Genomic DNA, 72,089 nt, shown 5'->3' on the forward strand with positions numbered 1-72,089 from the left:
GTGAGCACAGTATAGTAGTCTCCTTGTGATTTCTTCAGTTGTATTCAGTGTTGGTGGTGTCTGTGAGTTTTTCAGTGACTTAGACTGTGTTTGTTAGTGGACACTGTGGTGAGACTTTGCTTGGGGTAGGAATGCCAGGTGGGTCAATTTTTGGGCACAAGTGGTGGTAGTGGTAGGCTGTGCAGTCTGGTTCTTGAGCCTCCAGGTAGTGGTAAAGCATACATTTTAAAGAGAACTAAGAATCTATAGAAAAAATTTTTAAAGAGTAAAGTAATGAACCTAAATGTCATGGCTCCTACATAATCTTCATTAACATTTTAACTTACTTGGACCATGCTGTACCCATAGTATTATATGTTAATTTCTTTTTGTTTTTGGGAAAACAGGCATTTTCCTGTTACTGAAATTCTTCGTTTGATGTTTTTCATGGTCCCATAATAGTCTGTCATAATTCGTTTAACTATTTCCCTATTTGGGGACATTAATTTTTTTTGCCTAGTATAAAATAATATTCCATGAACAACTTTATGCTTAAATATTAAAATACTTGTGCATATCTTCATCTTTTTGATGAGATTTACCAAATAGCTTTTGAGGAAGGTGAAGATGGGTTCACTCCCACTAGTCACATATGATATTTCACATTTTACTCTGTGAAGCATCGTGTATTATCACTTAAAATTCTTTGTTAATTTGCTATGTAGGAAAGCAAATTCTCTTATGCTTTGGTCTTTGAATAATGAAGTTGGACACTTACTATCTTATTCACTGTTTATTCTAGTTAATCTGTTAGAGCCTTTGCCCATTCTGGTGGAGAGAGAGGAGGATAGATCATAGTGTATGATTTCTTTACCCTTGAACTGTCTGCTATGTTTTTCAGGGTTCCTTTAGAACCTTGTCTTCTAATTTTTCCCAATTCTTTCTTGGCCTTTTAATTTTGCTTATAGTGTATAATTTTTTTTTCAAAGTCTTCCACATTTTCTTCTGACAAACTTTAAGAACAATAACTCCTTAAAGTTTTATAAGCAGGTGGTGACAATATTAGTTTTTTTTTCTTGTAAAGGATCTGACTGGCTGCTGTTGAGCAAATGGGTCAGAACAGCAAAGCATAGATTTTAGGTACACAATGAGAGGTGTCTTTAGCGGCAACATGACAAGCAGGGTCCTTGGGCAGGGTACACAGCCAACCTATGCTCCCACAGCCCAATTTCTTTCAGTCTTACCAGCTTTTGGATAATTGCATTTCCCCTTACGCATATTCCCTTTAGGCATGTTATTAAGTGCCTAATGACACTCAATATTGCTAATAAAGTCATACTTCAAGTTGGTTACATCTTGATCTCTTGGTTGGGGATTTTGTGGTCACCTATTCATGCACATTTCAAGAAAGTTTATCTTATCTTCAACAATTACATTCAGAAAAGTTTATTTTATTTCTGGATTCTGGAAGAACCTTGTTATTTGCAGTATGTTTCTTATCTGTATTTTAAGAGCTATTGTAGTATATCCATATCGTACCATCTATATTCATTTTTGTTTATTGATAGTGAAGTATTATATGACTAACTCCCATACTATTCAGTAATTGTGAAATATACATAAGAATTTAAAAGGAACTTTTATAAAAGTTTTATAAAGAAAACACGGGACAAATGGGAGAAGGGAAATGAATGTGCTATATTGTATCAACTTAGGTGGTTGGGATGTTTTGCTTCAAATTGGGCTCTGAGCTTCCTGCCAACATTAAAAGGTAGTTATATACAGTTATATAGTTTATTTTGTCAGAAGGGGTTGAATGCTTCTTTCTAGTGACATAAAACCTGTTTTCTAGGATTTTGCTCCAAAAATAATTTTTCACGTGGGGCCTCATTTAAGGCTCCCAGAACAATAAATGAGGAGTGTCCTCCACTTTGCCCCAGTAAACACAGTATGAGTTTCAGAATCCTGTCTCTTAGAGCAACCCCAAATGAAAGCTAAACGCATAAAAGCCAGAAGACAACAATGAAATGAAATGCAGAGCAACCTAGATGACCTGGAGCAAAGGTCCTCAAGGTGTGGTCGGCAGCTCCTCCTGAGAGGCCACAAACTGCTCCCAAACATAGTCAGTTTTAATTTCCTGTTATAGGCAATTGGCATGTAATTTTTTGAGTTTAAATATGTGTGTGATTAAAACGCACTGTAGAGATTATTCAGGATTACTCGAATTCAAGAATTATAAATCAAAGTTAAAATATGTACAACTGGGCTGGGTGTGGTGGCTCAATCTTGTAATCCCAATTTGGGGCCAGCAAAGGTGGGCAGATCACTTGAGGCCAGGAGTTCGAGACCAGCCTGGCCAACATGGTAAAATCCCATCTCTACTAAAAATACAAAAAATTAGCTGGGCGTGGTGGTGCATGCCTGTAGTCCCAGCTACTTGGGAGGTTGAGGCAGGAGAATCACTTGAACCTTGGAGAAGGAGGTTACAGCGAGCCAAGATGGGGCCCAGTGCACTCCAGCCTGGGTGACAGAGCAAGACTCCGTCTCAAAAAAAAAAAAAAAAAAAGTACAACTGCCTCTGTTGAGGTTCTAACTCAGTGTTCTTTGAGTCACTTGCCCTTAGTGCACCTGTTAGTGTGGTCCTGAATTCATCAGGATTCTATTTACTGCTCTTCTGGCTTTTCAGTAGTGAATTTCTGTGACTTCAGCCTCATCATCACCCTTTAGACATTAAGCGTGGTTGGGTTGACCAGATATGGCCATGCACTGGCACATAAGGGCATCCACAGTCTCTTAACTTGTGAACCTGTTTTCAAGACAAATGTGCAAGTATGTGCTGCATTTCAAATAAGAATTATCCACACTAAGTTTGCAAAGCGTCCTATTTGTAGTCTTCCTCTCTCCACCTCAAATTGGCTTGGACATGAAACCTTCCCTGGTTTCATGCCACCTGTGAATTTGTGACATTTAAAACAACTTACAACATATTTACAAGGTAAGTGGAGGGAAATCACTGAATTATTTTTAAATGCTTTAGGGAATTTTTGATGATGTGAAATCATGCATCTCAGTTAATAGTGAAAGATATTACTTGGTTATGCTCTGATACTTTATCAATCACAAATTTCTCTTTCCATGGGAATGTGGGAATGGGTGTAGCAGGGGAGCGCAGGGGTCCTGGCCCCACCACGTGGCTGCTGGAAGGAGACTCAGAGCCCCAGACCTCAGGATGTAACTGCACTGCATGTGGGTCACACGACCTGGATGCTTTGGGGAGTCTTTCCTGAGAGTTGCCTGGTCAGAGTCGGAAGGACAGGAATCTAAGATTTTTCATAAAAACAGGCAACAACAAAAACCCTTTCTGTCTGTTTGAGGTGTGCAATTGGTCCTTGTTTGCCTATGGAAATATCCATCCAGAGAGGAGGCACTTGCTCCCGTTTCTGGAGTGGCACGTCCTTGTCGCCTCTGCCATCAAACTCTATCCCAGATCCCCTAACTTCTCACAGTCCCTCGGGACCCAATGCCAATCCCAGTCACCCCCTTTCCTTGCCTGGAGGACTGCAGTTACCCCCTCTGGTCTTTCGGTCTCTGCTCCCCTTCCCAGCCAACTCCCCATCTGTCCTCCTGCGACCGCTGTTGGATCACACCCTTCTCTGCTCGCTCGGAGCCTTCAGTGGCTCCCCTTCACTCAGGAAAAGCTGCTGACTGCAGCCTGCCCTAGGAGACCTTACTAGGGCCCTTGTCCCCCATTTATGTCCACACCCTCCTCTCCTGGACCCTGCCTCTCCTCCAGCACCTGAGACCCCACCCCCTCCATCTCTATCCCCTACTTTGTTGCCTCCATAGCACCCCCACCATAGGACAGGCTGTGTGCTTGTTTTACTATCTGCTCATTGTCTTCCCACCGGAATGTCAGCCTTAAGAGGGCAGGAAGGTTTGTCATGCATTCACAGCAGTGTCCCTGGCACCTGGCTGTCCCAGACACTCAATAGATGTTGATTGAACTAATGAATACATTCATCCATCTGTGCACTCCAGCTTTCTCTTCCAGGAGTCAGAGCTGATTAGGTTAAAGGAACTCTTGATATCATTAGCCAAATCAATGCTTTTTCCAGTTGTTGGGTTGTAATATGGGCCTGATTGCTCTTCATGGAAACAAAGCCCTGTTAGATGTATTCCGTGCACCCCTTAACGACCCTCAAAGCCCAGTCTATGTTGACCTGTCAACATGTGCTGAGTGAATGATAAGCAAGTCGGGCAGACAAATGGGTGAATCATCCCTGCCAGGATGGCCCAGGATTCTGACTTGTGATGTGCAAAAGTGAATGTTTTTAAACTGTTGCCTTACAGAGGCCCCTGATGTGCCTGCAGCAATGGGTGCAGGAGCCCTTTGGGTCCTCTGTGTGCATTGGTCAGGGACTTAGGTTAGTGCAGACTGACTACCTTGTGAGTTTGCTCTTAGGTCCAGCACTCATCCTGATTAGGGAGTCTTCTCTCAGCAAACAAATCAATACATGGCAGCTCCCACATTACTCACAGGTTCTGTATTTGCAAATTCACCTGCTTGCTAAAATGTATTTGTAACCCCAAAATCAACACTGTCATTGCTTTTGCCCTTTTGTGGACATGAGCAAAAACAGGCAAAGAGAAGTGAAAACTGTGAGTGCCCTGACCTGAGGTCCAACAGTTGCCGCTCTGCCTCCCTGTTCCAGCTCACACTGTAAACAAGGGTCCTTCGCCCAGGGTATCTGGTGCCATGTCATTCACGTTTTTGTGGGTTTTGTTTTGTTGTTTTGAGGTGGAGTTTTGCTTTTGTTGCCCAGGCTGGAGTGCAATAGCATGATCTCGGCTCACCGCAACCTCTGCCTCCTGGATTCAAGCTATTCTCCTGCCTCAGCCTCCAGAGTAGCTGGGATTACAGGTGCCCACCACCAAGCCTGGCTAATTTTGCATTTTTAGTAGAGACGGGGTTTCACCATGTTGGTCAGGCTGGTCTCGATCTCCCAACCTCATGTGATCCACCCCGCCTCAGCCTCCCAAAGTGCTCGGATTACAGGCATGAGCCACCGCACCCAGTCACATTTTTGTGTTTTTATTGGGGATTTCACTGTTTAAAGTGGCCCCCAAGGTTTCAGTGCACCCATCACCCAAGCAGCACCCATCACCCAAGCAGCACCCATTACCCAAGTAGCACCCATCACCCAAGCAGTATACACTGGACCCAATCTGTAGCCTTTTATCCCTCCGCCCTTTTCCCCACCCTTTCCCCCTGAGTCCCCAAAGTCCATTGCGTCATTCTTATGCCTTTGCATCCTCGTGGCTTAGCTCCCACTTAGCAGTGAGAACATATGATGTTTGGTTTTCCATTCCTGAGTTACTTCACTTAGAATCATGGTCTCCAATCCCATCCAGGGTGCTGAGAATGCCATTAATTCATTCCTTTTCATGGCTAAGTAGTACTCCATCATGTATATAGACATATATGTATGTATACATATATATATGTCACAGTTTATTCACTCGTTGATTGATGGTAAGGAACTTACTCATGTAACCAAATACCATCTGTTCCCCCAAACCTATGGAAATTATATATATAGACATATGTATGTATACATATATGTTTATATATCACAGTCTATTTACTCATTGATTGATGGTAAAGAACTTACTCATGTAACCCAATACCATCTGTTCCCCCAAACCTATGGAAATAAAAAAAAAGAACATAAAAAAATACACACTATGTAATAGGTATTTTACCACAATAAAAACTTGTAGAAAAAAATTTTTAAAAAGCTTCTCTACAAATCCAAAAGGATTGGATTTGGAGAGCACCCAGGTACTGAACACGTGACAGCTCCTGGTGAGTGGTGTGCCCAGAGAAGGCACGGAAGCACCATGCACCTTCCTACATGCTTTTCCCTCTGCATCTCTCCCTCTCCTTTGTAATATCCTTTATCATAAACCAGGAAATGTAAAACATAAATAAAGTGGCCCCCAAGGGAGGGAGGAGCAGGGAGCTGTTGTCGAGGGGGGCAGAGTTTCTGATGATAAAGTTCTGCAGGGGATGATGGATCGTGTATGTTAAGCACAACTTCAATGTGAATGTACTTCATGGTAAATTTTTGTTACGTATATTTTACCAAAACTTTTATTTGAAAAAAGCCTCCCAGCACAGTGCTGACATGCTGTCTAGTGTGCTCTGCCCTATGGAAAAAGTCCACATGGTCGAGGAGCTTCATCCTGGCGTGTGTTTCAGTGTTCATGAATCAGCACTGGATGGGAAATAGTGTCTTTAAACAGAAACACACATGAAATAAAATTTTGTTTTGATCAGTGAATGAAAATGTTGTGTCCAGAGGCTCCCAGGGACCTAATCTTATATTTTCCCTAAGATCAGTGGTTCAGTATTTGTGAATTCAGTGTTTGCAGTGAGTTTACAGAACAGAACTACCTTGAACAATGAACATCAGCTGTAGTTTGTTTGTTTGTTTGTTTGTTTTGCGGTAGTGATGTTTAAACTTCACTGTACTTAAGAAGTGCTTTATTTAAAAGTAAGATTCTACCCTCAAAGAGTATTTCTGGACTGAGACCTGGAATTTTCCATTTCTAAACAAACACTGCAGATGAGCTCAGCCTTCCAGGTTCAGGGAGTACCCCCAGGGAAACATGGATTTAATAAGGAGGAGCATCTTCCTTAAAAGACTTCACTGATGGGAGTCAAGGCTGAACTGAGTGTCTTCTAGGGCACCACACATGCCTTCAAAAAATCAGCTGAGAATGTGTTCCCTGTTGTGATCAGTCTCTCAGGATTGTCCCAGAAGTCCACACCAGATGAGGTGGATACCTTTTCTGGTGTGACTTTATCTGCTGTGGACCTTGGGGGCAATCTTGAGAGATGGGGAGGAGGGATGGAGCACTCACCCCCAGGGACTGTTCACGTCAAGGTGAAATCCTTGCTGCAACTCGGTGGCGAAGTCACGGCTGGTTGAAGGCATGATATTTAAACTCATGGTTCTCATAATCAAAATGCCAGGAAGCAACTCCCTCCCCACTTGGTTACTGCAGAGCAGAAGGTCTCAGTTCACAACAGCCTCCCGGAGGGATTCTTAGTTGGGAGAATCCGGGCTGGGGGCCTGAGGAAAGCTGGAGGAGCAGTTTCAGTAGATAATCCAGGAAGAATGTTCTAAGTCTTTTTGTGTGTGTTTATAACTCCCCACTAAAAATACCAGTGAGTGGATGAATTAAGTTTAAAATATGAAGTATAAAACTTAATTAATTTATTTAAAATTAATAGCACCTACTAAGCAACAAATTGTTTTACTCAACAATAGTACTCATGGAAGTTTAAGAAGTACTGAGCAAAATGCTTATAACTAAGATTACTTGCACTCTATATTCTATCACCATTCCCATTTCCAAACAAGCAGGACAAATGTGTGCACAAACAGTACAGCTGGAAAAAGAAGTTATCAGTGACAGTTTTGGCAATGCCAACCCTAGTTTTTTTGTTTGTAATCATGCATGTTGTGCTTGTTTCTCCAGGCATAAAACAGGGAGGCACCCTAAGATCCCACTCCAGTGATACAGACTTCCTTTGTTAGTAACTTGGCAAGAGGTCCTCATGATGCGTTGCCCTAATCTGGTTTTGTTGCCCTGAAAAGCACAATCATTCTTTACACACACACACACACACACACGGAACTGTTGAAATCACCTTGCAAAGACAAGAACAGAGCTCCAAAAGAGGACAACCTCCTTTCAAAGTGCCTTGTCCTCAGCTTCTGCATAAGCCACTCCCTCCTCCAGCGTGGGCTTATGCAACCTCAAAGGATGTCGGTGTCCTCAACAGGGGGCAGCTTCCACAATGGGGACCCATTACTAGTGTAGGATTTGCACTTCTCTGCACTTGGCATGCGCTCAGGAGAGAAAACAGTGGATGAAATGTTGTGCAAGACCTTATAAGAGGTACTCTCCTCTCTCTGACCCCACAGAAGAATCTGAGCATTGTGGAAGGAATGGAAAGCTTTAGTGAAATGTTGGCTGGCAGGGGAGGTGGCTGAAAGGTCATGGTTTGCTATAAGAAAGTCCCAGTCCTCCTGCGGTTCAGGTCCAGGTCAAAACTCTCTGGCCAATATGCATACTCAGCTGACTGAGATGGAGTTTTAGGTTTCCTGGGATGTTAACGCCAATTCTCCTGGGATGGCAAACTCAACTCCTTTCAGATGCTAAGTGTTCTCTTGGTGGATAAGTGCTCATTTTAGCTCCTGGAAGGCTTAGAACTAAAGAACAGGGTGAGGGACTTAATCAATCCCATCATCTTAATACTTTTGCATTAACTTTAGGGACCAGGTCTTCATATCTTGGGTGATGAATCCGATAAATTTAGAGACTGATGGAGGAAACTTGTCATTCTTTCAGCTGGGTAATTGATTTTGTATCATGAGTGTGGGTAATTTATTTTGAATCATGAGTGTGATTTTTAGTTGGAAGGTCTAAAAATGTTCTGAGTGTTAACAGAACTTGAGATTCATCACATCCCTGAGTCGAATTCTTTAATCTACTAGAGTAGCTGGAGGTTCTTGGACAGGTACTGCTTCCAGCCTGGGCACTTGAAATGCTTAACAGGAAAACAGGGAAAATTTATGAATGTAGCATAAAGTGTCAATGGAAACCTAAGTTTGTGCATAAGACTGATTGTTTAAGGAAATTCAGTTGACTCAATTTCAATGAGGGGGAACATGAACCAAAGACTTCTTGAATGTTTAACTAACAACATGTATAATAGAGTAAAAATGTTCTGTAAGTTAATCTTTAAAACTTAGGAGAAGTCAGAGTTCCTAAGTGTGTGATTTTAAGACGTTGTGTATATATTTGCAGAATAGAAACAGCTACAAGTAGTCTTTACCAAACACAAAGCCTTCATGGACGGCATCGAAAAGTCACACAGGGCCGGGCGCGGTGGCTCAAGCCTGTAATCCTAGCACTTTGGGAGGCCGAGACGGGCGGATCACGAGGTCAGGAGATCGAGACCATCCTGGCTAACACAGTGAAACCCCGTCTCTACTAAAAAATACAAAAAACTAGCCGGGCGCGGTGGCGGGCGCCTGTAGTCCCAGCTACTCGGGAGGCTGAGACAGGAGAATGGCGTAAACCCGGGAGGCGGAGCTTGCAGTGAGCTGAGATCCAGCCACTGCACTCCAGCCTGGGCGACAGAGCGAGACTCCATCTCAAAAAAAAAAAAAAAAAAAAAAAGAAAAGTCACACAGACAGGAATTCCAGGCCAAGTGCAAAGCTTCATTCTGTTGGCTGCTGGAAAGAGAACCAGGATCCAGGGCTGAATGCGAAATGGAGACAGATTCAGCTCTGTGCCAGGGAGAACCTTCTACCAGAAGGGCTGGTGACGACATAGAGTTAGGCCAGGGATGGCACAGCCCTGTGATGAAGGCATTATCTAGATGAGGGCTTGAGTTCTTTCCCTGGTCCCAGCTGTGTACAGAAATACCTGGGAGCTTGAAAACAAGGATTTCCAGGCCCTTTCTTCAGAGATTTAGATCCACTGGATCTAAGCATCAGTCCTCCTCTCCAGCACAATTTCCACAACAGCCTAGTGCTCAGGGAGCCCCTGCATCGGAGGCCTTGACGTTCCTTCCTAGCCAGGGACTCCTAGATGCCAGAGCCTGGCCATTTTGCAAGGCTGAGTCCTGGCCCTTCATCAATCTCTGATGAGTCAAGAAGTAAAGAAAGTTTTAAATAGAGTTTAGTGGAATGAGACACCAATACGTATTCCCATTTGAAAGGTCTGCTGGCATTAAATCAGTAGAAACATTTCACACAGAAAATGTGGCACAAAGAAAGAAAATGGGGCTTCCTGACACTTCTGACTTTTCCTCCATGCACAAAGTGGCTATGCCCGTTGGACCCGACCAGCCGCCCAGCTAAGAACAGCCTGACTTACTCTTATTCATGCTTTCAGCTTGCAAGGCTCACCCGTTGGGGGCTCCTCTGTGTCTATTGAAAAGTTTTAGGTGTGTTCATGGCTCCACTTAAGGCATTCATTGCCAACTTTTATCCTTGGAACTGGGAAGCTGGAATTCCCGATTTCCAAGAAGTCTTCAGAAATTCTGGTTATTCTTGGTTTCTGTTCCTCTGTCATGAGAAAAGTGGATGTTAACCTCGGGTGAAACTGCGCCCCAAATACTCCCCACATGAGCTCGGGCTGCCTCGCGGTGCAGCTGTCAAGCAGAAGAGGCGGCCAATGACTGTTAGGGGGCCGGGGCAATCTCAGGCCAGGCAGACCCGCGTCCACCCTAAAGCCCCGGCCACGTCTGGGCAGACCTCAGCCCGCGGCCTGACCATGGGCGGCCTTCACCCTAGCACCCGAGGCTACCAGGTGATCCCCAGGAGGCAGCGCCCCTGAGTCCCGCCATGAGTCCCTTGGAAAGCTGGTACCCTCACCAGCGCCTGCTCCACCCATCCGCCTCCATTCATTGCTTCTGGATCCCGGGCTGCCCAGTGAACGTGGCTGCCCTGGGGTAGCTGCTGTGGGCCCCGCGGGCAAGGGTCTCTGCGGGTCTGAGGTCAGTCCTCAGCTTCTCCCAGGACTTGATTTACCTCCCTGACCATTACCTACTGGGTGTCCAAGGCTGGCCCAGTCCTCCTTCCCTCTTCATTCATTCATTCATTCATTCCTTCATTCCTTCGTTCCTCTTCCTCTTCCTCTGCGCCTGAACTAGGCCTCCCTCTCCAGGCAGGGGTGCAGCCGCCTCACAAACCTTCCAGCATCCCCTGGGACCCGCGGTCCCCCATTCCGTGTGTTTCTGCGATTTTGTGCCTGACCCAGCCCCGCCAGGAGTGGGCGCAGCCAAGGCCATGGCCATGGGCCGCCCTGCCCTACCTGGCGCGCCCTGCGCTCCTCCAGCCGCTCTGCCCCGGGCCGCCGCCCTCCTCCCGGACCCCGCATCCCTTCCGGGCTCAGGCCCGGCCTCTGGGGCTTCTGCGGGGCTCGGCTCTGCCTACCCTCCTCAGAGACCGCTGGAGCCAAGCCCGCTCCTGCACTCTCGCCACCCGCTCCCCTCTCCTCCAGCAACACAAGACGGCGAGGCCAGAGCTGGGAACCTCCGGGCTCCCTCTTCGCCGCCCCTGGGAGCTCAGCGGCCTGGGCGATCCTGGAGGCTGCCGCTCAGGGCTCCCTGCCTGGCCGCGCGAACCGCCCGGAGGTGGACACCTGGGGACGTCCTGGGGACTTGCAGCAGAGCTTGAGAACGTCTTGCGGCTCACACCAGCAATTTCCAAAACGCACCTGGTTTTGGCTTTCCCTCCTTCCGGCCTCACTCCCCGCTCCCCGGCCTCACTCCCTGCTCTCCTGTCCGAGTCCCCGGGTCCCTGTGCCAGGAACTCCCTCCTGCCTCCTGCGGGCCCCTTTCTCCTCTGTCACCCGGTGCAGGGGCGACTCCCGGACTCCATTCTGATGTCCAAGCAGAGGCTGCTGCAGCCCAGCCTGGCTCCCGGGTTTCCGGGTTCATCACCGTCCGCCCGTGCGCCCCGTCGGACCCAGCCGAGCGCTGCGCCCTCGGCACCGGAGGGTCTCACCGCCCACCGGCCTCCCTCTGCCTGGGCTCTTCCCCTGGACCCAGAGCGTCCGTCTCGGTCCAACGCAGCCTGCTCACCACCATGCCCCGCATCATGGCCTTCGCTTCCCACCAAAGCCTCTGCCTCCTCTAGCCCCCAGAGCCTGCCCGCCACGGTGGTGGCTCCCAGAGCCATCTGCCACCCAGGAGCAGTCCCTGGCTGCCTTCCCGGCGGTTGGGTGCTTGCGTGGTTTCGGAGGACAGGTAGGAAAGCAGTTTGGGTGCAGACATTTCACTGTTTGACTGAAAGACCTAGTGCCCTATTCACAGAAATTTACTTCCTGAATGATTGCTATGTTCCTAAAAGTTATAGAAGGGCTACCAGAATTACACTCATTGGTTTGTTTCTGCTAAAACGTGGTTGATTGGGGAAGTTCATTTTTTTATGTAATTGCGTGTTATATTCTATCACCTGTTAAATTAGTGTAGTCGTTGGCATTGTGGTTTCTTTACAATCACTAATGCCCTGTAAAATGAATTAGTGGCACAAGCATGATTCCTTACAGGTGAAAGCAATTTTGGGATCCCTGTATGAACTCACCATAACATGCAAAATAATATCCTGAGTGGAAATAGTGAATGACTCTGACATAAATATGAATGAGAATCTGCACACAGGATAGTTTTGGACAAGCAGTTAAAAGCAGGTGTGTTTTAATAGAAAATATAAATGTTTTGAAACCGTATTTTCTTGATGATCCATTAATTCCTAGTCCTTGATGAGACTTTTCCATCATCAAATCCTTTATGTAGCTGGCATCCAAATACGGTGGCCTTTCTGACAAAGCGAATGAATATTTCCAGAACAAACATAAAGTGATGTTTACCAATGGGAAATGGCTAGTTTTACATGAAAAGAAAAGCAACCATGAGAACCTGAAAGGTACCATTCAATAGCAGAAGCCTGGTCCTCAACTGCAGAAGGAGGTACCTGCTCCGGGACTGTGGAGACGTTGATAAAAGCAGACTCTGGGTTGACAGCAGTTACCGTGTTCAGAGAAGATGCAAAATGAGCAACTGGAAGAAATCTTTGTCACCTGTCTCTGTTGTGTTTCATGCACACAAACACAATCACAAACATGTGGAAAAGCAGGTATGATCATCGGACGTACACTAGCAGGTATTTGATGAAGTCACACATGTGCAGAGAACAAACCAGTCCACAGGAGGCAGAGTGCGTTACCACGTCTGTTCCTTTGCAACTGTGCACCCATATCTCAGAAGCAGAAGGGTTTGAATGTAATGAATGAGTCACGAGCTAGGATGGAGCCTAGAAAAATGTGTTAGATCAGGACCAGCTCATGTGCACAGAGAGAGGATTTGCCAGGAAGTCAGCGGCTGCAGCTGCATCTCACCGCATGGAGCAGGGTTCCCTGTACAGCCAAGTAATGGCCGCCAAGGCCATCTGGCCATCCCTCTCCATGACACAACAGGCGCCATGCTCACAGGGCGCTTCTCCACACGGTGGGCCGGCAGTGGGAAGGGCAGTCCTATGACTCTGTTCACAGGAAGATTTCAAAATTGTTCTCATGACACAGATCATACTGGAAAGGATCGTTTCTATGATTTCAAGTGATTTATCTCAGTAATTCATTCAATATCTTGAATGGCTTAAGCTTACTAAGGATGCAACAACAAAAATGTTCACTTTGGGGGTCAATGAATGCATCAGAGATTTTTCAGTAAGGCCCACCGTGGGGCCTGAGATGATTTCCTCACTCACCAGCATTGAGGACTTAGGATTGGGTGTACTTTGAAACTACGTCCACGTGCTGTCATGCACTTTAGATGTGCTTTGCAAAGTCAGATGATGAATCAACTTGATGCTATCTTCCACATCAAACCATCCAACCTCAAGAATTGGCTGAGCACATGAAGGGCCTCACAGGCCTCTTAAGAGAGCCTTGCAGCACCAGCTGGCCCCTACCAGAACTCAACTAGTGAGATGGGACTTTCTTCTTTAGTAGGAAAAAGAGAAAGGGGGAAAGGCCATTGTGAAAGCTGGCTTGGATTATGCACCAGCTGTTATTAAGCAGAATATGGATTCTTGGGGAAATATTGCAGATGTTATCATTCCTCTTAGTATGAATCTATTTTTCTGAATTCCTGTTATAGATCTACATCTATACATATAGCTTTAATTTTGTAGAGATGGGATTTCACCGTGTTGCCCAGGTTGGTCTTGAACTCTTGGCCTGAAGCAATCCTCCCACCTCAGCCTCCCAAAGTGCTGTGATTACAGTCATGAGCCACTGTGCCCAGCCTGTATTTTTTTAAATGTATATTTTATTATTCTCACTTTTGGAATATATCCAGGACATCCCTGACCCAAGGCTTTTGTTCACTTGCTTTTTCAATCTAGACCACCCCATTATCCCATTTCTACCTGTTATTATCACAACAATCTGCAAGAACCAACTCAAATCTCACTTCCTACATGATGAAGCTTTCCCCTTCCTGAACCCCCAAAGTAATCTATTCAGAGGACCTACAATAGCCCATCTTGTATTGGAACTGCTGAGGGATAACCAGATAGTAAAGTTTTATGAGGACCAGAAATACACCTTGTTAATCTTTGGCCCTTTCCCAGTTAATGCCTGGGATGGATGCTGATTTGTGAAATATCCATAGATAGGTAACTGGGAATGTTAAGGAAGGCCTCAGGTATCTTTTTCAAGTGGGCAGAACAAGTTGGGGAACATCCAGAGTAACAGCTGGTAACTGATGGAATCGAGTCAATTCCAAGTCAACACATATGAAGCAGTTTAATTGTTTTTCTCTATATTTTGATGGATCATCAATGCAAATTTGTCCAAAACCTGAATAACTCTTTAAAGAATTTGATCACTGATATGGCATTTGCATAGTAAGCCCCTGTTTGAATATGTGATCGTGTTAATTATCTATACTAGGGTGGCGATATAGGCAGAAAGTTGTCTTATGTGTAAGCAGAAAGTTTTCTTTCAGTAGCCTCTTTTCTCTTACTTGATTCTACCTGTTCCCCTTCTTTCTCTTCCTACGCACGCAGGCAGAGTCTGTACTCTCAAGCACAGTAAGACTGTCTGATCTAAACTGCAGTGGCTCATGAGGATAAACAAGGTAGATACTGCTTTTGGGTTTTGCTTTTAAGTTACCTGGTGAGATGCCTGGATGCGCTATAGAAAATTAAATGTCACCAAATATTTCTAATCATATTTCAATCTGAAAATAATCTTGATTCTTTAAAAAGCATTTCAGTTATTGAAAAGTAAATTATTGAAAGTAAATAAATTATGTGGTTGAAAAATCTTGAATCTGCTTCTTAAGGAGAGTCCTCATAAAAAGAGCTGGACCGTTCACGCCCCTGTTAAGCTTAGAGAAGTCTGAGCGCTGCCTTCCTCGCCAGCCACTTCCCAGACTGGCCAGCAGAGGGCACCCAGCTGCCAGCGCCGCTCCTCGATCTCCTGCAAAACAGTGGATCCCACTCTGAATTTATTTTGAGAACACATCATATTCATAGGAAAGAGCATATAACTAAAGTTAGTTTACCTTTATATAGTTTTACCGTGTGTGAGGGGTACAATGTACTACTCAGCTATTGATGATAAGACACCGTTGAAAGAATTCCTGGGGAACAAGAGGCTTAGCTTTTCCCTGATTTCTGTTCTACAAATGTGTTCCACAGACCCTGAGAATCCCAACCCACTTTCTGGGGGCTTCGAAGTTCAAAAATCTTTGCATAAAAATGCCAAGACGTTATTTGCCGCTTTTGCTGTGATGATTTTTGCACGGATGATGTAAAAGCACGTGGGGGCTGAAGCCTTGGCGCCTGGCGGAGTCCAGGGGGCGGCTCCACGGGGCGAGCTGTCAACGCCTGGCCCAGCAGCCTGTTCTGTAGGATACATGGAACAGCACGGTTTCACACAGGAGTGTCCTTGGGGGAGCAGGAAAATGATCGAGTTTGTTAAACTTTGATGCTCGTGTATCTCTCTTCAAGATTCCGTGTGATTAAAAGGGAAGTACCCAGAAAGTACTTGGGCTGCTTATTGAAGCCTCAGGGAAGCAGGAAAATGATTGATTTGGTTAAACTTTGATGCTCATGTGTCTCTCTTCAAGATTCCGTGTGATTAAAAGGGAAGTACCCAGAAAGTAAGTGGGCTGCTTATTGAGTTGCAGAGATTGGGAGAACACTTGTGCAACTTTGGAAGTGCAAGTTGAACCAGTCACTTTTTTTTTTCATAAAACACCATTTTTACTTGAAGAGCAACTGACAAACTGGAGCCATTCAGAAAAATCCCCGCCCATTGGCCACCGCCAGCTTGGCTTGCTCAGAAGCGACCCGCTTCAAGGGCCCTGGGTCTCTGGCTCTCACAACCTCCCCTTCCTCTGAGCTCCCTGGCACCGAGATGGCGTGGAGTTGTTTCCTTGGCAGTAGAACTTAGAAGAAGAAATTGAATTGGGTTAGGTGGGGAATGGAATACATGGAGTGCGTTTTTCTCAAAATTGCAAAATGCTGAACCAGGAGACCCATATGTGTCAGGAACAGAAGAGAACATATTTCCTAGTAGAGGGATAATTACTCCCAAGGGGCGGATGCCCCACCTGTGCCCTCCCTGTTAACATTTGCCTGGCCATCTTAGACATTTCAGTTGTGATCCCCAATACCAACAACCCCCAAAAGAGGGCCGGATGATACCGCAGAAACAGAAAAAGGTGGATTTAAACACAGGTTCGACAGCAGCTATGCTTTTTCATAGACTTAGGGCCTCATAAATAATATTCTCTTAAAACCTTGTTTTACTAGTTTCAAATGTGTTATCTTTTTAATAGAATGTCTAAAGACATCCTGTGTCATTACAACAGTGGAAAACATCTATTAGATGAAACTCATTGCTAGGAGCAATAATAATAAAATAATAAAAATAGAAAATATTGTGTATTAGAATTTCTAAGCTAAAATCAAAATGTGTTTTTCATGATTCATGATGTGTGCATTGGTCGAAGAGTGGCCTGGATAAAGGTGGTGGTGTTTGTATTCCTTTCCTATTGCAGTGGTAACAAATCATCACAAATGGGCACCTTACAGCAATCACCTTAAATTCTGGAGGTCACAGGGCAGCAGCGCCTCTCACAGGCTGCCTCCTTCCAGAGACTCTGAGTGAAAATTCCTCACATCACAGATTCTCTCCTGCCCCACCTTGCCCTCATCAGATCCCGTTGGGCCCCCCGGGGACAAGGCAGGCTGACCCTTCCTCCCCCAGCCCTATCTTGAAGTCGCTGAGTAAGCAACCTTGATTCCCTCGGCTGCTGTTCCTTGGAACAGCAAGGTGACATCTTCACAAGTTCCAGAAATTAGGACCTGGACACCCTTGGGAGGCCACTGTTCTGCCAACCTCTGGGCCATATGGGCTTGAGGCTTCCGGGGGGGTGTATAGTGGAGCATCACCGCCCCCCTCCTCCTTCATGCCAGGGCTGTTCTGTGGCTGATTTCCCTACATAGTGTGTTTATTTCTGAAGCTTGACCCAAGAAAAAAGGAATCCAATTAATAGCGAATGGAAATTTAATCAGGGGCCAAAAATCTATTGTCCAGAGCCACTTTGTTCAAAGGCTGCCTTCTCTGGAAGACCTTCCCTAATAGCCCAAGGTAAAGTGACAAGACACTCCACACCTCCTCTGCACGCACAGGCACTCCTGATGCCACCGTCCCATCCAGGTTACCCTCTGACTGACTCCCCAAAAGGAAGCTGCGTGGGGCACAGGGAATGTGGATCATGTCGCTCGCCATCCTGGTCCCAGTGTGCAGAACAGTGCCCGCCACATAGGAGGCGCTCGGTAAATGCTTGTAGAATGAAAGCATCAACAGCAAGAATGGGCTGCTTCTGTGGGTTGATTTTCCTGTATGGTGTGTTTATTTTATTTCCCAAACTTGAACCTGAGAAAAAAGAAGGAAAATAGCTAGCTTATGGAAATTTAATCAGTGGCTCTGGGTAAAACTCAATGTGGCAATATATGGCAGGCCAGTGGGATAAATACACAGCATTTTTTGCTAACTGGCACTGTGCATCCCTTCTGAAAGGTCCCTGAGACAGTAGCACATGTGACCTATGCTATTGAAATGCAGATTTCCATTGAATGCAATAATGTGTAACCCAAAGATCCAGTGAAATGAAAGCAGCATTTAGGTTCAGGGAAATTTGTTTAGGCTCAAAAGCAATTCACATCTTAATGGTTCAGATTTAAGTTAACTTTGTTCTTATCTCTTTGAGAACTACAAAAATCTTTTAGTTCCCTTCACTGTTGCCAAAAACAAAAACCCAACCAACCCACAAACAAGAAAATCTGCTGGCTTACACTGTGGGAGTTGGCTTGCTTCAAAGCAAGACGTTATCAGAAATGACGTCAGAGGCAGGCCTGTGCGTTTGCAGAATTCAGCTCATTAGCATGTGAGTGTTCTAAACTCTTGTTTAGATGATGGCCCTGTGGCTAGCTCACCAGGTTACCTCCCTGCGTATCCTGTACATGTTTCCTTGCTAACGTGTTCGTAATCATCCTGTAGATCGCTATCACGCAAGGCAGTGAGTTTTGCATACTCTGTGCCGTAGTAGAAGTGTTATCTGTGTCCTGTGTTAAACAATGCAGAAAAATGTTCTTATTACCCATGTGTAGCTAATACATCAGAAGTCATCAACGTTCAGTAACGTATAGCCGCTTGCGTGAACTTAATTACAGCCACCGTCAGCTTGCAGAATGGCTCTGCTCTTACAGTCACCCTGGCTTTTGTTGAGAGCTCTGCGAAGCTCCTGGTACCCAGCTTTTCTTCAGTCCCCTGCCCAAGTGTTGCAGCCGCCCCTGTGTAAACGGCAGCTTCTCAGGGCTGACTCAGCCACGTCCTAGGACCTAAAGGGGAGCAAGTGAATGTCAGCCTGTCTGGCTCTATCTACTGTGATTAGGTGTGTATGGTAGAAGAGGAACATAATCAGTTACTTGGCAAAATGCCGTCAAAACATTTTTGCCCTGGTGTTGGCAACGTCTCCTGCTGTCTTCTGAAAATAAACACTCCCTAACGTGTGTTTTGCAGGAGTCGTCCCACCCAAAGGCCAGAGATTTCTGCCACAGTATTTTCCATCTGTACCTAGTTGGAAAATCTTTCAGAAGTAGAGACACCATGTACGTACAGCACCTAAAAGGAATACCGACAACTTCGTGAGAGAAGCTGCAGTCCCTCAAACGAAGAGAACAGCTTTTTTCAGGCATCCGGGTTTTCTTCCCCAGGAAAGGGAGAAAGGAAGGGATGCTAGCTCGGCTTCACTCCCACAGGGCTTGCGGCTTTCACTTCTCATCCAGTTTTGCTTTTATTTGGTTTCCAAATTGTTCATTTCAATTGCTCATATTTCTTCCTTCCACAAACCGCTTAAAGGAGAAACAGCTCTCCTTTTGGGAATTCCTCAGAGGATTGTCAGGCCTTCCTTTTTGAATTGCAACTAGGTTCAGCAAAGGCTTGTGGACTGATGATGCACACTGTGGTGAGAAGGGCTGAGGGGATGCAAAGAAAACTGAAAGCACGCAGAGTCGCTAACTCTAACATCCTTCTTGGCCCCTGGACCGAGGCTCACACCTGCCTTCATACCGGGTGGTGCAGTGGCCAAGGCTCTCTAGGATTGCGTGTTTGCCACTTGGGAGGATTTCTCTTTTAAGGACAATTTCCTTGGTGACATAACTTTATTTACTCACCATAACTGCACTGCACCTCGGTACTTCCGATGGAGGGGATAGAATGATAATCACAGGCTTTTCTGGAAACTTGGCAGGGCTTCCTGGGTCTATAAAGCACAAGGTGTGACTCATGGCCCCTATTCCACAGGGCACAGCTGTCCCCAGGCTGGGAGGTGAAATGATCGTATCTACTTTAACATGTCTGGTCTGCATGGGGGCATTGACAGTTCTTGACCTGCAAGGCACAAAGAGTCCATTTTCTGGTCGATCCCATAAGCATCGCCAAAAGGATGACAAAAAATGACTGTGGGCTGTCATGTATTCTGTAAACTGCCCTCGATCATCAACCCGCCCCCGCGCTTACTCCCCAAATTCAGACACTTTTTTCTTTCTTTACCCACTCTTAAAATCACTGCCTTATACAGACGAGGCAGTGGGTTTTTCGTTTTGTTCTTTATCATGGAGACATTCCTATTTAGTTAATTAGTGAAAGCTTGGAGGTCTCATACCTAGGCATCGGTCAGATTTACAATCTTATTAAACATACCAAAGAGAATATAATAAATCATGTACATATTTTGCAGATGTTGGCAGATTTATGCACCAAAGGAAGCTGTATGTCAAACGGTACAATTTAATGCTTGTTTCCTATGTTCAGTTGATTCCAGATAGCTTTAATATTTTCCTTATGAGGTTTAACAGCACATAAATAACGTCCCACAAGCAAGCTTTATGCTTAAAGGAGAAACACTACTCTCTTTGACCTGACCGTAGCTGTTTCAACATGTCCGCTAGATTCCAACAGGACCTATTAGCACTAGCACTATTTTCCCATATAAGTGGGTTTTCCTCTCAATTCTTTCTCAAATTTCCTCACATTTTACCTTATTTTCCCCTGAGTATGTGGTTTGTGCAGCTCTCTCCTATGAACTGCTCTCATTTAGAATTGCATGAACATAGCCACTGTAACCTTGACCTTCGACATTTTGGTGTAAATTGTAGAAAAACATGTAAGGATGTTATTTTTTTTTTCTCCTTTCCATTCAGTTAGATTGCCATTTGTGATAATTTTTTAAGTAAAAACATTTGTTGCTAACCCCCACATCACATGAATTTTAAATCTGTAACTGCCACTTTCACGTCTGGAGTTCACTGGAAGCTTTGGTAGATCAGACCCTGTAACATTGAAACCAGTTTTCATCACATGCCCTGATCTCAGAAAGGAGCTTTGTTTACAGCACAATGCAGTGACTCTCAGATCTCATAGCCCATCAAGTAAACGATAAGAACGCTTTAAATCAGCAGAAGTTTTTATGTTCAGGATTATATCACTTCTTTATATAGCTCTTAAATAAGCTCCCTGGATGCTAATAAGCATAATAGCGAATCCTTCCATAACTATAAAACTGAGAAGATACAGGAGTCTGTCAAAAAGTGTGTCCAAGGGTTAATGAGAATCGCCGTTTGTGTTTCTTTTGAAAGGAGCTACTTGGCCACAACACAGGCAGGCAGGGGCCTATGAGCTAGTATTTTAACCAGCTCCCAGGCAGGGTTCATATTGAAGATTAGGACTCCTTCCTCTACCCGATGATGCTGGTATTATCATGCTGTTATTTCTTTAATATAATTCTTTTCAATCTCCTTAAATTATGATTAAAGAATAAAAATAAGCATTGGGAAAAATAGTGAAAATAAAATAAAGGTTATCAGGTCAAAATGAATAAGGTTTTAAAACTATTTCTATTCTGACTTGGGGTTTTAAAACATATTGAACCTTTAAGTTAACTTTTATATAAAGAACTTAACATTCTAGAATTACAGTAATTCATGAGACATTTCCAAACTCAGTTTCAATTAGAGGGTGTTAAGTACTGCATGTTCATTTTTGAAAGTGGAGACTGGAGAGACTTAGAACACCTTAGGTGCTCCCTATTAAATTTTACCAATTATCAATTTGCATATTATGCAACACACTTTTCTCTGAAGCCTTCCAGATAAGTTTTCCTGAGAAAGACTTGCTGTGAGCGTGCTTACAGAACTTGAACCTGGACACGGAACAGGTCAACTTTCCTCTGTCCTCGGTTCTGCTTCTCGTCTTTTCAGTATTCCGAGGCCCTCTGACCTTAACAGTGACCCTGATGAGAATGACTTCCAACTCCACAGCCCAAACCATGGCCCCCCGCAGTGCTCCAGCCCCAGGGACAAATGGGCCTGTGCCCTCCTCCAGGGGGATGATAGTTTCAGAAAGTCTCACACTAAAATGAAAGTTGGCTTGGTTCCCTTGCCCAAAATGCATCCCACCTGCGAGGTACCCCGCACCAGCCTCCCCTGCGAGGCAGCCCCCGACTCTTCCCTTCCCACCCAACGGTCTTCATTTCAGAACCTGTGCAGTGCTCCAGAGGCCTGTCTGCCCTGTGTGCCATGGCGGGGTCAGAGCTCTGCCGGAAGTGCTCCCGCTGCTCCAGGTGTGGGCTTCAGGCTCTCAGGTGAGCTCAGAGCCACCCGCACAGGTCTCTCCTTAGGCACTGACTTGAGCCTTTTGATCCTCAGATGAAACCTGCAGTGACTGCTCTGCCCCTCCGGGATAGGCTCAGGCTTCCCTCTCTGGTGTGGGTTTATTTTCTCTGCACCTGTGGCACCAACATTCCCATCTGCTGTGGCCTGAATGCGTCCCCCAAATTCATGTTGAAACCCAGTCCCCATTGTGGTGATAGGAAGAGGTGGGCCTTGGCGGGGTGATGAAGGCATGGGGGCTCTGCCCTCAGAGATGTGGTTGGTGTCCATGGAAAGGAGGCTTCAGGGAGCCTGCCTGTCCCTTCTACCATTGAGGACACAGCCAGCAGGCCCCATTTGTGAGGAACAGGCCCTCATCAGACACGCAGGGGCCCTGACCTTGGACTTGCAGACTCCAGAACTGTCAGCAATACATTTCTGTTGTTTAGAAATCACCGAGCCGAGGGTATTTTGTTGCAGCCGAGGTGATGGACTAAGCGACTCCCTCTTCCTGAAGGGAACTTGGCTCCTGCGCTTGGGGAGGCTGGTGCATGCCTGTGTGTGTATCTGCTCTGCGATACCCTCTGCTGCACTTCTGCTCTGTCCAGAATCCACTCCACCTTTTCAGGGCCACCTTCTGAGCCTATAGAGGCATCTTCACACCCCAGATTCTGCTGCTGTGCAGTTCACTGCACTCACCCAGCACCATGGCTTGTAGCCTTATATGGGACCTGGGACCTGGTCTTCTCACACTTGCCCAAAGGCACTTCCTCCTTAGGGGCTGGGTGCTGGCTGACCCTAGGCTCTCAGGTGGGCTGAGCACAGTGCGGCCTCACAGTGTATTTGTGGCATGGCCTTCTTCACCTCTAAGAACAACTCACATTTGTGTGCCTGGTCTTAATTTTCAAAGCTCTCTCCAATCTTCACAGCACTTTCAGGTAGACAAGGCAGATGTTGTGATGCCAGTTTTATTGAGGAAGCATCAAGCCTCAGGGGAGTGGAATAAAGTGTGTGAGGTTAGTCCCAGGCTAATTCAGGGTCAGGGCAGAAGCCAGAGAAGGGTGATGCTCTCATTCCAAGTCCGTTTTCACTGCATGATATAGTCTGTAACTTAGGAGGCATGACTCTTGCCTCTTCCACCACTAACTTGCTGTGTGACTATCGGCAGTCACCTCTCTGTGCTGGGTGAGACAGTGATGAGGATAAAAATGAAAAGATCTGGGCACAGTGCTTACGACAGTCCTTGGCCCACAACAAACGCTGATGTATTGCAGCAAACATCACTAAAATGAGCATGGAAAGCATCAACAGTTCCATACGCCCTCGAGGAGGAGGCCTGGATGAATTTCCAGAGTGAGCTTGCATTTGCTCTCTGTTACTCATTTAACCCACTTGAAAAGTTACAGTCAGTGGGTGCTGGGCTGCTGCAGCACACAAGGGAGCTGGATTTAAATACGAATGCCTACGTTTCTTTAGCATATGCAAAGGCCTAACTGCCAAGCTCCATATAACAGTAATTACAGAACTGTTGAGGGACTCTAATGGGTACATTTGTGGCACTAAGTGGCTTATTTAATGGAAGTCATGCAGTTATATCACCAGCCTGGATGAAAATAGAGAGATCAATGCTGTCATCTCTAGCTCTGAATTACCTGGCTTTTGTCTGGGTGATTGATCGTGACAATCTTAACATTTAAAAAAATGTATAATATTATCTTTCAAGTTTTTAATATGTCAAAGACAAACCCATTAAGATTTTGTTTAGGTTAAGCTATCAAGTATATATAATTTTAGGGGGAAGGACCATGGTTATATGACACAATTCACCTTGTTAAGCACATCTATAAAACCTTTTTCCAACTTGTCCATATGTATTTTTCCTTTTTTTATTCTATCCGAGTTTTTTCGAAAGGAGCTCTGCGGAAGTGGGGAGTGTTGGGACCACAGTAACATTGCTTAGCGATTCAGGTTGGCAAAAATCACAATAAAAATGAAAAACTCCTGGCATAATTTACATCATAGTCATAGTTGAGATAACTGAAGCCCCACTCTGCTCTGGCCATTAGAATTTTCACCTGGAGAAGCTAGAAAGCTGTCTCTGAGCACGAAGTCACTCATTTATTCCAGAGCCGTCCTCTTCCTCTTGCACAAGACATATGCTGCTTTCTCAGGCTGAGAAGCACTGTCACAGTGGACTTCTTCCGCACTGGGTCTTTTTCCTCCACCCCAGAGCCAGGATAACCCTAGCAAGTGCCCACCAACCAGAGTGATGACTTAAGGTTAGGGTTGTTTTGAACCCCCGAGATGGGAGACACAGCCTCCACATCGAACTATTGTAATGTTCAGAGAGCAAGCAGCCATTACCTTCTCACAGAGCTGGAGCTAACATTCAGTGCCCACTGCTCAGAGCCAGCAACGGTGTGCGCGCTGGGAGACAGTGAAGGAGGTGGCTGTATGCTCGAACTGGCCCCAACAGCAACATCCACACCAAGAAGCCATCAGGTGACAAAAACCCACCCTGGCCAGCAATGGCCACAGGGCCAATCTCCACGGGCCCTTTGGAGCCATCTGGGAACAGTGGGTCCGTGAGCTTTGATGTGGCGAGGTGGGCACCCAGCAGGAGAGGGTGCTCTTGGGAGGGCCTGCCCTGTTCTCAGCTCTGCCCTGAATCAGTGTATTGATTTTCACCAGTGAGTCAGAAAAACAAGACTAAACTCAGTTTTGCAATGATGGCACTCCAAGAGTAGACTGAAACTCAAAAGTAAATTGAAGAGACGACCATTCAAAGTCCTTAAATTAAATTAATTGACTGGCACCTACTGTTGGCAAAGTACCACGCTGATAGCTTGTCAACAAAGGTGAATAAAACCTGTTGGTTTTAAATTTAGTTAAAAATAACTGAATTTTGAATCCTCTGTTAAGAGACAATGTAGACAGATAATTTCCAAATCAAGTTCTAGAAGGGCTATCTCCACAATGGGGTGCTGAGCCCCCAGGCGTGTTCATGGACTCTCGCTGGGGAGTGAAAAGAAAATCTGAGAATATTTTTGAACACCTATTTTTATATTACACTTAGATTTCTAATTTTAGTGCACGTTTTATATTGCATGTAATATATTAGTATGTTGGTCCTTTACTTTGTATTTTACTAAAAAGTAGACAAAAAATAAGAGTGTGTTAAAATTCCTATATCAATAGAAATGGACATTCAAGGTAACCATTTCGAGTGGTCTGTCCTACAATATGCTAGAATGGCAAGTGTGCACCTTGAAGACACACAGAGCTTCACTGAGCCTTCCCACATTCATCTCCTGCACTTCTGGTGGCTTGGGAGATGGTGTAATTTGTGAGGTGAGCCAATGCCTTCAAATACGCAGTCATGTGCAACTGCTATTCTTAAGGGGACATCTGCTTTTTTTTATATGTTAATGACTAGAAGTGATTGCTGAGGAAAGGGCAAGCAAGCAACATTTTAGGGAAAAATGGATCAGCTCTAAAATGGAGCAAAAGGAAATTCTTGTTAAGTAAAATAAAAAATTCATGATTTCCAGTGCTCTTGTTGCTGAGAGGTAGTTTCTAAGCTCAAGATAAGGAAACCTGCTTCAATATGTCTGGACTGATTGCAGGTACCTGTGTGAGGGAGACAAAGATGGAGCTGGGGATGGAGACAGGAATGTAGATGAGGGTGTAGATGGGGATGGGGATAAAGATGAGGATGGAAATTGGGATGAAGATGAAGATGGGAATGGAGATGAGGATGGAGATGAGCATGGGGATAGAGAGAGATGGGGATGAAGGTGGAGATGGGGATGGGGATGAAGGTAAAGATGGAGATGAAGATGGAGATGGACATGGAGATGGAGATGGGAATGGGAATGTAGTTGGAATGGGGATGGAGGTGAAGACAGAGGTGCAGATGGGGATGGAAACGAAGATGAAGAACTGAATGGAGGTGAGGTTGGAGATAGGGCTGGAGATGCAGATAAGGATGGAGATGGGATGGAGTTGGAGATGGGGATGGGGATGGGGATGGAGAGAGAGAGATGAAGATGGGGATGGAGATGTGGTTGTAGATGGGAATGGAGAGAGAGAGATGAAGATGGGGATAGAGATGTGGTTGTAGATGGGGATGGAGATGCAGATGGGGATGGAGATAGAGATGCAGATGAGGATGAGGATGGGAATTGAGTTGGAAATGGGATGAATTGGAGATGGGATGGGGATGGCATGGGGATGAGGATGAAGACAGAGATGCAGATGGGGATGGACATGAAAATAACAATGGAGATGAGGTTAGAGATGGGGATGGAGCTGGAGATGGTGATGGGGATGGAGACAGGGATGGAGATGATAAGAATGGAGATGAGGTTGGAGATAGGGATGGAGATGGAGATGCAGATGAGGATGAAGATGGGGATGGAGTTGGAAATAGGGATGGGGATGGATAGAGAGATGCAGATGGGGATGGAAATGGGGATGGAGTTGTGGATGGGAGTGGAGATAGAGATGCAGGTGAGGATAAAGATGGGAATCGAGTTGGAGATGGGATGTAATTGGAGATGGGGTGGGGATGAAGACAGAGATGTAGATGGGGATGGAGATGAAGATAAGAATGGAGATGAGGTTGGAGATGGTGATGGAGTTGGAGATGGAGACAGAGTTGCAGATGGGAATGGAGATAGGGATGGAGATGATAAGAATGGAGATGAGACTGGAGATGGGATGGAGCTGGAGAAAGGGATGGGGATGGAGACAGAGATGCAGATGAGGATGGAGACAGGGATGGAGATGATCAGAATGGAAATGAGGTTTGAGATGGAGATGGAGATGAGGATGAAGATAGAGATGGGAATGGAGATGGACACGGACATCAGGATAGAAATGGGGATGGGGATGATGAGGATGGAGCAGTTTAGAGAAATAGAGAGGGCCCTTGAACCAGGATGAGGAACGTACTTCATTTCCCACCATGGACTTACGTAGAGAGCACTCTCTCATCTTTCAGAATTGTTTCTCCATAGGAACTGGGGACTGGAACTCTCCAGAAGTTGTAAAGATGTTGTGTGGTCAGTCAATCTATTGGGAATAGAATTGGGAAAAAAAGAAATCTAATTTACATTGAAATGTAAGTTGCTGATTACCAATTTTTTAAACTTAAACACCTTGACCACTTGTTGAAGGGAAAATTTACAACTGTAGTCAATTTCTCATTAAAAGTTTGAGATAAATATGATCGTTCTTAAGGAATCTCTTTATAATTTATTATGCAGCTGTAGTGATTATAATTCTCTGAGCACCTCTGCTGAAAGACACTATTTAAAGCATAAAGTACTTTTGAATATTAACTCATCAATTCTATCAACACCCTTGTGAGGAAGGTGGGTGGCAAAGTGACTCATTCGAGGTCACATTAGTAAGTTAGTGATAGAGTTTGGCATACAGAAAAAGTTTCTGGACTTTTTAGAAATATTCCTTTCATTGAACTAGTCCTATCAAGCCAGGAAAGGATTACTAACCTAGAAAATCCATGGACAGCCACAAATGTCATATATTTTCATTCATTCCATACACCAGTCATGGCTCCTGATTGCAAATCATAGAAACCAACTCAGAAGCAGAGAAGAAACTTATTGGAAGACATCAGTTAGCTGACAGTATCATGGAATGTCCTGGAAACCAGGCCCAGAAAATGGACAAGGGCAGAGGGAGGCCAGGCTTCAGATCACAGGTAGTGCCAGTTGCCAGTCTAGACTTTGGAAACCCTGGATGGAATGGAACAAATAGCAGACATTCTGCCCTTTGACATTCGTCATTTGCAGATGAGGAGAGAGAGGAGAAAAAGTTTCAATGATTTGCCTTAGATCTCACAGGTTGGAAGTCACTGTTGGAATTAGAGTTCAGGTCTTCTAAACCCTCCCATCCAATTCAACAAAAATATTCCCTAAAGAAATACTTACCAAATTAAAATAAATGGTCTTAAAGTAGTGGTTGCCCAGGGCTGGGGGAAGAGAAATGGGGAGTGACTGAAAATGGGTACAGAATTTCTTTTGGAGCTGATGGAAATGTTTTGGAATTAGATGGTGGTTATGGTTGCACAATCTTGAAAATATACTGGAAACCACTGGATTGTACATTTTAAAGGGTAAATTTTGTGGCTTGTAAATTACATCTCAATTAAAACTTGGAAAAATATGTCAATAAAAACCTGAATTTGTCTTACATAAAGAAAAACAAAGGTCAAAAAAGTCTTAGAAAATTCTAGTTTATATTTATTATTTCCTGGCTTTACTTCGTTTTGGCCAAAAGGCATTCCATTGATGTGGGCTTTTCAGTAACTACAGGAAATGGTGAATGGGATGGTATGATTTTAAAGTGAAAAGTTATTCCCCCAGAGGGTTTACAAGAGGTTATAAATTGTGGGAAGGGAACGGAATTGTTTTATAATGTTTCTCAAACCCTACAATTACTGTAGGTTTACATCATTTGCTCGCCTTTCTAGTTCACGGGCAGAAGGAAGCTTGTACGTTTCTAGTTCTCTAACTTCCTCTCTTTCCCGAGTTACTAGCAAGGCACTGCTTTTAAAAACAGGAGAGATATGAATCAGCAGATTACTTAGAGGAACTTAGGACTCCTTGAGTGAAACATCATTCACAATTAGCGAGGTGTAACCTTAGATGAATCCATTTTTCTAAAAGAACCTCTGGCAGCAAATGTTTACTTAACATTTTTAAGCTAAAAACTTGGGCAAAAGGTTAAACATAGAGCCAACATAGTTTATGATGCAGCAGATAAAGGAATGTTTGAAAGCAGAGAAAGGAAGAAAAGTAATAAATGAAAAGAGAAAAAGACGTACAGAGGAAAGAATAGATGATTTTAACTCTGCGGCCATACGTGGGTATACCAATGACATTGTCTCAGAATTGCAGCTTGAAGCACGTTAGTTATGTTCTTAGTAAGCACTATAATCTTGTTCTTTCTTACAGTATTTCATTTCTCTGGGCCTCTAATTTCCTGATTTGGAGTTTGTATTACTCCTAAGCTTTGGGGGAATTCAGAGGTACCCTGGAAAGTGAGTTTTCCTCTTCCCCCTCTGACCCCCAACTTTCGGCTCCAGGAGGACAGTGTGCCCTTGAGGGCGAAGCCAATCTGAACCTGTCATTTCTCGGCTTGGGTCCCGGATATCACTGACCGCAGAGGTCACTGCCCCGAGGCAGGATTCTCTCAATGACCCATGTGGCAGACAACCTGGTACATAGATTAGTGCTAGCATGTGATTAATTATAAGGAAATCAATACTGTAAGACTTAATCAGAAGCAGAAACAGCACGTTGTTTAGAATAGAAGAGCTGCCTGACAACTGCAGTATCGGCAGATAGTCATGGAGGCCGAAGGGCTTGTCCCATGGTGTTAGCAGCTCAGAAAGTCCCCTAAGAGGGACTGTGCCAACGTGTGCCAGTCAGAACTTTTCAAAACAAACGTAATGGGTGCTAGACTCTTGTCACTTGGAAGAGAGGTAGAAGTACCCTCAAATGTTTCAGGAAATAGTCATTTGTTCAGTGAGACCTGTGTGTAGGGTTGTGACATCATAGGAAGAGGCCTGGTGTAGCCTTGGACAATCTGCCGTCCACTCTGAGTCTTGCTTCTCACCAGTCACAACAATGACAGCAAGCACAGAGCACCCACAGCTCACCAGAAAACTCGGCTCCTGCCAGCTCAGAAGACGGAGGCTTTGGACAGGCAGAGAAAACAGGGAAAGTGTTTTAGATTGGGCAAAAGGTTTGAGCACTGTGACATGATTCACATTTTCCCCGATAAAAGGCCATGCTTCAGAAGAAGACAAGTCCAGCTGGGAGACAGCAGCTTGTCCAGACGTGAGAGATAGCCTGGTGTGAGGCTGAACGAGAGCAAACTGCTAATACTGGATGATTTTCTGACCTACAAAAATGATAATTTCTCATGACTCAACTTACTCTGCCTGGTTCTGCCTTTTCTGGGTCCTACTCAGCCCGGGCCTGCCCTGGGAAATGCTCCCCCTCCTCCTGTACGCTGCTGGCTGTGCCAAGGCCGTTCTGAGCTGGCAGCCCAGCTCCAGGGGGCTCCCTGTTCTCCAGGTGCATTGGCGGGAGCTCCAGTCTCTCAGCCCTGCAGGGTCCTCTCACACCAGTCTAAGAAACGGGGTGTAAGGAAGCTACCCCATCTGCAAAGCCCTCCCTGGAAGGGCTATGAGACATCAGCCCCGATCCTACCAGGAGGCTTCCCTGGGGCTATGTGGGCATCCGTGAGCTTAGACCAGCGGGGAGGAAGGCAGCTTGTGCAGCAGAGCTGGCGAGCACAGGAGGCGCAGGCAGTGCCAACCTTGCCCTGGCCACAGGAGCAGAATGCACCCTGGATGCCAGTGGCCTGAGGGAGAAAGATCAGGATATAAAGGAAAACTGTTGGACGGTGACCAGCGGAATGGACCCAGGGCAGCCTGGGCTGGCACATCTGCCAAAGCCCGTCCTTATAAAGGAATATCCCAAGACATTTGAGTGAGAAAGTGAGGCAGGAGCAAAGAAAAATAAATTTGTTTTAAAGGCTCCATTTTATCATTGTTAAAATATCATAGATTGCATGTCTCTGGGGCTGGTGGTATGGGAGTCACCCATTAGGATCCAGCCTTGTGATGACCTGCAGAGTTTCTGACACATCCGAGGTCCCCTCTTCCCCACCTCTCTCTCTGCACTGCGTCCTTGCTGACGGCCCTCTGTGCACTGCGTCCTCCTGAATGACATCTGCAGCCCATAAGTGCTCCAAAAGGCTGGACTCTGACTCGGTCAGCCTCTGTTGACACCCCTGGCTCCTGAGTTCCCAAGCCCTGGCTGGGTCTTTCCACTTGGAGCCCTGGCTTCTAACCCTGCCCGTGCAGTGAGCTGAAGGAAGCTAACTCCTCTCACGTCTGCATCCCCATCTCTGCTGTGGCATTTTGTAGAAACTGGTACTTATCATGGCTCCACGTGGGCTCCCCTTCCCTGCTAGCTGGCATGATGCCTGGCCACTTTTCAAACATCCCCTGTTGACTCTCTGTCTCTCTGTCTAGATGTGAGTCTCTGGATGGCAGCCACTCTCGTTCACCTGGAGTCGCTGCCTGCAGGACAGAGCCAAGACCAGCCGCATGGTGCTGAGTAGGGGAGGGAGCTATTGTGCTGAGGAGGAATTTTGTGGCAGAGAGAGGCAAATACTTGCTCTCGGTCCTGTGGTTTGTGAAAAGAAGTTGAGCTGGGATTCCAGATCTGTGCCTTCCAAGTCCCTGCTGCTCTTCACCATTTGAAATGTTTGTTCCACTAAACTGAACACACCTGGGCTCTGATCCTCTCACCCCCTCCCAGGCAGGAAGGATACAAAAGACGGGCACCAGCTCAGCCACCTGGCCACTAGCCAGTGTTGCTCCCAGGCTGCACAGATTTAGATTTCTCCTCTGTGGTTGCTTCAGAGGTGCTGTGTAGAGGAGAGAGGGCTGTGACTGCCAGTTTGGAAAGTGTGGCTTCCACTCCTGGCAATATACTAACAGTGATTGTTAGTCTACCCAACATTGGGTGAGTCCCACTGCATTTCTGGACCTGAGTGTCACCTGGGTGCCTGGCTCCAGCTGGTTGAGGAGTCTGCAGGGCAGGTGTTCTGCCTGGGTAACCGGGGAGGGCTCTGTGTGGTCCTGGGTGTTGCCACACCTACACCTGAAGTCCCTAAGCTCCTTCCAGCTCACCCTCCGTGAGCCCCTCGCAAGTGGGACAAAGCACTTATTCCTTATCTGTTCAGTCACTCCAGTGACTAAATTGTCCTCTCTAGTCCCTTTCAAGGGTGGGCTTCAGATACGCACTGCTGGGGGCACTCACATGACTAGGTATCCAAAGATTGTCTGCCAGGCAAACTGCAGTGAATTACCTGATCTTAGCAGGAAGACGTTGGAATCAGGTCCCGGCTTGACCTTTTGGCTGATGGCATTTCCTCCTCGTGACTTCAGCTCCTGGTTTGGGACCACCTTCGTCTCATGCCTGCACCTTTCCTACCTGATCTTCACCACCTCTTACCTGGAGTGGGAGTCAAAACCTTCCCAGGGCTGGTCTTTCCTGCCATTGCCAATCCAGGTGGACATGATGAAATGGGACAAGAACGTCTCTAGTCGAGAGGAATTGCTGCTCCTGGCTGTGCTCAGACTGCTTGGCAGAGCAGCTGTTCCCTCCAGGCACTTGCACCCCCCTTGTGCTAACGGAGCTGCTTGATGGGGTGTGGGGCACTGCCTGCTCCTACTGCCCGCAGCTGGCTGCCTGCTACGCCCTGGGCCATGCACAGGGGGTGGTGCGTCTTGCTGAATCCAGCACCTGGGAGAAGCTGTTTGCCTGAGGCCCTGGAAGGGTCCATTGTCTTCCATGCCTGCAAAGGGCATGCGCCTCCCCTGCATCCTCTCCATATTTCCTACCCAGCGTATGAGATTCGCCTTCCCACCTCACTACACCTAGAACAGTGGGGACTTAATGAAGATAAATGTGTTCACGTGTGTATATTACAGTTTATCCAGGTTGGGGAATCATAATTGAGGCTGGACAAATTGCCTCTCGCTCCTCGTCAAGGCCCTCTGAACCCCACACAATAAGGAGGAAAAATCTCATGTGTTTCTTTCAAAATCACTTGAATTTCACTGCTTAATGCCCTGAGAAGAGAAGCCACAGGGACATCCGTGAATGTCATTTTGTAAACTGAAAATCCTATAACCAAATAGGAGAATAAAGATGATACAGGACTGTAAAAATCAGAATGAACAGATTATTCATATCGGTTATGATTCTTGATGGTGTTAATTATTTTTCCAGCACAGAATAGCTCACACAGGTGATGGGTACATGGGACCCTCACTCTGACATTAGACATGGACCAGGCAGGGCTGGGATCGCGCCTTCTGAAAGAGTCCTCGCCAACCTCGTATTGTGAATTTAAATTCTGCAGGGAGGGGTTAACCCAGAATATGTGAGGGATGAAGACCGTGTTTTCTCACCATAAAATGTCTCCAACACATTCTGCCAACTAAACTCTGTCAAACCCAGAAAAGCCTCTGGAAATGTAAACTTCCCGCCTTAACCAGAATTAAGCGTATCAGTCATTGCCAGTGACATTTTTAAAACTTTGTTCCTGTTTCCTGGCTGGGCTCATCCACACTGAGAAAATGGCTTTGATGAAGAGTGGGTGGGAAAGCTGAGATCGCGGGTTGTTTAGGGCCACAAAGAAGACAGTGGGGCTCGGGACCGGGATCCTGGGGTGGGCTGAGAAGCCAGGGGTGCGGGGGAGGCAGAGGTGCCCTCCTGACAAACGTGCTTCCATTCTGTCTAAAATGAGGTCCCCACTCAATGCACTTCCAAAAATCCTAAGTAACAGAAAAACACAAACCACTTTTTTTTTTTTTTTTTTTTAAATCAGGATTCTAAGTCCAGCTCCATAAATAATCTACTTTATAAACTTGGACAAGGTAGTTAACCTCTTGGAGTCAACGTTTCCTCTTTGATCAAATTAAGAGGTTGAATGAGAGTGGCTGTTTCATTCCTTCCTCCAGAACGTTCCTCTCCACCTCCCACCAGCACTTCCACGTCCAACCGAGGAAGTTGCTGTTGCCTGTGACAGGAACTAAGTATTTTCCATTTGGACTTTAAACATACATATGTGTTATATATAAAATATTCGTCTATATATATATATATATACACAAATATTCTAAAACAAAATTTTAGAGACTTTCCTAGGGGGTAAGTTGAAGATACTGAAAAATACATTCACTTGCGTAAGTTCCATGATGTCTCATTGTAATAGTCCTTCGATGTCTCTTCTGACTTCCTGGAGGTTTCTGTTTTTTGTTTGTTTGCATTTGTCTTTAAGTAAAAACACAAAAACAAACAATAGGACGTCTCGAAAAGTAGAAGAGGTAAGGAGGAGAATTGAGAAGCACAAAAGAAAGGCAGATGATGAAGTGTTAATAAGTATCCAAGAAAACAGTATAAAAAAGGTGGGGGGAGGGCAGAGTCTTTTACTAAGAAAATGATTCCTGCGACCGGGCATGGTGGCTCACATCTGTAATCCCAGCACTTTGGGAGGCGGAGGCGGAGGCGGGCGGATCATTAGGTCAGGAGATAGACACCATCCTGGCTAACATGGTGAAACACCGTCTCTACTAAAAATACAAAAACTAGCTGGGCATGGCGGCGAGGGCGCCTGTAGTCCCAGCTACTCAGGAGACTGGGGCAGGAGAATGGCGTGAACCCAGGAGGTGGAGCTTGCAGTGAGCTGAGATCACGCCACTGCACTTCAGCCTGGGTGACAAAGCGAGACTCCATCTCAAATAATAATAATAATAATAATAATAATAATAATAAATAAAATAAAATAAAATGATTCCTGAAATTCTTGAGAATACAGAAAGTTATAAAATATGAAAAGGAAATTTTAGTGTGAATTCTTATCCTGGGCAATTCTTTCTTTCTCTTTTTTTTTTTTTTTTGAGATGGAGTCTCGCTCTGTTGCCCAGGCTGGAGTGCAGTGGCATGGTCTCTGCTCACTGCAAGCTCTGCCTCCCAGGTTCACGCCATTCTCCTGCCTCAGCCTCCCAAGTAGCTGGGACTACAGGTGCCTGCCACCACGCCTGGCTAATTTTTGTATTTTTACTAGAGACGGGGTTTCACCGTGTTAGCCAGGATGGTCTCCATCTCCTGACCTCGTGATCCGCCCGCCTCGGCCTCCCAAAGTGCTGGGATTACAGGCTGAGCCACCGTGCCTGGTCTGGCAATCCTTTCTTACCAGAAGGGAGGGGCGACTTTGTTGAGAGACAGGAATCTATTTAAATGTTATTTTAGGTTATCTTATGTAGATAAAATGTCATGTGGTTCCCAGTAGGATCATTGGCCCCTGGGGGTCTTTTGGAGAAAAGTGAAAATGCTTTCCTCTGACTCTTCAAAGTTTAGAGTTGGTTGTTTAGGTCTGATGCAATCATGAGTGTTAAAGCTCAAACACCTTTAAAATCAGCTTTTGGATTTCGTTGCAATTATCCATTCATATCAGTTTGACTCTGAAAGAGTGTGTGTTATTGGCACAAGAAATGGGGGAGAATTGAAGTTTAATTACCTCTGCATTTATTTGCTTATAGGGGTGTCAGATGCTCAGATTGTCCCTTCACAAAGGAGACAGAATATCTCCCTTTCATAATCCATGGAAGGACGAGACATAAACACAAACAGGACCTGGAGGACCTGGTCTCACTTCCTAAGATGCAGCGTTTCAGCGTCTCGTCTTGTGGGTAACTCCCAGTGTGCACACTGCTCCTGCGGGAGCTGGAGGGCAGGTTGCTCCCCACCCCTGGGCATGTGGCAAGGCCATAATCTAAAATCCACCTAAGATTCCCCCGAGATCCTCATATGGAGGCAGAGGCTGGAAGCCATTTGAGTTATTTCGGAAGGGACCAGAAAGCCTGGCTTTGGAACGTATTCTAGAGGAGAGTATTAGTGCATCATTGATTGAGGAGGACTGTCACTGTTTGGCTTGTTTCTCCAGTGTTTAGGGAGTGCAGCTCCCACGCAAAGGAAGGTGGTGGGTGGTAGCTGAGCGCCTGTCTGGAGATAGCGCAGGACAGAGGCGCCTTTGTGAGGCCTCCCCTAGGCACTTCATGGAGAAAATGATACAAGCAGTAAGGCAAACCAATTCTTCTATTTTCATTATAGCTTGTCAATAAGTTTTACTTTTCACCTCCAACCTTGAAACAGCATTTTTGACCCCAGAATTGCTTGCAAGATACTGAATCGTCATGTCTTCATGTTGATACTCATTTGTTCAATAAGATTTCCAGAATATTTGAGGGGTTATCTGAAGTTTCAGTTTATTGCCACTGCCACAGACACAGACCCTAAATTTAACTTCGCCTGTGTACAGTTGTCTGTGTTGCACATTTCTTCCCTGAGTGTGGGTACCCGCTGACGTAGTACAGCTCACCTTTCTTCTGGCGCTGTTGCCTGGCAGCCCTGGTGTTAGGGGCCGGCCTCCCGCAAGACTGCTGCTGAGAGGTGGAGGAGAGCCCAGCCATGTCTGATAAGGGATGTCTTTCATTTGCTGTAGAAACATCTCCTCCATGGCAGATACCAGTAGGAGAGGGCTCAGGTCAGCCAGCGGAGGAAGCATTGTGGAAAAGTAAAGCTATCAGAAACCTGAGAGTAGGATCTCTCCGTTAGATGGGACCGGCAGTTTATTGAGAGTTCCAATCACTTTTGCTGGGATGGACTGCCATTTACCCTCACACAGATGTACCGAGTGGTGGCTGCAGCATGTATAGGTATCTGACTTTAGGCACCACATTTCACATGTCCAGTTCCTGATGGTTCCTCCCCAGGACGAGGGCCTCATCTTAGGACATCCTCATGGAAGGGAATCTGTGAATGCTTCTCAGGGTTGTTGCTGGAACCAATTAAGGTTGATTTACCAGTATTGTTTCCATTAGAGATTGAATTGCAGAATATTTTAAGGTTCTAACTGTGCATCCTGTGGCACAGTGCTTCCCTTAGAGTGGGACTGCATGTCTGATGAGATTATGAACCCCTTAATGGTTACCAGGGACAGATGGGGGAAGACTCAGCACTGGGCACCCGAAAATCCAGCAGCTGTGCCCAGGGCAGCTCCACTGGGGGAGCAGCGACATCAGGGAGGCAGAGTGGCCTGTGCATGGGCTCTGATGCACTGGAGAGCATCCTTAGGGCCTGCCACTATCAAAAGGACACTGGGAGCACCCCAGCAGCCTGGGAATGAAGCTGGGGCGGTTTTTTACCCTCTGTCTTCTCATTCTGTACCTTTTCTCTTTTGGTGGAGGCCCCAACACTTCATCTGCAGGGTGACCCCTGACCAGCACCAGCGCAATCGAAGTGGAATGGAGGCAGGATCTAAGATAGATGCTATTTGTTACAATACTTTACTGATTAACTAGATTGAGTTCATTAACGCTGCTGTGTTACCTTAAATTAGCCTTTGTTCGTCTTGCACGCTGAAAGCTTTCTTCTTTGTTAAATAAATGCCAGGCAAGAACAAGTCAGGAGAGGTCTGAGGGCAGGAAGAGAACAGAACTCTGATGGGGCGTTGAGGGTGAGGGGCACAGGGTCTCCCACTGCTGGCAGTGGGCTCTGCTTCCCTTGGGATGCTGGCGACAGCTGCTTATGTTTCAGTTCAGGCTTCAGCAAGATCTCCTCAAAAAAGAACAGCTTTAAGGAGACTGTGATCGAATTTTCAAACTTCAGCTTATCCACCTGTGCAATCTTGTGAATTTTACCTCATTCCTGAGAACTTCAATCTCTTCATAAATGAGAATACTAACATCTACTGTTCAGAGTTCATGCATATATATGAATACACATGAATAAGCACATCTGTAAGTCCATGTGTCTATGTAGGTACACCTATATTGTATGTGTATGTGTATGTCGTTACCTAAATTTCGCTTTTGTTTAAACTTACTTACACTTCTGTCCCAACACCCCTAGATAATACAACCATTTTTCAGACCTAGCTTATTCTCAAATTGGCATTGAATACTTTTCATCCCCTGGACTTTGACATTCTTCTCAGCAAGAAGTTTACTCTGTTTCTGTATATATTTCATACCTACTGCTGGCCTAGCCTGTAACAGTAGGTGTTTAGTATATTCTGGAATAATTCACACTTCTAATTACATTGTTACTAACAAAGAACTATGCCTTAGAAACAACTCTTCTCTCCAGCTTGAGTTATTTCTCTCTTGTTAGGGTTCCACATCTTAGTACTCATTTTGATCACTTTTCTTCTGCAAAGGGGTAATCCAGGAGCAGGCTCCTGGCCTGAGCGTCATTGAGATGACATTTACTCTTCCTGTGCTAGTCTAGAACAGATTCCGTGGTGCCAGCAGTTAATGAAAAGTCAGTTTTTCTTGCTGGATGCAATTGGAGACCATTATTCTAAGTGAAGTAACTCAGGAGTGGAAAACCAAACATCATATGTTCTCACTCATATGTGGGAGCTAAGCTATGAGGATGCAAAGGCATGAGAATGATACAATGTACTTTAGGGACTCAGAGGAAAATGCAGGAGGGGGCCAGAGATACAAGACAACACATTGGGTGAAGCGTGTACTGCGTGGGTGACGGGTGCACCAAAATCTCAGAAATCACCACTAAAGAACTTATTCATGTAACCAAACACCACCTGCTCCCAAAAACCTATTGTAATAAAAAATGCATTCGAAAGAAAACAAATTTAAAGCCAAGAATTGAAATACATAATGTACGTTGAGTAGTACCATCCTCTCAATTTTTAACAACCACCAGCAATAGCAGTGCACTTGGAACCATGTAACGTCTGTTTCTGTAGGTAGGTAGGTTTAGCTTTGGTTTCCTTGGTGTTTTGGGGGAGGTGACAGTGAGGAGTGAGGATACTCAGTTCGTTTTGTTGAATTGGAGAGACCACCAAATTTCCAGGAATTACTGGGAGTTCTTCTGGGAGAGTTTGGAGTGGAGCTTGGCAACGTCACCGGGCACCTCCTGTCCCTGCATAGGTCCTGAGCTGGATCCCGGGTGCCCCTGCCGCCGTCACCCCTACACCTCCCCAGCGGGCAGCCGGGAACGGGCGTGGGGTCTGGGGGGATGTCAGGGGCTTTGACCCTTCCCTGTGTTTTGCTGGGGACCTGGTGGGTCCTGGGTCAGACTGAGCTTGGCCTTTGTACTCCACCTGAGCCCACAATGGGGGAATCTTCTAGACCGTGGCAGTGGGCCTGCAGGAAGTCAGGCTCTCTCGGGTCCGCCCTGATGTCCCCCGTGCCCTAACCAGCGGGCCACGTCCTGGTCAGGGGACAGCAGAAACTGTGCGGCTGGCGTTACCCAGGCAAGTTGTTGGCCCCTACCTGTCCCCTCCGTGCTCTTCCTGATGTCCCTCTGTCCCCACTTCCTACCTCCCTGCCCCTTTCCCCCGGGGCTCACCCCTCCTGCACCAACCCCGTGACTCGCTTTGTCCTCTCTTTCTCTATGCCCCTCAGTGCCATCTCCTGTCCCTCCATGTCCCCGGCACCCCTCCCGTCCCTCCTCTGTGCCCCCCTAACCTCCCCCTGTGTGTCCCCCCTCCCAACTGCACATCTCCATGATATCAGCTCCTTTTGCCAAGTTGAATGACAGATGCATCTGAGAACCACACGCACACTCCCACCGTGCCCCTGGTCAGTAGAGACCCTGCTCAGACACATAGGGGTGCCCTCAGCCTTCCCTACACCAACCCCATGGCTCCAGCAGAACCACGAGGACCGGGCTGTGGGTACATACCTGGGGGCATGGTGGGAGCGTGGGAGAGACCAGGACAGAGGAACACAGGGACAGAGGGACACTGGGACAGAGGGACAGAGGGACAGAGGGATGTGGGGACAGAGGGACACAGGGACAAAGGAATGGAAGGACAGAGGGACACTAGGACAGAGGGACATGGGGACAGAGGGACATTGTGGCCATCCTGCCACTGTACTCAATTACGGTAGGCCCAGGTCACCTGGAGTCTACAGGGATGAGATTTATTGAGGAAAATAAAAGGCAAGGACATTGTGTCAACTCTGTGATCAAGAAATACAATCCCACAGACAAGGTTAGGAGAAAAACAGGAAGTGTCCAAGCTGAGGCTGGGACACAGAAAGCTGTTCTGCTGTCCTGGCATGATAAAGAACTGGAACTGAGGTCGCAGGAGGTGTCTCAGGAGCTTGAGAAGACTTTTTGGAATGCTTCTTTTTCTTTTGAAACTATGACTAAGCAAAATTATGGCTGTAATATTTTAGGACTTTTGAGAAAAAAAAAGGGAGTTTCTCATTATCATTAATTTGTAGGGAAGGTCCTCATAAGAAAATGGTGAAGCCAGGTAAGGAGTGATGAAAATAAAGTTGGGAGTGGCTGATGCTGCTTGGAAGTTTTGGGTTGAGGATTCACATAGGCTGTGGGACGGAGGCAGGTTCAGGCTCTCCCACTGCAGAAGGACAGATAAGTCCCGGTGGGGGGCTCCCAAGGCACAGGAGCCATGGCTGGAGTCAGGCACCAACCTCCTTGGAAGCTGAGTAACTGCAGTCTTGCTCTCTTCGACAGGGCCTCCGGCCAACCTTCGGGCAGTTGGCTTTTGTTGGTCTTTGTTTTGTGACCGCCCAGATGGCTGGAGGAGCCCAGCGGGAGCCTTTTGTAGACTCAGCACAAGGGACAGGCTGGAGGACACTCAGTGTTAGGATTTCCTTCCTCAAATGTCAAGGAACCGCAGCAGGGCTGGGTAGTATTTCAGTGGATCTAAATTGGGGTTTGGGGACCACACAGCTTGAGGCCTGCTAGCGTGAGTGATGACTTAATGAGGCCCTCAGATCATGCAATCCTTCATGGTGCAATTACAAACTACTTTGCCATGAGGAATGAAAAAGACCCACTTGGCCACCACAGGCCTCGGCTTCCTCATCCGGACACACCCCTGGGCTTGTGCGAGGAAGTTTGAGCAAGGCAGAGCCCTGCTCACATCAGGAACAGGAGCTCACCCCAAACCCTTTAACAAATGTCCCCCTTTCAAATATAATGCAAGTGTTCAAAAGAGTCAGTGGATGAGAAGAAAATTAAAATGATTTTTTTCCCATGAGAAATATACAATAGATTGTCCTGAAAGAAACCATGACATGAAGCTGCCAAAAACTTTTTCTAAGAAGCACCAGGATGGCACCAACTACCTTGGTGAGGCTGCCATGTTAACAAAGGTCTGTGAGCCAGGTTGTCACCTGCAAACACAAATAACATCACATTCTTTGTTCTGAGGTGAAAATGGAAATAAAGTGACTTCCGCCTCATTGGGATCACAAACGTTTGATAGATTAGATGAATAAGCATTAGAAGATCAGGACAAAGAAGACCTTGGTGAGGTAAACATAGGTTATGAGTAAAATCCATTTGTAGTGTATGAGTTACGTAGCAGTTATATAGTTGTTGCTCAAAAGTTCTTGGGTCCGTATTACCCCACTCAGAACTCATTGAAAATTTCAACATGCTATCTGATATTTGGGGATTGGACTTTTGTTGAATTTTTGTTTTGTTTCATCTTTATCAAATTTAAACGTGATAATTTTTTGAAAACTGAATATTAAGAAGTTTTAGTGAATACAAGTTTTAATGAGTATAATCTATTATAGGTGAAGACAGCTGTGATTTACAAACACCTACTATGTGCCAGGCACTCTCTGCATGATGTCTCATGACACATCCCTACCTCCATGGAGGAGGCATTTGATTGAGTCACCAGGACATTAAACAACTTTGTAAGGGTCACAAAGCATTTAAGCAGTAGAATCACAGATTCCACTCATGCATGTCTGAATTCAAAACCTTTGGGATATTTATTTATTTATTTATTTATTTTTTGAGATGGAGTCTCACTCTGTTGCCCAGGCTGGAGTGCAGTGGCACGATCTCACCTCATTGCAAGCTCCGCCTCCCGGGTTCACACCATTCTCCTGCCTCAGCCTCCCGAGTAGCTAGGACTACAAGTGCCCGCCACCACTCCTGGCTAATATTTTGTATTTTTAGTGGAGATGGGGTTTCACCATGTTAGCCAGGATGGTCTCGATCTCCTGACCTCGTGATCCTCCCGCCTCAGCCTCCCAAAGTGCTGGGATTACAGGCATGAGCCACTGCTCCTGGCGCCTTTGGGACTTTGAAACTAGGCAAACCAATGAAACCTTTTTATGTAGCAGTAAAAAGTATTGCCCTCTGTGAATTAGGACATTTTGAAATACACATATATTTAAAGCATAAATACTGTCACATGTCACACAATGACATTTTGTTCAATGACAGATTGCATATATGACAGTGGTCCCATAAGATGATTATGGGGCTGGAAAACTCCTATCACCCAGTGACATCGTAGTCTTCTTAATGTCACAGTGCAATGTATTACTCATGTGTTTGTGGTGATACTGGTGTAAACAAACCGACTGTGATGCCAGAACATCTCATTCTATACAATGCATAATACTTGATAATGACAATAAATGACTCTGTTACTGATTTGTATTTATCATACTTTTATTGTTAGTGGGTACTCCTACACACATATATATATAGAATATATAAAGTGTACATATATTTATATATAATATCTATTATTAAAGTTCATATATATATATATATAGTTAACTATAAAGCAGCCCCAGGAGATATCCAGAAGAACGCATAACTGTCACAGGAGATGACAGCTCCATGTGTGTTATTGTCCCTGAAGACCTTCCAGTGGGACAAGAGGTGGAGGTGGGGGACAGTAATATGGATCATCCTGATCCTGTGTAGGCCTACGCTAATGTGTGTGTGTGTCTTAGTTTTTAACAAAAACATTTACAAATAGAGAAAAAGCTTATAGAATAAGAATATAAAGAAAGAAAATATTTTTGTACAACTGTACAACATGTTTGTATTTTAAGCTAGGTGTTTGGACCCTTTTGGACAAGGACCCAAAGGTTAAAAAAAATTACAAAGTTAAAAAGTTACACAGTAAGCTACGTTTAGCTTTTCTTATTGAAGAAAGAAATGTTTCAAGTTTATTGCAGCCTAAGTGTATAGTGTTGAGAAAGTCCACAGTAGTGCACAGCCATGTCCAAGGCCTTCACCCTCACTCACCACTCACTCATCACTCACCCAGAGCAACTTACTCCATTCGTAAGTGTGTCTTGTGTCGGTGCACTCTTTTTTTTTAAGCTTATACTCTGTTTTTACTATACCTTTTCTATGTTTAGATACACAAATACATTGTGTTACTACTGCCTACAGTATTTGGAACAGTATTTAGCTGCTAGGTTTGCAGCCTAGGTGCAATGGGCTACACCATGCAGCACAGGTGTGTGTTGGGCTGTGCCATCCAGGTGTGTGTTGGGCTGTGCCATCCAGGTGTGTGTTGGGTTGTGCCATCCAGGTGTGTGTAAATGCACTCTGTTATGTTTGCACAAGGGTACAACCGCCTAAGGACACATTTCTTAGAACATGTCCCCATTGCTAAGCAACACACAACTGTATTTAAGTTTGTAGGTGTGAAATTAACAGGAAAAGTGTTTGCAAGTTCAGAAACTTCAAACCCAGAACACTGTCAGTCTTCAAGTTGCCCTTTCTGAGTTCATCTTGTTTCAGAGCTGACAATGCCACGACTCATCCTTCAGAACAGGAATGTAACCACTTCAAATTACAAGGCAGGGAAAAAAAACTGGCACCTCACTCAATTCAGCTAACTGACTATGAGTCTATCAAAATATGATAGACAATGCCGAACATGGTGGTTCACACCTGTCATCCTCCCAGCACTTTGGGAGGCTGAGATGGGCAGATCACTTGAGTCCAGGAGTTTGAGACAAGCCTGGCCAACATGGTGAAACCCTATCTCTACTAAAAATACGAACAAAACAAAACAAAACAAAAACCCACAAAACACAGCCAGGCATCTTGGTGCATGCCTGCAGTGCCAGCTACTTGGGAGGCTGAGACAGGAGAATTGCTTGAACCCAGGAGGCAGAGGTTGCAGTGAGCCAAGATCACGCCACTGCACTCCAGCATGGATGACAGAGCAAGACTCTGTCTGAAAAAATAATAATTATTATTATTATAAACAAGCTGAACACAGGGGCATCGTTTAAACTTTTCTCCTACATTTAAATAAATGACATCTCTTGTATTCTTCTGCAGTATCATAATTATCAGTAATTAAAATATCAAATGCCTCATCACTGAAGTGATTTCATTGTCTTACTCTGTTGTCATGATCATGATTTTCAGTTTTTGTTCTGAAGGTGGAAAGGGAAGGAAAGGTCAGGTTGTCAAGAGGCATTGAGGGAAGCAGAGTGTGAGGGTTTTGAGGCTACGTCTACACTCTTTCAGCACCATCAACCGCGAGTTCTGAATCCAGGCCAGCATCCACTGTGCAAAGCTGTGCCTTCTTCATCTCTGATCAGTGGCTGCTGCTCCATGTCCTTCCGATTGAGCAGGTGGCAGCCACTGTCTTCTATTTGCTGAACAGTATTAGCTATGGGCAACCACTGCCCCACTGCAGCCCTGGTCCCTGCGCTATTTCATTACTTTATCAACGTGCAATGTATGTTTCTGAGGAAGAGAGAAAGATAGGGAGATGTGTTATGAGTTTGTGAGACGGGTTATAAATTAAGCTGTCTAAATTGACAACTTCGCTTGCTCTTTCAAGTATTTATTGAGCACTTACTATCTCTTCTAAATAGGTGTTCCTACTGAGCTGCCAACGATTTGTACCAGGCTAAATACTTCACTTAGAAGGTGTAAAGCTGAGCTCTGTTTGATTTTTCTGAAAGCAAATGAATCAACATGGCAAGAGCCTTCCCCAGTTTTTTACGGGTTTCTTTCGTTTGTTCTCCTGTGGTTTCTGCACTGGAAAGGGAAGTGCGTGTCTTCGTTCCAGGTATCCTTCAGCCGCTCTGAACATACTCACTGCAGACTCAAGGCCTGCCTGCAGTGGGGTGGCGGGGAGGCTGATGAAGGCGGGCTATAGGTCCTGTTGTCAGTGGAGGAAGGACAATGCCAGTCATCTGAGATTCCCACGGTAGGAAAAGAAACAAAAAACCAGATATTCCGGAAGCTTCACTCACTCACCAGTTGCTGAAAGACTGAATGAAACATCAGATTATTTTCAAAAATAGTTTTCAGTGGTACCGTTTATTCAGCAATTTATTGAGCATCTACTTTGTGACTTGCATTGTGCAAGAGCCTGGTGACAAAATGACCAACAATACCCAAACTCTCCAAAGGGTCTTACGTTCTAGTGGGAGGGGCACAGGACAGAGGAAGAGAGGCACTAATCCACAGGAAGGACCTTCCAACTCTTGCTGGCACGTGAGTTACTAATGAACCCCGTACAACAGGATTAGTGGAACAAGAAGTCACTTTTCAAATGATCTCACTGCAGTTTTGCTAGATGTGGCCAATGCTTATGTTTCATATGAGTACGTTTATAATCACCTTGAGGGTAGACGGCTTTATTGTAGAAATTCCTAATTTCATAGGCCTCCCGGAAGTTGGGTGAAAGTTTTAGAAATGATGGGAGGACTGAGGTTTGTTTCCTGGGTCATAATTTCTAACACACATAGTTAGAAATTAAGCATTTTCCTTCCAACACTAATTTCCCCTGCTTAAGAAGCTAGTTCCAAGAGTGTGTTCTGTACAAAAGCCACTTGTGAAACATTTCTTTACACTGCAGGCTTAGAGTGTGCTAATGTCTGAAGGAATTATATAGTCCTATTACTTTCCAATTGTCAAAAACCTGAGTAGATTTACAAGGCCACATATGATATATATTAGGCCTTAATCTAGTTAAGTTGATTAGCACTTAATGAATAGCTTTTGGCCATCTTTGAGTGGTCTCTGAGGTTAAAATGCTGACAGCATAGTTCATTTGATTTAAGTTGATGGAATAATATGATAAGGTGTATTGATTCCAAATTATGATAGCTTGTCTTAAATTTATGCCCTCCAATCACCAGATCTTAATATTTACCTATTTACCCAAATTTTAAGGTTATCCAATGTCACTGCAGTGACTATTACGACCAGTAAAGGAATTACTTTGGACAAAATGTAGCCACTGGGAGAGAATGTTTTCACGGAGAGGTCATCTGAAAACGTGGGCTGGCGAATGAGGGGCATACCTGAGGTCCAGGAGTCTGTCATTCAGCTTCCTTCACGGTGAGGTGGTTCCTTGTGCATATGAAGCATTTCGGGAAGCCCTGCCTGCCTGCAGGAGGACCAGACACTGGGAGGCCTGGGCTCACGCTGAGTACAGCCTTCTTTCCAGGATGTGTTAAGCCACAGAATTGTCTTCGCCTGATTACAAACCCAATTCAAGGTTCACATTTAATTACAGATTAAATGATAAAACTCATTTATTGGAATCATGAAGAGAAATGCAGAACTCAGAAAGCACAAGGAGAAAGGAGAGGAAAGAAATTACTATTTAAGGTGAATTTCTGAAGTGATCCTGCTGATCTGGGGGAGAAACTTACAAAGATTCCTATTCTTCTTTTCCTTAGGAATTAATACAGATTCACTATGGTAGATTTTTGAAATGTGAATAAGCAAAAATGAAAATAAAAACCACCCTTAGTTCTACACCAGGGATAATAATTCTGTTAGAACCTTTTGCTGTAGATCTGTGTGGTTCATTCATTTGTATCTTTTTCATACAAAAATGGATTCAAATCACATAGGCTCTTTTTTTTTTTTTTTTGAGGCGGAGTCTCGCTCTGTCTCCTGGACTGGAGTGCAGTGGCCGGATCTCAGCTCACTGCAAGCTCCGCCTCCCGGGTTTACGCCATTCTCCTGCCTCAGCCTCCCGAGGAGCTGGGACTACAGGCGCCCGCCACCTCGCCCGGCTAGTTTTTGTATTTTTTTTAGTAGAGACGGGGTTTCACCGTGTTAGCCAGGATGGTCTCGATCTCCTGACCTCGTGATCCGCCCGTCTCGGCCTCCCAAAGTGCTGGGATTACAGGCTTGAGCCACCGCGCCCGGCCCACATAGGCTCTTATAACCTATTTCTTAGTGTATCAGAAACATGTTTCTAAGTCACTCTTAATGGTTGCATTTGTAGTAACAGACTTACATGTTATCAAATATAATTTGTAGCATTCAAATATATTTCATTTTTAACATTTTCTCCCAAATTTTATATTACTAACTTGAGTTTAAGGAGTTTAACAACGGATTTTGAAAAATAGTGCCCTTGTGTTACTGAATTCTATATTAACCACTGATTATTAAATACAAACACAGCTGAATAACATTCAAGAATGTAGTAATATGATTATTTCAGTCCATCATTCATCCAGGTATTCATTTAAAGAAAGCTTTCTTGAGACCCACCGTGTGGCAGGCACTGTTGTAGGCGTTGCAGCAGGTTTCAGATCCTGACCCCGTATGTGTTCACAGCGGGAGGGCGGGTGGGGAGTACGTGGTGCAAAGTCAGTGAAATCCAGCACACTGAGAGCCCTGGCAAAGGTTTCGGCCGAACGCCACGGAAACCAGGGGAGGAGCAACCTGCTCTGCCTGACTGGGTTGGGCAACTCGGGGTGGGGGTCGCGGCAGTGGATGAGGCCTGAAGGACATGTTGATGACCACTCTTTGGAGGTCTGAGGAGGATGCCGGCACCCCACAGTCAGAGGGCAGCAGGCAGGGTGCAAGGGTGTCTCGGAGAGTGGTGCCGGTGGCTGTCCAGAGGATGGACTGCATGGGATGCAACAGTGCAGGAGGTGGGATCGGCAACTGCATCAGGCAACAGGAGCCGAGGATGAGCGTCTGAACCTCACAGGGGAAGTGGGGGTTTTAAAGAAAGGAGAAAAACTTAAGAGGTAGAAATCATGAGGCTTGGCAACTGCTGAAGTGTGGACAGAGAGAGCAGGAGTCAAAAATTATCCCAACATGTGCTGACTGGGCTCAGGATGCTGGAAGTGCAGGTGAGGGAGGAGATGAGGGAGCAGGTACACAGATGAACTCGGTTTTGAAAACTGGTTTCAGAAATACTGAGTTTGAGATGCCTGCAGGATCCAACAGCCAGTGGGCACACAGGACTCAAGCTTAAGACGGAGGTTTCATAAATGCACAGAATGAAAGGTACATATTTTTAGCCACACTTCAAGGTTCATGTTCAACTCCTTACATTTTATATACATTGAACTGATATTTCAGACCTATAAATAAACAAATTAGGAAATTGATCATTTCTAAAGAGTGAAGATTGATTTGAAACCCAACACCTGCTAAACATACTCCAGCTCTGTACTGTCTAACACAGCTGAAGTAAGCAGGGTTTAATACTCTTCTATCTACCACTTTGAAGTAAGTTTTCATCATTTCCTATGGATTTGCTGCAAATAAATTCGTGAGAACATTTATCAATCACCTTTGAAAGCCCTTCAGATTTTGGCACACATTTGAAGCGTTCATCAAAAATTGCCTCCATTTGAGAGTCTGTGACAACCATTCATAAAATAATGTTCTTGCTTGTATTTTACGTATTTGAAGTTCATTCTCCCATTTCCCACAGGCAAACTGATTAGATAGGACTCTCCACATCTCTGAGCTAAGGGCAAACCACAAGTAGTGGATTTGTGAATTTCTTTCTACATAAACCAGCTTGCATTTTGCTTTTAGTATTTGTGTGTGCTCAGCCTTCCCCTGGATTGAAGCATGCTTAAATTTAAAGACTTTGACTTTCTTTACAACTCCCCACGGAGTCGCCTTTCATTTCACCGTTGTTACCAACCCACTAGCACAAAGGAAACCAACCTAGGTAGCCAGATTTGCAAACACTTAACATGCTTTTAAGTTTAGTGTCACTGTTCTTCTATTTCTTGGCCTCCCTCATCACTTTCCCCTTTTACTTCTTATTGGGAAGGGAGTCAGTGGGGAAAGGTGGGTGAATTAGGACGAGGAGATGGAATGGGATGAAGATGGGTGTGTGTGACGCTGAGGGAGCAGATGAAAGCTTGCAATAAACGAGAGGGACAGTGAGAGCAGGATCTGTGTCCTTTCAACATCCAGAGCAGCCTCATCACAACTGAGCATTCTACCTACACAGTGGGGCTCAGCATGCTTCACTCAGAGAGCAGCTATGAGAGCTACATGCCACCGTGTGTGAAGTATGATGTGCAGTCAGTGCCTTGCAAACGATCAACAGCTGGGACATATCACTTCTAGGATGTGAGGCAGGTAGGGTCAGAGAGGCTTGTTCTCCCCTTCATCTTGCAAATATGAACATTCTACCACACTTTAAAATTGGATGCGTAGGACTTTGTTTGCCACCAAATCCCTGTGAGATAAACAGCAGTGCATATGTTGTTTTATAGGTCAGGAAACTGGCATTCAGAGCTTGTTGTTTTTCTAAACTCATTGACAGTCAAAGCTGCAATCCAGTTATCCTATTTCCAAAGGCAGGGTTTCCCAATTCTCCTCCTCCTGCCACCCTGCTCGGCTCACATGACATGGCAGGGACTGAGCCGGGCTGTGTTGCAAGGATCAGCCATCCATGTATGTGTTGACTCATTCTACAGTTTAACTACATCTAGGGTATAGAAACATGTCAAGACACCTACGATCGGGGGTACACTACATTGCCTGTCTGATGTTCTACCACCCAATCCATTTGTACTCAGCATTCTCTCAGATTATCACATGGGAGGTGTGTGTATGTTGGGGGGTGTCTCTGAATTGGATGCGCTGAACCAACTCTTCTTCTGGGAACTGTCCTCCCCGACCCTGCGGCCCTCCCCTTGCTGCAAGCCAGGGCTGCTGTAGAAGCTAGGGATGGACACTTGACCCTATGGGGCCAGTGAATGTCTGTCCCATGACATTTATTCCCAGGATAGCCCTCTTTTGTAGCAGAAGCTGTCAGACTGAGATGTAGAGCTACTGGTAATCCTGATCCCTCTACATAAAGGGCTCTGGCCTTCTGGGAGAAGAAAGATGTGACCAGCAAGCAGAGAGCAGCAGGAGCAGGAGATGGAGAGGCACCGTGGGAGGCTCCGAGTTCCTCATTCCAATTACCAATGATTCTGACCTTCCTGAGTATGGTCGTTGGCTTTTCCCTCTAGGTTTCTGGACATCCTTTTTGTCCCCCTAACACTGGGTGATGTTAGGTTCCCACCATTTGCACCCGGAAGGATTCTAACTATAGCCCCATTGCTTCTCCCAGCCACTCCTGCTCTTAAGTGCGCCGCACCCATCATCCCCTTAGAGGCTTCCTTCCTGCCTGCACTCCCTCACTGTGCCCCTTATGCCCACCGCTTCCCCACCAGTAAAAAGCTCTACGGCCCCTTCCCCCCTGGCACCCCTTTCCTAGGGCCATGAGATGCATCTTCCTCCCTCTTTCCACCGTCTGAGCCCCCAGGGCACTCTGTGGTGATATTGGCCTGTAGTCTCAGCTTTATCACTAGAGTCTACTGCTTTCATTGTTATTTGACTGCACTATGTGTATTTATTTAGCAAACACTTAATGCAGTGCTTAGTATTTGCCAGGCAGTGTTCTACGAACTTTCCAGATATTCAATCATTTAACCCTCATAACATTACTAAGAAAACTGAAGCAAGGCCCCCATTCTTATTGGCTGTAAGGGGAGCTGATGGCTTTCAAACCCAAGCAAACCCAGACCCTGCTCCAGAGCACGTGCTTCTAACTACTGTCTGTGGCCTTTCTCTCAACAGACATCAGGCTTCATAAGCCCAGAGACTGCATCAATCCCTTTAAATAGAATCCCTTATGGGAACTAGCAGAGTGAGGATGTAGTGAATGATCAATCAATAAATATTAACTGAATGGTTATTCAAGTTTCTTTATCAGGAGATGGTTATCATCTGGGGATGGGCAGCTTTAGAAAATGTGAGTCTGGAGTAGGGGCAGGAAGGGGACAGTGGTGTCACAAGGCAACTCAGCTGCAGGGACTCAGGTTTCCCTGAACCATCCCTTCCACACCCTGGACCACAACTGCCCCCCAAATACAGCACAAAATGGACCAGAATGGGCTAGTGAAAGCAGCTATTTAAAAAAGAGTGAAAATACTTCCAAGAGTCCATGACCAAGGGAAATGGAACTTTGCGTTGGAGAGCCTTCATAGGACTTCCCCCCATGAAGTCACGTAAGGGAAAGACCAAGAAAAAAAAAAAAAAAAAAAGATGAGATTGCACAGCGAGGACCTCAGCACCTTCTTCTAGGTTTTCTCTTCTTCACTGGCTGTCCACCTTCGCCGACCCCATGCAGTTCTGCCCTTTCACCAAGCGGAATCCTTTCACAATGTCTGAGTCCTTGGATTGTATTCAGGTAGCTCAGGACTCATAATGTCTCTCCTTCCACCCATCCTTACCCCGTCAACATGGTTGACTTTGTTGTCTCTTCTCTCTGGGACCTCTTTTTCTACACCACAGTGTCAGTGATGGGTTAACTAGGAACTAAACTGTTCATGCTTGACCTCTCCCAACCTGAAACCTCGATTTCCATGAAAATATTTCGAAACCCAGTTAAACTGCCTCCCCCTCAAGAAGAAAAACACAATGAACTCTACGCATTGTAGTGGGACAGCAGGGAAGAGTGGTGGGGTTTGGGGGCCATTGTCAACTGATTGACTCATTCAGCCAACAGATATATACTGAGCACATTCAGTGTTTAAGGAGCTAGGCCCAGGGCACTGGCGTGTGCAATGACAGAAGAGAGCCTCTCCTGCTCGTCTATTTCTGCAAGTAACATTGACCCTGACAGTGTTTACTGCTTTGTTTGAACAGGAAACCGGAATTAAAATCATAGACATTTTTTAAACTCGCCGTCTCCCTTTTCAATCATACATGCATGCAGAGAGTCCGCTTTGATTGTGTGACTCATTCATCTCTCTGGGGCCAAGGATCATCTGCAGATAAATCAGTATTTGGTTTGTCAACTACCATCTGATGCCAGGCTCTTGAGGCACAAGCAGAGGAACAGAACTGATGCACAGCTCGCCTGGGCATATGCCACAGAGTGACATCTTGAGAACTCAGGGAATTAAAGACTTTCACTTTCTCTTTGTGGTAGACTGGGCTGTTGTTCATTTGACTATAATAATTTTCCAGATGGGGTTGGCTCTTCTCTGTTTAGAACACCAAATTGAGGAATGTGACTATATGAAGAGGTTTCTTACAAATTGTACATTTTGAGTTCTACTTTATTGTACTATGTCAAGGAGTTAGGAATTTTTAAATGGATATTTAGTGAATCAGAATTTCAAGAACATGAAGTCATGGGGGAAATGGCCATGAAATAATTTATCAAAAGTAAATGATTCCTTGTCTTTCTCTGAGTGGAAAAAGAAAGAAAGAAAAAAAAACCCAATAACTTTAGGATAAAAATTTTCCAAAAATGTAAGAATCATTTTGGAGGTTTGCTTATCTCTTATTTCGCGTGATGTTTGTAACGGCCCTGTGTGGAGCAAGGGGCTGGGATCGTTTTGCCCCATGTTACGGGCAGTGGTGGGTGTGGAGTCGTGGAGTGATATGAGCAGCTGGGTGCTGACGAAGCAGCTCGACGCTGAGAACCCAGGGAGCCTTGCTGCGCAGCTCCTTCCAGCACTGGATCACACATTCCCACACCTGCAGGTCCACAGTTCCACATCCAGAATCCTCCTGGCCCCATGTGTTTCCAAATTCAGAATGTGTTGCCTTTCAAAATGGTAATTAATATACCATGTATTTCATAACATCCTTGACACCTTTGTGTCAACTCAAATCTGTTTGCTACATCCGCCCTACTCTAGTGATGACAGCTGATGCTGAGGTACCAGATGCGGAGAATCCCACCAACAGCAAAACCTATCAGTTTGGTTAACTCCTTGTTTCCAAACTGTGTTTGCCCAAAGAATCCTTTTTTCATCTAAGGCCTATTAATAGCCTAAGAAATACACTCTGCGAAATCCAGGTTTGCACAACGTTGTGGCTCTAGTAGTTGTAGGTGACCCATCTCAATGAGTGTCTATGACGGTCAGACTATTTTTTTTCTTTTTTTTTCTTTTGTCTGCGATTAGCATCAATCAAGGTTTTATAGAGTTTGGATTTATCTTCCCTTAGGTCTTCGACTTTTGAATCAACTTTGTTGTTTTCCACTGAATAAATTAAACTTATATTTAATGGACTTTATTTGCTTGCTGTGTTTATTGTGCTATGAACAGGTCAGATTTATACATTACCTTACAGTTTACAGATTGTCTTTGGATGCATTGTCATCTTTAAATACTCAAGGAAAACATTACTGCTGTGTGTGTGGGCCGAACAGCGATGTCAGAAGTCAGGAAGGAGCCTAGGATGTAGGATCGTCAATGTTTTCTTTCCTCTTTATGACCTGATTTGGAAAACTCACTAGGTCACCTCCAGACAACAGTAGCAGACGGTCACGTCTCCATGTCTCCATAACATGTGGGATTCCCATGAGATTCTCAGTAAATGCTCCTTCCGAGTTTCATGTGTCTTTCCTCTCTGGCCAGTCTAAGAACTGATTCAAACTTCCTCAAAAATATAAGGTTAGCAGGTCAGCATGAGATTATTTTTAGACACCACCTGTTTAAAATTTTCAACTCCAGGGAGCAAGGACATCTAAAGGCTCATCCAGACCAAGGTCTATCACGACTCTAAGCTAGCCATTTCCTTAACCTCCCTGAGCCCCAGCTTCTCCCTTCAGACATGAGAGCAACAAGGGGCAAGTGTCTATAGAACGCTCAAGTGCACTGCCTACTGCTACTTTGCACTAAGTGAAATAATGGTTTTATTAACTTGATCATCAAGGCATTCCTCCAAATTCTAAGCAGACACAGAAACCACTAGGTTTAGAACTTACGGGTGGCTTTCCAGAGTACTTGAATAAGCCCAGGATTTCTAGTCCCTAAAACCTGATCTAATTCCCATCCCACACCACAGACTCGCAGTTCAGGACAGAAGTTACTTAAGCTCTCTCGGGGTCAATTTCCTTTTTGTATGACGAAGATAATCGTACCTACAGTTTTTGTAGGTTGTTAGAGAGTAGACATGAAAATAAAGAATCTCTAGGTGATCAATAAATTCTACCTTAATAAGTGGTAATATCTGGAGAACATATAAAATTTCAAACGTTTCTCTTTTTTAAAATTTTAGACATCTAACTTAAATTTCACCACACCATAATTAATGATGGTGCTGTTACCTTAAGCTTTGCCAAAGCAACTCCAAACTTTTGAGAAAGTCACTACCCGTTCTTAAAATAGCTCCATTGACTGATTGGCTTCAAGCTTGTAGTCCGTGACTATGCAGTCAGTATGCAAAAGTCAGTTTTCCTATTCACCTAGAGGTTTAAGATACTTTATTAGAGAACTTTTTTTTTTTTTTTTTGCCTCTAGGTTCTTTGATATTCCTTGCTTAACCACTGATAAGTTTTGCTGAAGTTATTAAAAGTCATTTTTTTGTTTAAACACTGAAACTGGAGATTAGAAATAACATTCTTGTCTGGACAATATAATATTATCCTTTAAAAAATACTCATTTGGTGCCTACTGAAGATGTAATACAATATCATCTGAGTGGATAGAAAGTAAGAAGATGGCAGGAGTGTGACATATGTCTACCTTCCTACTTTCTGAAAGAACATGAGGTGGTTTATTATAAACACACTGGCTTGGCTAGGTGGGGTGGCTCACGCCTGTAATCCCAACACTTTGGGAGGCCAAGGCGGGCAGATGATGATGTCAGAAGATCAAGACCATCCTGGCCAATATGGTGAAACCCCGTTTCTACTAAAAATATAAAAAATTAACCGGGCATGGTGGCGTGTGCCTGTAATCCCAGCTACGCGGGAGGCTAGGCAGGAGAACTGCTTGAACCCAGGAAGTGGAGGTTGCAGTGAGCTGAGATCACACCACTGCACTCCAGCCTGGGTGACAGAGCGAGACTCTGTCTCAAAAAATAAAAAAAAAGTAGACACAGGCTTGTGGAGACCAGACACACCATCAGCATAAGACAAAATTAAAATAAATGAGTCAACGGAAGTGGTGAGGGAGTGACACACCGGATCATTTCAACTCAGAACAAACTTAGCAGCTGAGACAGGACGGAGCCCCCCTCCCTGCCTCAGGAGCAGGAGCTAAGCAGAGCCGGCTGGCGAGCCGCTACCTCACTGCTCAGCTGCAGACTTTCTCACAGGGAGGCCGGAGTCTGTCTTATCCTCCCGGAGTCCAACAAGACCAAGATGGGAAATAGAAATGGCCAGGGAGCAGGACAGCAGCAGAAATGAGTGGCCCAGGGAAGGGATAGAAAGGATGTAAGAAACAGAATGGGCTTTCTAGAATAATGCTCTTTATTCAGGGGAAAGGGAGAAGAGTGGGGAGCACAGCCCAGGCAAGGGCCTGGGGACAGAACCCGTATTTCCTGAGACTCTGCAGAAGCCAGCTTGGCCTGCATGAAGACTGATGAAGAAAGGTGGAAGGGAGGGCTGCAGAGATGATGTAGCTATCAGGATCTTCGATTCCAGTCTAAGCTGTTCAGACACTAGCTTCTAGGAAGTGCTTTTTTGTGTGTGTTTCTTTTTGTGTTTGTTTTTTTGAGATGGAGTCTTGCTCTGTCACCCAGGCTGGAGTGCAATGGCACAATCTCGGTTCACTGCAACCTCTGCCTCCTGGATTCAAGTGATTCTCCTGCCTCAGCCTCCCAAGTAGCAGGGAATATAGGCACGTGCCACCACGCCCAGCTAATTTTTGTATTTTTAGCAGAGATGGAGTTTCAACATGTTGGCCAGGCTGGTCTCGAACTCCTAACCTTGTGATCCACCAGCCTCGGCCTCCCAAAGTGCTGGGATTACAGGTGTGAGCCACCATGTCTGGCCTGTTTTCTTTTTTTAACTAGAAAAATGGAAAATACTAAATGAAGAAAACACCTTTGAAAGATTAATGTAGTAGCAGTTCCCAAAGTGGTGTTAGGAAAGACAGACTTGAGCAGAAAGACCAGCAGCCATCCCACAGCAATTAGAGTCCACAAGGTAAAGCCCAACAAAAACCGGGAAGGGGTGGGGATTTACGGTGAGAGAACTTCCAGAGGGAAGAGACTGAGTGAGCAGAGCACCAGGGCATCCTAGGGAGAGGAAGGCAGGGGAAGGGGAGGCTTGTAGGGCAGGCTGAACCTCTGCCAAGTGACTGAAAGAGAAGAATGGAGTTTGGTGCCAGAGATGTTCAACTGTCCAGCAGAATCCTGCAGAGAGCATAAGTGGCTGGGGACATGGCCCATGGCACAATTCTATGTTAGGAGTTATGGACAGGGATGTGACGGTTGGTCCATGAAGCTGAGTGTTCTGAGGATGTGACAGCAAAGTCAATTAAGCAGGGTGAATGCCAGGCTTCTGGAGCATGGGTGACCCAGGAGGAAGAAGAACCAGTGAGGAGGGGAGCCTGGTTCTGGTTTTCTCCTGCAGAAGAGAGGCCACATTCACGGAATACTCAAAAAGTTACCACACCCCACCCTTCAGCAGATCGGATTCTCCTTTGGACATTTTCTTCAAAGATGAAAGCGGCCTAGGCAGGAGGACAACTCCAGACAGCAAGGGCAGACCGAGGGTGGTGCTCTCTTCTCGACAGCCAGAATGCAGTGTTCTTGAAACAGAGCTCACAGGGGATCAACACCAGTTCACTGCTCCTGAACCACCTGGCTTGCCAAGTCTTCATCTCAGAGATGTTGATGTGGAAATCCTCATCTTTGGGGCGGTGGTGGTGACGGATGCCCCTTGGTCCCAGAGAGGACCCTCCCAAGAGCTGGGAGGAAGGCCTGCCTGCCAAGCGCTCTGCATGTTCCGCCAGCATATTCCATCACATTGCACAGAGTGGATTTATCACGCAAGGAAAGATAGTCAAGTCTTGGCTTTGGGGTTTTCTGTGTTTTGGAAGTGTTTGTGGGCTTTCAGCTAACGTGGGAAATTCACTGCATAGGCTGTGCACTGTGTTGTGACCCCTGATGCCGCCTGTTCCAGGGCTGATGCTAATATGCTTTCCATGTGCCTTTCACCCACTAGGAGGGCTGGGAAGGGACCATGCAGTGTGACTTTCTTTTCCTACAAACGTTAACAAGTGAACCTGAAGCATCATTTTTTATTCATTAGGTTTGTTCACTAAGCACTCACTAGGCTTTTTGGAGTCAGAAGTGGAGTGAGGCCCTGCATTGGCCAGTCAGAAAACTCATGGGCACGCACCTCCAGGAGTTGGCAGGCTAAAGGCAAATGGGTAATCAAGCCATCCTTGCAGTGTGCGTATGGGAGGCACCAAGAAGGAGGTATGCACAGGCCACTAGCGGTGCCTCAGAGGACACCACACAGGGCTCTGAAGTATGCTGAGTGGAGGGAAAACAAAGGAGCAGTGTGAGGAGGATGCAAAGCCCAGCAAGGAAGAGCCTTGCTTCCAAATCTTGGGGATTTGAACTTGACCTGGAAGGAGAGTGACATGGTCAAGTTTCAGCAGGGAGGAGGACTGACTGGAGAGGGCAGGGACAGGGAACAACCAGAGCCAGGGCAGCCAGGGTTGCACCCAGCTTAGTCCAGGACAGCAGAGGATGAAGGGGGGCACCAGTGTTTCTGCCTCTTCAGGGAAGAACAAGCTTAATCTTCTCACTAGCATCGCAGGTCCTAGGGTCTCAGAGAACGTGGTTCTCTGCTACCTGAGCTGTGTACACTTACATTTTAGTCCTGGAGGAAATAATTCACAGGCTGAAATAACGTGTTTCAAAAGTCTGTATGTGTTCAAACTCATGACAGTTTACTGACAGGAGTTATTTACCTCCTTAATGGTGCCCAACAGGAGCAAAATGATTGATGTAGAATGTTCTGATGATATTTACTGTCCACATTATCAGCAACATGTCAAAAAATAATTAGCAAGGAAAGATGTCTTTTACTTCACATGAGAGAAAAATTCCACCCTGCTATTTTAATGCACAGCCTTTATCATTTTAATTGAGAAGAGCATTTTCAAAGGAATTAAAGGTTATTTTCCATTTTGACCCATGCATATGCCATAGAATAAGTCAACTGATTTAAATGATGGCTTCATGTTTTGATTGCCATTGGCAAGTAAACATTAAATGCTCTCTGCTCTGCCAGGGAGTTTTGAGTTGTGCAGAACATCAAGTACCAAAAAATGTAAGCTATGAGATGTGACATGGATAATTCCTCACCCGCCACAGAGCATAATTCCTGCAAGAGAGAAAACAGGATAGAATCACAAGCTGGAAATGAGAGATCATCTCATCTAACCTTTTGCATTTTCCAGAGAAGACAGCTGAGGCTCAGGACATCGAAAAGACCTCTCTAGAGCTGCCCAGTTAGGGCAGAATTAGGGCTAGGCCTAGGTCACCACGCTCCCTGGCCACCACTCCTCCTGCGACATCACACGCTGTCTGCGTGAATCGCTTCACTCCTTGACTTGTTGAACCAGGGGAGCAGAGAGCCAGTTCAGCGGATGGATGTGACTTCTGGGAGGAGGACCAGAGGGACTGGCAACTATTACATACATAATTAATCACATTAAAGATCACATGCTCGCAAGCTGCGTCCACGCTCGGGACTGACCCTCAGCAAATTGTCCAGGGTGATCTGAGGATGAATACTTTCTGAAGGCTTTCCCGGGAAGCATGACTAGAAAGGGAGCCTGGAACAGTCCCGCGATGCAACTCCAAAGGAAGGAGGAGAAAGAGAAAACAGAAACAGAGCACATGAGGTCGTAGAAATTCAGCTGTACACAGCAAGACCCCTGTGCCTTCACTGAAAGGCTTCCCAAAGGGATTCTGAAATAAGAATCCTTTTCTTTTCATACTGTGTACTTCTTCCTGTCTATCTTGCAGAAATTCTCAGTGGTCCACACACTGGCACACTGGATTTCGTGGCAGAAGAAAACAGATTGTAGCTTTATAGACACACATGGAAACAGGCACAAGGCGTACCTAACTCCAAAAACAGTCAAACTCAGGCCAAACTGAGAAAGTTATCATTGCCGACTTCCAGAGCCCAAGGGTGGTGACCTTTCTGTTAGGTGAACCATTGCCGCCGGCAAGCCAATTTCTTTGGCGTCTTCAGCTTGAATCTGAATTTCTAAGAGGACTTGTGGGAGTTAAAGCATGTTCTTTTCAAATATTTCTAAAGCTCTAGATAAACAGGAGGTTGACGTTGAACTTGTCCTTTTCTTCTTTCCAATTTATGGTCAACATTTCCATTAGCCACAACTCTCACTTAACCTCACACCCTCCTGGCCCCCAGGCTCTCAACCTTCCTTTTCTACTGTAGGAGGAACCTGCTGTCCTCACTGCTTTCCTGTGGGGAGCTCGAGTTGTAATCCTGGTGTGCTGTGCTGTGGGTGGGGCAGAAAGGCTGAACTTCGGAGTGATGCCTGGAGCCCTGCATCTGTTTATCGAGGAGCTGACATCTTAGCTACATGGAAACAAAAGTGATTGCCTTCTATTTAATGTAGTGAAGATCCCAACAGAGGGATCATCTCCTGATACCATCAATGGGCATTCTACTAGTATCTAAAAAGGAAAATATGCAGGTGCGCCCACATCTGTATATTTGACTTATGAATACTGTGGAGTATTTTTCTCTTTGAAAAAGAGAATCAAAAGCACAAGTTAAAAAATTAGTAATCCACTGAAGGAATGTCCACTCAGCTCTCCATCTCACGTTTTCTCTCACATGTAGACACAGAAATGACTTAAGAAGCAAAATCATACACTGATCCAAAAGAACTCCATGAGATGAAGATTGAGAATTTGCACAATATGACATTACCCCGTTTCTGGCCATTTGAGAAGGGGCCCCACAACAGCCTATGGCACCATACAGACGTGCTCACTGAGTGCTAAGACATAACATGATAAAGGTACAAGTTAAGCGCTTCAATGTTAAAGATTCCTGCTACTTTATGACCCACCTGCCTTTCAAATTGACTAAATGAAACCCAATACCTGAAGTGGCTGATTCTGGTTCTCCAGGTGATTTGTTCTCAGTGCCTGAGGTCCTTGACGTCTGTGCTCACACTGTTAAAAGAAAGGTCCCTGGTTCTCTCGAGAGATTAGGGGAGCAACTCACATTGGCTGCACTGAAAGGGGACCCCAGCAAGGTCTAAAGAAGAGCCTGGGGGGCTCAGCAGAGCCATGTGGTGTGGCCAGGAAGTAGCTGAAGAAACGCAATAGGAGAGTCCGTGCACAGGAAACTCCCAGAGCAGCACATCTCAGGAGTGAGGCCAGTTCACCAAAGGGAAAAGGAGCCAGAGGCTCAAAACTGTGGAGACAGGGCACAGGCTGCGCAGCACCGTGTGAAACAGGTGAGGACCGGGAGCTTCAAACAGGGTCCACCAAGGCTAGGAGAGGGCCAGGCCCCATTCCTATCTGGTTGCAAAACTAGGAGGAGCCACCCACCCCGCGATGGAGCAGCCAGTCCTACATGATGGAGAACGGGGAGCCTTGGACAAATGTGCCGCATGAATAGACAGTGACGGGTGGGTCCCATGTGGGAGTCATTCCCTGTCGGGGGTTTCCATATTTATACACCCAAGATGAAGAGGTTGCCTTATACAAAAGGACAAACCACGTTGACTGACTCCAGTAGATGCATGGCTGTGTCTCTGAGGTGGTTTAAAAAACTGCCTGTGTACACTCTGGCCCAGAATGTATAGATAGAGGATGAGGCCCAGAAAAAGATATTTTTAGCCGTTTGATGTTTTGTTTTGTTTTTCTTTCCAATTTATGGTCAACATTTCCATTAGCATGTGTAGCATGTGTAGTTGTAGTCAAGCAACTACACATCATCTTGCCAGGGCTTTGCCTGCATAGCAGGGAGTGAGGAAGCAGGCGTTTTCTCATTAGCCTCTGTAAGGAGCCTGAGATACACAAGAGGATTCTTCCTTAGAGGCTGGAACTGGCTCCGGGAGATGGTGTTTTGTGTGCGCTCTGGGGTTCCCAGGAATGCGGCCAGAGCAACCACCCAGATCCGTCAGCCCGGCTCCTCCTCGAGCCTGTCCTCATCCACCAGCTTTCTGGCCCCAAACTCTGTATGAATCATAGAAAGGCAGCAGTTCTTTTACCCCTGAGAGTTCATCTTGATGAACTAAGGACCAGCCAGTGAATGGGGGAGATTCAGAGGGGGGCCTGACTCAGCGTCTATCTCAGGCCACCGAGGGCCCCTTCTCTCCCCTCTCGCCTTGCAAAACGCTTTAAATATACCTGTAAATAGAGCTGAAAGAGCTTGAGGGTCAGGGAAGTGGCTGGGGTAAATAATGGCGAAGGTGGAGTGGGTCAGCAAACGGGGGATCTTGGTGGAGAAAGGGACATCTGGCCCGTGGCGCGGCTGGGAGAGGCCCCTTTGTTCTCCACTGGGGGCTTTCCCACTTTCAAACATCACTGACTGTCATTTGGATTTGGTTTTGGTTTTTTATCCCGCGCACGTGCGCCTTCTCCCGCCTCCCTCCGGGGCCCTGGGACAGAAGCGACGCCCTGGATCTGCCATCCCGCGGGTGCAGGCGACGACCCTGAGGAAGGAGGCCGCTCCTTCCCGCGTCCCTCGGAGCCGCTGCCTCCGGGGTAGGCCTCGTCCGGGACGCACAGTGGGTGCTCTGTGACCCGAGGCCTCTCCAACTTCGCGAGGAAGAACCGCGCGTCCCACGCCCCGCCGCCCCTCCGAGCGCCCACGTCTCTCCATGCTCCCCTCCGTGCGCCCCTCTGCTCGCCCCACGCCCAGCCGCCCCTCCGTGCACCCCTCTGCTCGCTCCAGGCCCCCCCATCCCTCCGTGAGCCCCACGTCCCTCCCTGTTCCCCACCGTGGGCCCCTCTGCTCGCCCCACGTCCCTCCATGCGCCCCTCTGCTCGCCCCACGCCCGACGCCCCACGCCCCTCCGCGCGCTGGCGCATGACTCCACGCTGGGAGCTCCGGAGCTGCAGCTGTTGCCGCCCACGCCTCTGTCAGTCTCCGCCCGCGCCCCGGGGCCGTCGCCCAGTTCCCGCCGCTGCTCCCCGACCCCGCGCTCACCCCTCACCGGGACACCCTCCCACCTGCAGCCGAGCCGGTGCCTCCGCTCTTCTGCTTTGAGACCACGCGCTCTGATCCCACCAGTGCCGCCCGCAGGCCAAGGCCCCGGGTTTCCAAGACCCCAGGTTTCCAAACTCCGGCGCTCCTTGGCTGCTGGGAGGAAACTAACCTGCAGCCACTTCACCAGAACCTCTTCTTCCTGGCCCCGTTTCTGTGGTTCGCGCCAAACATTTCATTCCCCTTCTAATTGGTCCCCCTCCCCGCCGCCCAATACAAGGACGTGAACATTCTTGTTTTCTCAGCCAGCATAGGGCCAAAAACAGAACAAGTGAAAACAAACGAATGCTCGAAAGTGGAAAAATTATAATATCGCAGTGGAATTTGAAGCACATTCCTGTAGCAGCTGTCAACATTTTAACGTGGATTTGGAAGAAAATATTTCAGTTTGAGGACCTTTGAATATAAGATGAGTCATTGTTTTGATAAAATATTTTTCCTTGAATCTTCCCTATCAATCTGCCCATCAGCCCACCCCTCAAACACACCTATTTCTATGATGTCTTAGTATTTAACTTTTTAAACCAATGTGGTGTTCACTTATAAAGTGAAATTAAGTTAAAGACTAGATCTTGGTTAAGGACGGGTTCCTTCCCCTCTTTCATTCATTAGTTCCTTCTTCAAAAGCATCCACCTTGCAATTTGTGCTGTCAAAAACGATGGCTCGCTCGTTAAGAAAATTAGAGACCCCCAGACTTGTTCCATGGCAGGCAAATTCAGATGCCCTGAGAAGACCCAAATCACCTGGGGTGGGGGCGATGAGGAGGGAGGTAGATGGTGAGACCAACTTCAAGCACACCTTGTCCCGCCTACACAAAGTAGTTTCCAGGTAGGAAGATGGAAGATTCTGTGAATTCCGCTAACTGTGCCTGCATGTATGGAAAAGTACACGAGGAGGGTTGGGTAAGCATCTCCTCCACAGACATCTTGTGAGTGAAACATAGTGAAATGTATGGCCAAAGAAGACTTTATGTGATTGTTTTAAATACCGTATTTATTTTTAGCAATTCGCTATAGGAACTGTCTCAGAGACATCACTCATTCACCCAGTCACTCAGGCGTACTAGATTCCCACCTTGTTCCAGGCTAGGTTACACGCTGAACACATAAAGATGAACAGGACTCATTTCTACCTGCGAGGAGCCTATCATTTAATACTTGGACGTAGACACGAACACGGTTTGCATTTGTCTCTTAAGTTTTTTCTTTCCCACCAGTGCCCTCCTGTATTTAGCTGTGGGTGCATTTTAAGTACAGGCTCCTTGGGGACATGGAGACACAAAAGTGTAGCTAAATATGTAAGCTGGGAGCTCAGGGGAAAGTTCTGGGCCAGAAATACATATTTGAGGGTCCTCAACACATATGAACAGGTTGAAAACATGGGATGAATGGAAACCACTCAGGGAGCATTTATAGAATGACAAAAGCAAAGATGTAATTTTGGAGAATTTGTGTCCAAATGGTGAATTTGGGAAGGATGCCAGTTTATACTCAGAGATGACTTATCTGGTAAGACCAGAGGCACAATAACAATTATGCCCCTTGGTGCTACCAAGCTTTGGTTTCAAAGGATGGAATTGTCAAGTTCAATCATTCCTTCCATCTATGACTCAAGCAAGATTTAATTATTGGCAATGTATCAATATTATGCCAGACACCGCTGTATCTGGATCGTAGAACAAAGCCCTGACATCTGGGAACTTGTAATATATTTGCCAAATAAATCTAACCGGAAACAACTGACAAAGTGTACAAGTTGCTGTATATGGTACACGATCACTAAAAGTGCTACAGCAAGGCACTTAAGAGGGACTTAAGTGAAAACCATGCGATCAGGAAGGAATTTATGGAGAAACTGAGGCAAATAGGTCCAGTTAGTAGAATTTGGATAGGGAGGGGGGATTCAAGGTACAGCATATTGAACCAAATGCTTTTGATTGAAAGTAAGGAGACAGAGGTAGATATCAAAGACATTCACCTTGCAGACCCCATATGTGTGGAACGGACCAGGTTGTCCAGGAAGCTGGTAAAGTCTGAGCTTTAGGGCTGCACATTTACCTTCATAATTTGGTAACATTTTTCTTCAGGAGGGCCCCCGTGGTTGCATAAGCTCCAGGCCGCACACAGCCTGGTTCTACTCCACCACTTTGCGGTAGCTCTTCCCAAGGCAAATTGTAGTTCGTGTGTTTGCATGCCTGCATCTCCCTGGAGGCAGAGGGTTCCACTTCATCATCTTCATATCCACACGAGGACATGCTATAGGAGATCAGCTAATGGTTATTTCAGTCCAGTGACTACAGAGGTGTGACAAAGTTGTCAAGTGTTGAAGAATGCTGGGGGATATTCGTGCAGCCTAGGGTTGGGATCAGGTCTGATGGATGAGGCATAGGAGGGCCATTCCCAGCTGCTGAGTGTAGAGCGGAGTCGTATGGAAAGAAAGTGATCCTCACTGGAGTGTGCAAATGGATTCAAGGAAGAGAGACCAAAGGCAGGGAACTGGTTGGATGGCTGTTTATCAAAGCCAGGGAGAGAGGAGAAGACACTCAGCCCACACCTCGTCATCCTGCAGCCCTTGTCACTGTTTATGACTTTTGGACTCAGGTCACACAAATCTTTTTGCTCAGCGTAGTTATGGGTGGCTGTGCGAATCAGCTGCATCCATCCCTCTTCACTTTACGACAGAAGTTCCAGGCCTTTACATTTTGCCTTTTAAAAACTCGTGGCTGCCTGTTGTCTGTGTGCTCATCTCCACTGCTGGTCCGTGAGCATCTGGCTTTGGCACATAACGGGTCCCCTGTGGGAGCAGTGGTCTTTTTCCGTGCAGTCATTGGTGGAATGCTGGAATCAACAACCTCTTTCTCTCCCACACCACTCTCTCGATCCTGACAGGCTTTCATTTTGATGTTTAATAAGGAAAACATGAAAAGCTCAAGGCCTCAATCTTAGAACCAATTTTCCATATAGCTCTACAAAAAAACATATACTGAGAATTAAGTAGAAACATGGTGTTGATTTAGCTTGGAAAAGGGTTTAAAGGTGGTGTTGCTTGGATCTTTGACTTGAGGCAATTAGCATGTCCTAATAATTCAGTGAGTCCGGTATGGCAAGATAAAATGTTGATCTGTGGATAATTTTTTTTTTTTTTGAGACACAGTCCTCATGCTGTCACCCAGACTGGAGTGCAGTGGCACAATCTTGGCTTACTGCAACCTCTGCCTCCTGAGTTCAAACAATTCCCGTACCTCAGCCTCCCAAGTAGCTGGAATTACAGGCATGAACCACTATGCCTTGCTAATTTTTGTATTTTTAGTACAGATGGGGTTTAGCCATGTTGGGCAGGGTGGTCTCGAACTCCTGTCCTCAAGTGATCCACCCGCCTCAGCCTCCGAAAGTGTTGGGATTACAGGCATCAGTCACCACACCCGGCCTGATCTGTGAATTCTTAAGCCAAGGCAAAGTGAACCGGTGCATGGGAAGAGAGGGTGATGCCTTTGCAATGCTGTTCATGACAGTGATGTGGATGTAGATGGGTTTCTACTATGGACACTGACATGAGCAAGTTCACTGCAGATAGAAACTTCTGATTACAGGATTTCAGAGAAATTCAGGAAGCACTGATGACCCACAGTAGTTTATGAGATCTAAGCAGACCAGCTGACTGCTAAAAATGAACACCTTCAGAATCAGCCTTTCATCTGGGGTGGGACCTCTAACTCCAGACCAGGAGCCGGGTGATAGAGATCCTAGTCCAAGCTCTGTTTCGAGAGGAATTTCAACTCTCAGAGTGAGTGGCCTCCTTATTACCGTAAGAGCAATCGTGTCTCCTCTGTGACTTCTGGCTGGATGCTGCTCTCTAAATGGATTTTAAATGGTAATACAATCTTCAGACATGGAGAATCATGATTACTAACCACGTCCACGCTGTAGCGGCACCAAATGGGCTCTGGATTGCAGTCATACCTTGGGCAACGATTGATAGTTTGACCATGGACGAGTTGCCTCACTTTGCCGAATTATGTTATGCTAGACATCATGTGTCCAGATCATAAATCACAACCTTAAAGTCACAGGGTGAGACTTCAGGTTTCCAAGGGCCGTCAGGCTCTGTAGGTCTATCATCCCGGTAACCAGATTCTGGAAAGGCTCTGAGCCTCGCTGACCACACTGGATGGCATTTCCTGTGGCACTTTGCCTGATGTACTGGGAACAGAGGGACGCTCACACGTCTGCAAAGCTGGTCGCAGTCCCAGCCGATGCTTCCTGACCCTCCAGCTGCCCTTCCTGTCTGTATGCACATCTCACATGGAGGCCTTTCCAACACAGTGTAAACATTCCCAATTTCCTTACACCTTTACAGGTGGACAGTCCCAGGGTCCTGAGACATAACATGGCCTGTTGGTAGAATGAGCCTAGTTTCTGCCTTTCTCAGATAACCCCGACAATCATCATGAAAAGAACATCTAAGCTCTCTTTTTTTCCTGCTGTTGTTCAGGGCTCAGCAGAATGACACCTCCTTACTTGGGGAATTGCATGAGTATCTTCGCTTTTAGAAAATGTTCCTTAACCTAGTTTTATGAAACTATAAATCCTCTGTTCTGAGCACATCAGCTCAGAAAGAAGGTGCCACGGGTCTCACTGTCAAACAAGGAGAGACTGAAATGTACTTCTGGGGAAATTTAAAATTCCAGGGCTTCCACTATTTATCTTTAATATGTGCTCATAAGAAAGAAAACAGGAATTGCCTGACAGACGTCCCAGGGGAGCTGCAGGCCCACGCTATCCAGATGACCTGGTTAACTGCAGAAAGCGTGGGCCAAGCAGAGCAGTACTAAAAGCATGCTGTTTTGTAGGGTTTCACACACAAAGAATTTCAGTGCTTGTGTTCCCCAGAGTTACAATGGCCCACTTGGTAAGAATGATAATATCTGCAAAAGAGGGAGGAAGGTGATCAGGCCCAGGAGAGTTTACTAAACTCATTTGTTATAAGTCTAAAAAATTTCTGAAGACGGTTAAAGTACTTCAGAAGACGATTGGAAACTGGGAAAATCTGGTCTGATACTGTGCACATAGAAGCTTGATGCATATTCATTAAATGGCTGAACTAATTCACAGTGGATGAAACAGTGCCTTATGGCCTGAGATACAATCGATGCCATACAGTAGACAATCCAAAACAGAAAATGCATTTGCAAGCTCTTCTAGGGAAAGTCCCTCCATAGTGAAAGAACTTTACTGTTACTTGCTTTTTAGGTGAGGGGCAAATAATAAGATGAAGTAAGCTGTTACCAAGAAGCAGGACAAAAAAAAATGTCCTTCAAAATTGATTTTTAAAATTGTAAAAAAGAATAATGACCTCTAATCTCTGCTCCTCTAGCAAAGGAAAAGGAAAAAAATCAGTGGGGTACATAGACCTGCCCTCTTCCTCCACCTGGTTTTTTCATTCACTGAAATTTTTCTTTCACTGATTTTCATTCACTCCAGAAGCCAGATTTGAGCTCCACATCAGGGGTGGGCTTTGCTGGCCACCATGGGAATCCCGGCTTTGGAGTGTTTTTGCTGTTGCTGCTTAGCCAGAATTTAAATTGGAGTGGCTGATGTTTCCGTGGAGCCTGTTGTCTTCAATTTTTATCATTGATAATCATATCTTCGTTTGGATTAAATGCTTCTTAGTATTTGACTGGGGCTGGGCGCGGTGACTCACGCCTATAATTCCAGCAACTTGGGAGGCCAAAGCAGGCGGATCACTTGAGATCAGGAGTTCCAGACCAGCCTGGCCAACATGGTGAAACCCCATCTGTACAAAAACACCAAAATTAGTTTGATGTGGTGGCATGTGCCTGTAATCCCAGCAACTCAGGAGGCTGAGGCATGAGAATGGCCTGAACCCGGGAGGTTGCAGTGAGCCGAGATCATGCCACTGCACTCCAGCCTGGGTAACAGAGCGAGACTCTGTCTAAATTGTGTGTGTGTGTGTGTGTGTGTAATTGGTTTAAATTTAACTTTGATGATTAATATCGTTAAAACATTATCTTTTCATGTGAAGATTTCCAGATTTTCCTATTAAATATGAGGCAGTTTCACTCTTGGTGGGAGATTCAAGATTCTTCTCTCCTCAACCACACTCCTGCCTTTAGCCAAAAACTTTGAACAATAGTTGCAGGTTCTACAGACACAAGAATGTTTGAATTCTGTCTTTCTGTGAGGTCTGCGATGAGCACAGTGGCCACATCCTGACAGAAGCAGGACAGAATGACTTAGCACTGGGACCCGATGGGTCTTGCAACAGGAACACAGCAAACCTTCAGAAGACCCTGCTGAGTTCCTATTATATTTCCCCATAATGCCTCTGTTACACTTTTCATCTTGATTTTCACTCCGAAGGGCCCAATTTCACAAAATTTACCTTTATTCATTTCTCATTAGAGCAAATAGGCAGAATACAATTAGGAACTTTCGTGTGTATTTATAATTGGTCTTGATGGTGGTAATATTTTTGAGAAATGTGGTATTAGTAAGATCTTAAACATTAAAAGCTAATGTGATTTGCCAACCAAGTATCCTGATTTATTAAATATATTCGAGTATGTTCTGAAGAGTAGCACACTGCAGCCCTTCGATAAACATTTCTTCAATTGAATGAAAACAAAAGGCAACACTACTAACTTTATAAACCTTTAACTTAGAATGTGACCTGAATTGACCAACTCTGTTGTTCTCTCTAATCTGCTATATTCTCAGAATAATTATGTTCTACCAAAGTAGAGAAACGAAGCAAACAAAAAAAAACTCATAATGAATGAATCATAATGAATGAATCTAGCCATGGTCCTTCTAGGACATTTCTGTTCTCTGCTCAGAAGCAAGAGGCATTTGTTGTGTACATGTAAGGTTTGCCTTCCATTACTTCAAGACAAATATTAGGATTTTGTATTAGGATATATATATATAATTAGGATTATATATTATAAATATAACTACTTTCATTTTAAAACTGATTACAATGCTTTCATCATTTGCTAAGTTTTCAGTCTATAGTATACCTAAACTTCTGACCATATTAAAAATTTGCTTGCCATCAAAAAGAATAATGACTAGAAATAATTGTAAAATATTGAACAAATAATCTTGAGACAATAGTATTATAATACTCAGTGGAGATAAACCTCATTGCTCCACTATTTGAAATGATGATTATTTCAAGTCTGAGTTCTGAATATTGTGAATTAAAGGAAATAATTTATTCTGCCTTTTAGGAGGAACTGAAGTTTACCTTGGGTAATAAGGGAAAGCTTTTTATTATGAAAAAAATCCACACTTATATATGTAGAATAAATGATAGCTTTAGAAAAATAATCATTTTTTTAGCCTCCAAGTAAATAATAGATTTTACAAGGATTACTAATGGATTCTAAAACTCTTGTTGATTGCAAATGACAACCATGCCCTATACAATAGAGAGACTGAAGGATCACCATTAGGCAGTTAATCAAACTTAGCATCACAGTAATATGTCTGGTGGGAGACACCATGGGCCACACAGAAACACTGTCGAGTGTCCTTGCTCAACACATCATCTGAACTCCATCACCTGAATGGGACTAAGCCATTAAACCAAGGGTCACTCGCACTCATTTGCTAGGATAGTCCTGTTTTGCACCTGTTATTTGGGTACAATTATTGGTAAGACTCCATTCACTCTCAAAGTATTCCAGTGTGGATAAAGTATAGGGTTATTCTATTTATACCTAACTTCCAATATACAGGAACTACAGGAGGTAGAAGAATAAGTTAAGTGATACCATGAGGAAAGAAACAATCAGTAAATCCAGAAAGTGGAACACCCCGCAGAATTGCCCTGCTTTCTTCCCATCATCAATGTCTTGAAAATGAGGGGGAAGGTGGGGCTGGGGTTGGTGTGAGGCTTTATAGACTGTTTGAAACTAGGCACATAGCAGCCAAAATGCTGTGCATGAACCCGGATTTGGTCTTGGTTTGGAATAACAAAAAATAAAAGCTTGAATAATAGATACATGGGAATCATTGAGGAGAGTTACTTGTAGATGACATTGGAGAATTGTTATTTTGTGAAATGGATGTGAAAGGAAGAAAATATTATTTATTATTGACCTCTGTAGTGGTAATTCTCTAACTGATGCTTACACATAACCCCACTGATGTATATGTATTTCCAAATGTTACCCTGGGCAGGACAGCTGTCTCTGTCTTGGCTCTGCCATTTTGGGGAAACCAAAATAAGATCAAGATAAGAATGCAAGTGACCAAGAAGATGTAAGGAAATGTCTTTTCCCAGTGACTGATTAATTGAGAAAAGATGTGCAAATGCATTCTAGCTACAAAATCTTCCTGTGTGGAATTCAGAGACTTTTTATGAGCAAAGACTTCAGATGAGCATTGAGAAAAGAAAAGCTTTTAAAAAACCAAACCATAGTGCATATTATAATTGCAGTTCTAATCCACAGGACAGTGTGAGGAGGTATGGAGAGTGGAGAGGACTGTAAGGTGGTATTCTTTTTGACCTCATCTGCATACCAAGGTCACTGCCAGTAAGAATGCCTTCAAGGGTAGGAGAGTGATGAACGAATTAGACTCAGGCCACTGCACTAAGTTGAGAGCCTTGACTCTTTTTTTTTTTTTTTTTTTTTGAGATGGAGTTTTGCTCTTGTTGCCCAGGCTGGAGTGCAATAGCATGATCCTGGCTCACTGCAGCCTCCACCTCCCGAGTTCAAGTGTTTCTTCTGCCTCAGCCTCCCGAGTAGCTGGAATTACAGGCACCCATCACCACGCCTGCCTTTTTTTTTTTTTTATTTTTTTTTATTTTTAGTAGACACAGGGCTTCACCGTGCTAGCCAGGCTGGTCTCGAATTCCTGATCTCAGGTGATCTGCCCACCTCAGCCTCCCAAATTGCTGGGACTACAGGGGTGAGCCACCATGCCCAGCCCTTGACCCGTTTTTATACCAGTCACAGGTGATGTGCTGTAAAGACCTGTGTGTAGCTCCCGTCACTCATGCTGAGCACTGCAACAGTGGATAAGGGTCTCAGCAGCAAAGTCATTGCTAGAAAGGAAAATGCTTGCAGACAGCTCAGTAGCCAACTGACTAAACAGAGCAGGAAATGTTAGGGAATTTCCAGGAGGAAGAACACAGAAAAGTAGACAAGAGAGAAAGGGAAGGAAAAAGATGTTTGCAAGTTTCGCTCCAGAGGTGGTGCTTGTTCTAGTCTCTTCAGAGCCACCTCCAGAAAAGTCAGTTCAGGTCCCTGAAGATGACAGGAGCCATCGCCGGGAAGAGTGGGGTAGGTAGATGCAGAAAATTCACTCCCTTTTTTGACATTAAGGTGACAGCTCTGTTTTGACAGAGCCCTAAAATAAGCCCATGTCACATAAGGTTTTCTTTTATAATAGAGTATCTATATAATTTGATTTTTTTTCTATAATAGGATTGTGTGCAGCACAAAACAATAGGCACATTCATGTTTATTCATTAACAGTCCTGTGGATCTTTCTCATCAGTACTGTAAGTTCCTATTCAAGAAAGTTTTACTTACACCCAACTATTTATAAAATTAAGTGATAAAGTCATAACTTCACTTAAGACCTGCCTTTTAAAGTATGATTGTGTCAAGGAGACATCAATTCTCAGGGAGTCTAACTGTTTCAAAACTATTGGCTTTTTTGTGTGGGTGAAATGAGGAAATATTCCTGTGCGTATGTGAGTTATTGAGTGTGCGAATGTGTGTGAGGGTGTGGGTGTGTGTGATACATGTGTATGTGAGTGTATGAGTGTGTGAGCGAATATGTGTGTGTTTGATGAGTGTGTGAAGGAATGTGTGTGTGTGAGTGACCTTGTGAGTGTGTAATGAGTGTGTGTGAGGGTGTGTGAGTGTATAAGCGTGAGTGTGTAGTGAGTGTGTGTGAGAGCATGTGAGTGTGTGAGTGCATGCATGGGCATGTGAATATGTGAGTATGAGTGTGTGAGCGTATGAGTGTGATGAGTGTGTGAGCATGTGTGAGTGTGTGTGTGGGTGGAGTGTATGAGTGTGTGCGAGCTTGTGTGAGTGTGTGAGTGTGGGAGGGAGTATGAGTGTGATGAGTGTGTGTGAGTATGAGCATGAGTGAATATGTGTGTGAGTGTGTGAAGGAATGTGTGTGTGTGAGTGACCTCTTGTGCAATGAGTGTATGTGAGTCAGGGTGTGTGAGTGTATGAGTGAACATGTGAGTGTGCAGTGTGTGTGTGAGAGCGTGTGTGTGAGCGCATGCATGGGCATGTGAGTATAAGTGACAGTGTATGAGGGAGTGTATGAGTGTGTGATGAGTGTGTGTGAGTGTGAGGGAGTGGATGAGGGTGAGTATGAGCGTGTGAGTGTGGGAGGGAGTGTATGAGTGTGTGATGAATGTGTGAGTGTGTGTGACAGCGTGTGACTGTGCGAGTGCATGCGTGCATGCATGGGCATGTGTGAGTATAAGTGAGTATGAGTGTGTGATGAGTGTGAGTGTGAGCGTGTGTGTGTGAGTGTGGGGGAGTGTATGAGTGTGGGAGGGAGTATATGAGTGTGTGATGAGTGTGTGATGAGTGTGTGAAGTGAGTGTGAGGGTATGTGATTGTGTG

Source organism: Trachypithecus francoisi, unplaced genomic scaffold (assembly GCF_009764315.1).
Source record: "Trachypithecus francoisi isolate TF-2019V2 unplaced genomic scaffold, Tfra_2.0 Lachesis_group15, whole genome shotgun sequence".
NCBI classification, from domain to species: domain Eukaryota; kingdom Metazoa; phylum Chordata; class Mammalia; order Primates; family Cercopithecidae; genus Trachypithecus; species Trachypithecus francoisi.